The sequence below is a fragment of the Trifolium pratense genome, linkage group LG5, assembly GCF_020283565.1.
Source record: "Trifolium pratense cultivar HEN17-A07 linkage group LG5, ARS_RC_1.1, whole genome shotgun sequence".
In the NCBI taxonomy this organism is placed as follows: domain Eukaryota; kingdom Viridiplantae; phylum Streptophyta; class Magnoliopsida; order Fabales; family Fabaceae; genus Trifolium; species Trifolium pratense.
The window spans coordinates 55,948,074-56,020,162 of NC_060063.1; the positions used below are offsets into that span (position 1 = coordinate 55,948,074).

General features: G+C 32.6%; 4 protein-coding genes and 6 long non-coding RNA genes across 18 annotated transcripts; 4 read left to right on the forward strand and 6 right to left on the reverse strand.

Moving 5' to 3' along the window:
* Positions 1-7,049: 7,049 nt before the first annotated feature.
* LOC123886940 (ethylene-responsive transcription factor CRF6-like) lies at positions 7,050-8,015 on the forward strand. Its single transcript, XM_045936206.1, has one exon. The coding sequence runs from the start codon at positions 7,050-7,052 to the stop codon at positions 8,013-8,015; it is 966 nt and encodes a 321-aa protein (XP_045792162.1).
* Positions 8,016-13,880: 5,865 nt separating this feature from the next.
* On the reverse strand, positions 13,881-14,967 carry LOC123887223. The gene is made up of 2 exons (XR_006801410.1): positions 14,750-14,967; positions 13,881-14,209 (listed from the first exon to the last, which is right to left on the reverse strand). It is a non-coding gene; the product is annotated as an uncharacterized LOC123887223 (long non-coding RNA).
* Positions 14,968-18,710: 3,743 nt separating this feature from the next.
* On the reverse strand, positions 18,711-20,949 carry LOC123887224. The gene is made up of 3 exons (XR_006801411.1): positions 20,684-20,949; positions 20,236-20,281; positions 18,711-19,050 (listed from the first exon to the last, which is right to left on the reverse strand). It is a non-coding gene; the product is annotated as an uncharacterized LOC123887224 (long non-coding RNA).
* A 1,931-nt stretch (positions 20,950-22,880) lies between these two features.
* LOC123887225 lies at positions 22,881-23,794 on the forward strand. Its single transcript, XR_006801412.1, has 2 exons — positions 22,881-23,059; positions 23,649-23,794. It is a non-coding gene; the product is annotated as an uncharacterized LOC123887225 (long non-coding RNA).
* Positions 23,795-26,653: 2,859 nt separating this feature from the next.
* LOC123885310 lies at positions 26,654-27,624 on the reverse strand. Its single transcript, XR_006801124.1, has 2 exons — positions 27,479-27,624; positions 26,654-26,970 (listed from the first exon to the last, which is right to left on the reverse strand). It is a non-coding gene; the product is annotated as an uncharacterized LOC123885310 (long non-coding RNA).
* A 1,715-nt stretch (positions 27,625-29,339) lies between these two features.
* On the reverse strand, positions 29,340-32,209 carry LOC123885315. Of its 2 annotated transcripts, none has more exons than XR_006801126.1 (2): positions 32,097-32,209; positions 29,340-29,581 (listed from the first exon to the last, which is right to left on the reverse strand). It is a non-coding gene; the product is annotated as an uncharacterized LOC123885315 (long non-coding RNA). The 2 variants fall into 2 exon arrangements; XR_006801125.1 differs by lacking the exon at positions 32,097-32,209 and adding an exon at positions 29,980-30,714.
* Positions 32,210-50,964: 18,755 nt separating this feature from the next.
* Positions 50,965-65,681, reverse strand: LOC123887193 (nodulin-1-like). Of its 8 annotated transcripts, none has more exons than XM_045936476.1 (5): positions 65,194-65,425; positions 64,833-64,979; positions 63,717-63,782; positions 63,509-63,591; positions 50,996-51,515 (listed from the first exon to the last, which is right to left on the reverse strand). In XM_045936476.1, the coding sequence occupies exons 2-5, from the start codon at positions 64,841-64,843 to the stop codon at positions 51,334-51,336; spliced, it is 342 nt and encodes a 113-aa protein (XP_045792432.1). In that variant the 5' UTR covers positions 64,844-64,979; positions 65,194-65,425; the 3' UTR covers positions 50,996-51,333. The 8 variants fall into 8 exon arrangements, 3 of the variants coding, with proteins under 3 accessions (XP_045792432.1, XP_045792431.1, XP_045792429.1); XR_006801400.1 differs by lacking the exon at positions 50,996-51,515 and adding an exon at positions 62,903-63,032 and having other exon boundaries at positions 63,677-63,782; positions 65,194-65,422; XR_006801401.1 differs by lacking the exon at positions 50,996-51,515 and adding an exon at positions 62,903-63,032 and having other exon boundaries at positions 65,194-65,419.
* Positions 55,833-56,388, reverse strand: LOC123887194. Its single transcript, XR_006801402.1, has 2 exons — positions 56,276-56,388; positions 55,833-56,038 (listed from the first exon to the last, which is right to left on the reverse strand). It is a non-coding gene; the product is annotated as an uncharacterized LOC123887194 (long non-coding RNA).
* LOC123887192 (pescadillo homolog) lies at positions 58,103-61,652 on the forward strand. The gene is made up of 12 exons (XM_045936472.1): positions 58,103-58,191; positions 59,093-59,172; positions 59,266-59,391; positions 59,483-59,567; positions 59,660-59,761; positions 59,879-59,972; positions 60,073-60,266; positions 60,379-60,486; positions 60,695-60,816; positions 60,915-61,083; positions 61,167-61,328; positions 61,457-61,652. The coding sequence occupies exons 1-12, from the start codon at positions 58,189-58,191 to the stop codon at positions 61,541-61,543; spliced, it is 1,332 nt and encodes a 443-aa protein (XP_045792428.1). The 5' UTR covers positions 58,103-58,188; the 3' UTR covers positions 61,544-61,652.
* Positions 65,682-68,874: 3,193 nt separating the features above from the next.
* LOC123886941 (putative disease resistance protein RGA3) lies at positions 68,875-69,960 on the forward strand. The gene has a single exon (XM_045936207.1). The coding sequence runs from the start codon at positions 68,875-68,877 to the stop codon at positions 69,958-69,960; it is 1,086 nt and encodes a 361-aa protein (XP_045792163.1).
* The last annotated feature ends 2,129 nt before the right edge of the window (positions 69,961-72,089 follow it).

Consider the following 72,089-nt stretch of genomic DNA (forward strand, 5'->3'; position numbering starts at 1 on the left):
ACTATGTTATTATTTTTTCTTCTTTAAGCTATGTTTGGATTAATGGAATGAGATGAAAAAAATTGTAAAAGAATAACGTTCCATTGTTTAAATTTAAATAATAATAATAATGAAATAGAATGTGATGGAATAAATTCCATCCCACACAACCTTTTACACCTTTAATTTTGTTTTCCTCCAATTGTTAAAGTACAAAAGTAAGTATATTTTTATCGTCTTCACAGAGACTGATGCGATATTGATGTTGTTCAACAATTAATATAATTTTAAGTAAAAGGTTTGATGATGTTTGTTTATGAGAAAGTACGAAAATATAGTGATGTAAAGAAATGATTGAAATCACAGAGAGATAAGTTTGCTGGGATTTAGACATCGCTAACTCATTCCTATTCTCCTAATCAGTTATATAGATTTTAGACATCTATCAATATTATCACGTATCGCTCGCCGAACGTTTCCGTGTCCAAATAACGTCGAGATATCTATTGTACCTATTAACCTCCGATGTCTCGGATCATCAATCAATACAATAACATTAAGATCCAATACAAAAAGTGAATATTAAACCCAAATCTATGTCTAGGATTTAGGATTCAATAGATGTTATCCTAGTTCTTTGGGTTCAAAAAGCATATTTCTATAACAAGTTAAACCCAAGAATTAAAATATGAAAATCAAGGACAACACCAATATTAATGGATAATCTAAAATCATATATAAGATCATGATCATAAAGTATATATATTACTAGAGTTAGTTACATCTAATAATCCCAACAAAAGAGAGTTTAGCTACTCATTTTCATGATAGTTTTACAAAAGATAAAGAAGAAAATAAATGAATAAACATATCAATGGTGATGTCTCAACTATTGTTGTGCATCCACCTTCAAATCCCCTTGAATCTGCCTCCTTAGGCCTATCTCTGCTTTTGGTGATGTTTTGAGTGTTTGGAATGGAATGAATTATGTTTTTCTGCATATGGTGGCCTTTTATAGTCCAACAATCTATAGCTCGCCCAGTCAACTACCTTACTTCACAGTTGGGTTTGTTGACACGTCCCACTAGTTTTCTGAGTCACCTCTGAGCTCTGCTCGCTTTCTCTGGCTCCATGTTCTGCCAATTCAACAGGGTCTATAAGAAACTCTCTACCACTTCTCGCCTGTTTCTAGCTTTCTCTAGCTCAGCGAACATCTTCAAGTTCAAACATTAATTCTTCATAAAAACTTCAACTTTAATTACAAAAACTTGTTTAAATGATTGAGATTAAAGATAAACTAACCAAAATTAGATCAACACATATATGTATAAGTTCTTGGGGACTTATATACACAAATCTTGCAAAACAAGTCAATAAGTGCATAAAATATATACGTAAAATTACCACTTTTTGGCACTTATCACCAATTTGGAAGGTACATAAGTCATAGAATGCAAAATTTGTTTTTATCTTTTCTAAAAAATTCAAACAATGAAATGGAAGATTTATTCCACTCCACTCAATTGATTTATATTCCATCAATCCAGAGTCTTATAGATATATACTATATTATGTTATTGTTGGTCATATTTTCCCTTAAAACTAGAAGATAAGCCATAAAAAAGTTGGGTGAAATAATACCTTAGTATTTGACTTGAGTAATAGAAGTATAAGGGCCGTTTAGCTTATTGTTGAGCTTATGAAAAATAACTTATGCAAATAAATAAACTTTTATGTTAAGTTATCGATAGTAAAAATTGTATCTTCATATGCTCTTATTTCATAAAAATGCCTTAACAAACTTATACTACATTCGTCGTAAATATAAGACCATCTTTTTTATTTGTCCCTTTTTTTTTTTATACCGTCGTCAAAAAAAAAAAAAAAAAAAAAAAGCAACAATAATTGTCAACAAATTTAATACAACAATCCACTTTCTTAATCTCCGTAATTTTCTTAAGAGCATTGCTATATCTCACGACACACTTTGTCCAGAAAAATTCACGAACCGCACACTTAATGTATATTAGCCAATGAAATTGATTTATTAGCGGAAATCACGGCAGATGTGCATCAACGGTATAAAAAACATTGTTTTTATATTTTTATTCCTTGTTAAATTAAATAAAAATTTGGGGAATTACTAGTAAGTAAGTAAGTAACCGCTTCACTTTGCCGTCACACCGTATGACCCCAAAACCTCTATCTAAGTGCTCTGCTTTGCTCTTGCAAAAATTTCTTCTCATGTTGTACCAGTGAGTGAGCCACCAAGTCAAAATCCAAAATAGGAGCTATATCAAATTGGTAAATATTCAAGCAAAATTGTGACCCTATTGTGAGCTTCATAATTCAACGGAAGCTTCTGCAATCAAACACAATTCCATCACAGCGTGTACTGAGTCGGGCTACCTTACTGAGTCAAACTCGGCGGTGCTAACACAAATCATTAGAAAATATAAGCTAGCAAACCCTCTCACTGCTACTACCAAGTACCATCATGAACCAAAAGTGATTTCAAAGAATTCAAATGCTTCTAAGTTTTCACATAACAGAATTTCCAAACCCAATCAGTTATAAAAATCTTCATTTTCAAAACCCCACTTTAAATATATATTCACCTGTGAGAAAAATTATGGAGTAAAAAGGGACAGAATATGCCAATTATTTGAGAAAAATTAATTTTGGAAGGAGAACAAGGCAAAGTTGCAAAGAGAAGAAGATTGAGTCTTGTCACCGGAGCCGAAGATGAAAAGAGACTAGAAAGAGAGATCATTAAATTAATTAAATTAAATAAAAGATGCCACATCATTCGTGATTTGCTTCGTGAGATACTGTTCGCTATATTAATCATTTCCCTTTTCTTAATGGAGTCTTATATTTAGGGATAGAAGTAATAATTATACATAAAAACTTACTCTCTCCGGTCCTTTTTATAAGAAACACTTTAAAAAAGAAAATTGGTTAGAATCTCCGGGTTGAACTCGGTTGAGTCGTAAGTTAAATTTTTTTTTCCACCCCAACATTTAACCCTCTACCCCCACAAATAATTTGATATTCTAATTTTATTAATATTAAATATCTAAATGAAGAATCATCATATTTTTTCATAAAAATAACTCACCGGCTCATTGTATTTTTCTAATATTAAATATCTAAATAAAGAATCATCATATTTTTTCATAAAAATTACTCACCGGCCCATTGTATTTTCTTGATAATAGTGTAATTTTTTTCACTATAAAAATAATCACTAAATTTTTTTATAAACTCACTAATTTTCGGGTTGGATAGTGTGCTATCGAAATAATTTTTTTTTTATATCAAATGGCTAAACGAGGAATCATTATATTTGCTTATAAAAATTATTCAATCTTTTTATTTTTTTTAAAAGTAGTGCGATAAATTATTATATTTGTTCATAAAAATTATTCAATTTTTTTATTTTCTTAAAAAATATTTAAAAAACCATAACACTAGTGGGCCGGTCAATTTTTTTGGGTTGAGTCTGGTTTTACCCGGAACCCAATTTTTTTTATGGTCTTTTCATTTTTGTTGAAATCCATATCCACCAAGCTCAATGCAATTTTTTAGGTTGGATTGGATGAATTTGACTGGATCGACCGAATTTGCTCAATCCATGTACACTCTAGAAAGAAAGGAAAAAATATTCATTGCAAGTAATAAAAGATTATGGAAAAAATTGATACAGAACCATAAAAGGAAAAAATGATATAGAACCAATAAAGGAAAAATTGAAATAGTAACAGTAACAAAAAATGGTTCCTTGGTGCCCAAGCATGCGTGTCCAGAAAGTAAACGAGATTTTTTTTTTAAAGTTTACTTAGTACACATTTTAAAAGAAAATCATTTATTTATTTACTTATTTGAGGATTTTTAAATTCTGTCCACTATATATATATAGGGGTTTTCTAACTTAGACCCTAGTTAGGTCTAAGTTAGCAAGGTGCACCTTTTGAGTTGGACCAAAATACCCATTCTTTTAATTTTTGAAAGAATAGAGCAACAGGGGCATTTCTGTAATTTTACATAAAAAAAAAAATAATGACACGCGCCCCCACCTTCTTAAAAATTAATAGACGTGGATCCAGTGTCGCGCGCGTACGGAAGGACCATGGTTACAGACCGTTGATTTCCATCAGACAGCCAAGATGTGATCTCATTAAGGCTGTCTGATTGATCAGACAGCCCAGATCATCCTACCATCTTGTCTGCGCCACACTAGATTATAAGCTGGAGAGAGAAAATTTTACTTTTGAAAAAGGCAGCCACGTGTCAGCATATGAATGGGTCTGCGTGATTTTTTCCATTTTATGCTTTAAACTCGATTATTTCGTCGTAAATTAATTTTTTATTTTTTAATTTTTATACCAAAATTCATAATTTTTTTTTCTCTACAAATAGAGACTTGGTTTGTTTGATTTGGACACCGAAAAAAAAACGCAATTTTTCACTACTTTAAACTCGATTATTTCGTCGTAAATTAATTTTTTATTTTTTATTTTTTATACCAAAATTCATAATTTTTTTTTCTCTACAAATAGAGATTTGGTTCGTTCGATTTGGACACCGAAAAAAAAAAACGCAATTTTTCACTACCTTAAATGAGATAAAACGATAATTAAAAACTAATGTTTGCTTCTGAAACCATTTATCTGGTACAATGGTTTCAGAGAGTTGTAATCTGAAACCATTTTGCTGGTAGAATGGTTTCAGTAAGTTGATTATTAGTTATTTGCTTCTGAAACCATTTAGCTTGTAGAATGGTTGCACATAGTTGTATTCTGAAACCATTTTACTGGTAGAATGGTTTCAGTGAGTAATTTATTAATTGTGTTTGCTTCTGAAACCATTTATCTGGTACAATGGTTTCAGAGAGTTGTAATCTGAAACCATTTTGCTGGTAGAATGGTTTCAGTAAGTTGATTATTAGTTATTTGCTTCTGAAACCATTTAGCTTGTAGAATGGTTGCACATAGTTGTATTCTGAAACCATTTTACTGGTAGAATGGTTTCAGTGAGTAATTTATTAATTGTGTTTGCTTCTGAAACCATTTATCTGGTACAATGGTTTCAGAGAGTTGTAATCTGAAACCATTTTGCTGGTAGAATGGTTTCAGTAAGTTGATTATTAGTTATTTGCTTCTGAAACCATTTAGCTTGTAGAATGGTTGCACATAGTTGTACTCTGAAACCATTTTACTGGTAGAATGGTTTCAGTGAGTAATTTATTAATTGTGTTTGCTTCTGAAACCATTTATCTGGTACAATGGTTTCAGAGAGTTGTAATCTGAAACCATTTTCCTGGTAGGATGGTTTCAGTAAGTTGATTATTAGTTATTTGATGAGATTAAGGTAGTGAAAAATTGGGTTTTTTTTTTCTGTGTCCAAATCAAACGAACCAAGTCTCTATTTGTAGAGAAAAAAAAATTATGAATTTTGGTATAAAAAATAAAAAATAAAAAATTAATTTACGACGAAATAATCGAGTTTAAAGTAGTGAAAAATCGCGTTTTTTTTTTCGGTGTCCAAATCAAACGAACCAAGTCTCTATTTGTAGAGAAAAAAAAATTATGAATTTTGGTATAAAAATTAAAAAATAAAAAATTAATTTACGACGAAATAATGGAGTTTAAAGTATTAAATGAAAAAAAATTAACGCAGCCAATGAAAGAGTGACACGTGGCCTGCCTTTTTAAAAAGGCTTCTCTCTCCGCGATTGGGCTTCAGCCACTCGCGCCTGTCGTCGCGTGTGGTACACGCGCTTTGGTTTTGGCAAATAACAGCGTGACACGTGTCCTGGGGGGGGGGAAAAAGAAGTGGGGGCGCGCGTACTGTTGCATAAAATTACAGAAATGCCCCTGTTGCTCTATTCTTCCAAAAAATTAAAAAATGGGTATTTTTGTCCAACTCAAAAGGTGCACCTTGCTAATTTAGACCCAACTGGGTCTAAATTAGCAGCCCCCATATATATATATTTGAACTGTCACTATATTTTCAAAAAATATAATCTATCATTAAAAAACTATATAGTAAAAAAAAAAATTTTTTTGACGGAAGTAAAAAATTTTTATATAGTAAATGTAAATTTTTTTTATAATAGTGAATGCAAAATATTATATTTTGGTACGACAGCATAAAACATATTTTTTGATATATATGGGAAAAAAAGTTGGATTAAAAAAGAAAGTATAATATTAAATTTGGGGTGAGAGGAGATGTCCTAATTCAAGGCAAAAAATATTGTACGACTTAATTTTTTTTATAAAAAATCTACATTTACATTCCTCAAAATAATAAGACTGAAATTTGGAACTTCAAATTCTAAGACCTTTTTTTTTCTTTTTTTTTTTTGATAAAATACAATTTTTTTTACTATTACTATTAAACTAAACCTTTAAAGTTAAATTGAAAATTAAAATAAATAGGAAACAAGAACCCAATAATAATAATAATTAATATATAGAAAACAGGTACATTTTACTGTAAAAAAAGAAAATTGGTACATTTGCACATATTACATCAAAGATAAAATACATAAGCTATTAATAATCGTTAGTTAGTTCAGTGGTGATTGACTCTGAATTTGGTAGTAAGGACCACAGTTCGATCCCCGCAACTACGATCGAAAAGAGATTGAAATCACTTGATACCAGAACTGACTACCGAACCAAATTAATTCGACAGTGAAAGAAAAAAAAAACACCATTAAAAAAAATCAGCATAATAGATTCTTGTTGCAAATATAAGCAAAAACTATAATTATAAAAAAAATATAAGCAAAAATATCTGAAAAAAACTTTCCTTTACCGTAAATATAATTTTTTTTTGGTTACCTTACCGAAAATATAATTAAGGAAATATATATTTATAAACAGAATTTGTCAATTTGAATGAAACAAGAAAAAGATGTTGCTATAAAACAGTGATGAGCTGTTGCATATTGTGAAAGTCTAATAAAATTCCCTTAAAATTTGCGATTCTCTCTAATATCTCTCTCTTCTATATACCATACACACTCTTCATTTTCTCGCTTTAAAGTGTTACCAAAAATGGAGAAAAAATTCATAGAACACAAAACTGTTACCAAAAAGCTTGTGAAACCTGGTTTCATGTCTTCTTCTTTCATACCAAAAACAATAAGAGTCACAGTTACTGATAATGATGCCACAGATTCTTCAAGTGAAGATGAAGGTTTCAAGAATGGTTTTGTTCAAATAACAAGAAAATCAGTGAAAGAGATTAGGTTTCAAGAATGTTCTACTCTTTCTAACAAGAACAACAAAAAGAAACCGGCGGTGTGTACTTCTGGTACCTCTTTGTACTCTGAAGAGACAAAAAACAAGAATGGTGTTGTTGGTGAATGTTGTTTGAAACAAGACAATAATAATAAGGATAAAGATATAAAGAATGTTGTTCATCAGAAGTTTCGCGGGGTTAGACGTCGGCCGTGGGGGAGATGGGCGGCCGAGATTCGGGATCCTCGTCTTCGAAGGAGAAAATGGTTAGGTACTTTTGATACTGCTGAAGAAGCTGCTTTGGTTTATGATAGAGCTGCAATTGATTATAGAGGTGCTGATGCTGTTACAAATATTATCAAACCACCACAAAAACATCATCAACAACAACAACAACAACAACAAAAGAAAACATTATCAAAGAATGTTTGTGACAAAAATGTTAATGTTGTTGATGTTAATGATTGTGTTGAGTCTGATACTAACAAAGAAGAATGTAATGGTAGTTCATCTTGTTCATCTGGTATTGAAATTTGGAGTGAAAAGATGAATGATCAAGAATGGATTAAAGAAATAAGTGGTGAGAAATATTTGGATTTGGATGATGGTTTTATGTTTGATGATTCATTTGGTTCTTATAATGAACCTGTTATTACTACAATGGTTTCTAATGAGAGTGAATGCATTATTGATAATATTCCTTTTCATCTTGAAGAAGATTTTGAATCATGTAAATGGGAAGTTGATAATTACTTCAATGATACTTTGTCAATGCATTGAGACATGGAATAATTTGTCAAATGAAATTGTAAGTGAGTTTCTTTTGAGTCTACTTAGAAAGTGTGAATGTATGGTTTTTATTTTTTTGTTTCTTTGCCTTTAGTTTCTTCATAAAAGTTTTGTTTCTTTGTAGTTCTACTTTGAAGGATTTAGTGACTTTGTGTTAAATTATAGTATTGTTTTGTTTTATCTCTAAATTTTGGTTGAGTGGTAGGTGGCTATATTAGTCATTTCATTTTTTATTTAATTGTAAAATTGGTAGCATTTTGATTTTGGGATGCAATGTGTGTTGTCTAATGGAAATTGCAATTGGCTATTTTAGTGGCAATTGAATAGGCCAAACAGATTTCATCATACATGAAAATGTTTTGGTGTTACTATTCAGCTTAGCATTGTTAGTTTAATTGTTAACCGAAACAAATCACGTTGTAACTGTGGTTATAGTATCAACCGTTTGATTTCAAGTAATGGTCAAGATTATTTTAGTGTATATGTAATCTGAATCATCCGATATAAAATTAATGACCGAAATTGATGACAATGTATAACCGCGTTCTCTTATTACCGCACCAAATCTGGATCCTTGTTAGCAAGTCACTTTCTCAAGTACCTTGTTTGAAAGGTTGATCTGCTTAAGCAATTTTTGAGTTTCAGCCACTTTCAAGGTGCTTTTTCGCAAACAATTCCTTTCATTCCGAAGAAAAAATATGGAATGTATTCAAGGAACAACAAACATACAAAATGCGCGAATATTTAGCTTGGTCTAACTAGAGAAATTTGATTGATCGAATCGAGCTCTAACTTCGATCTAACACAATGAAGGTGCAGCCACATGTTATGTCCGTGCGTCCGTGTGTTACTTAAAATATCAATAATGAATGTTGAAAACATAGTGAGTACTCATGATTTTAATTAGAGAATCTAAACTAGTCTTACAAATTAATTATTAAATAGTAGTAATTAGATGTACTATCAATAAATAAATTGGATCCCTAAATCATCTGGAAAAGTTCTTAATTAGAAAAATTAAGGAAAAATAAGGTTGCTAGGACCACTTAAATTGTGACTTGATCTGCTTGGATTATCCAATTTGATCTGTCCTATAGACACTATTCACTAGAAACTTCTCACACACAAAAATACTACTAGACACCAGAAAGTAGAAACCATAAAATCTTTGTACAAAAGACAAATATTGGGAAGGGTGAACTATAAGGTTAGCATCCTAAAGGCTAAAAGTAGGATTGTCTTTTTTTTTGGTTTTTTAAAGTTTCAAAAAGAATGCATGCAGGTTGAACCTTATGTGGACACAGAGAAAGTGAGAGGCATTCCAAGGTTTGGTCAACATCCTATAAATTTTTTGGATTGGTGATAATTTTTTTACTACAAAATACCAAGATCAGAAAACATGCATGCATGTGTTTTAAAATTTAAAAAAATGTTTAAAAGTATGAAACCAAGTCCTAAATCAACTGACAAAAAATTATCGAAATTGTTTAGCCGAACGTTATGACAATTGACCGGGGTCGAATCCCGACTCTTTCACTTCCATGTGTGAGATTTTGATGATTTTGTCATTTCGTATATATGAAACCAAGTTGATAATTCAAGCATGTTTTTTTTTGACAGCATAATTCAAGCATGTTATTGGTTCTTTTTGTGAACACCTTTTTAATTTTTTATATAAAACAGTACATATAGGTTCAGAACTATTGCCAGAATCCTTAATTGGGTGAAATTTCTGATGCTTTTTGCTCAAGTGAGAAAAATCCAATACTAGTGAACAAAAAAGAGGAAATTGTTTTTGATTTTTGTAGGTAAGTCTTCAAAATTATGTGGTCCATGAAGCTATGACATCAGTATTTCAGAAATCTATCATAAAATTATATGTGTATATCAGGGGTTGCATAAAGTTTGGTTCATGATTTTTCCCAATACCAAAAGATAGCAACTATAGTCAACTACTACAACATAAGAGCATCATCTTCAATGGACAACTCTACACAAAAGTATTTGTCGATCCTATTAGAGACACATTATATTGAAGTAATTTACTCATTTTTTACTCTAATCGTGCAACTCTAAAAAATTTATATTAGGTTCCACAACTTTACCTCATATATTAATATTTTATTTATATTTAATTTTATCACAACTTAAAATATCAACGAGAGAAAATAATACTAGTATTTAAATGAAAGTATAAGAGATAGTTCAGAATAACAAGATGTACTAGAAATACACTATATCAGAATCCAAACGAGCTCTAAGAAATACAAGAAAAAACAAAATTTAAAATATTTCGCCATTGTTAAAATATTTTGCAGAATAGCCTGAACCAAATTCCAACTGAATTTTTCTCAACCATCCCTGTGTTTCTTTTCTACACTCCATTTTTGCCTTTGGATAAACATTTCGGAACACGTTTTACGGATTTTTTTTGCCTTGGAAAAAATTTTGTAATGTATTTTTCCGAATTTAAACTAGAAAAATTTTGAAAATGCATTCCGAAGTGTTTAACCAAGAGCAAAAATGGTGGATAGAAAAGAAACACGAGAGGTGGTATGAGAAAAATTCATTCCAACTAACACATGTTATGGCCCAACCCAATGTTAGCGATTCCTGGTATAAAGGTGTACCTGTTCTAGTAGGGTGAGGGGGTGCAACTAGTATATTTGAAGAGTGGACTTTGTTATTGAGACTACGAACTGGTGCAACACTAAATGAGGCATAAAATAATTTTTTTATCCTTACTTTTAATCAAAATCTTGTGCATTTTCATGTTTTTTAATAATTTTTTGTATTTATGTTTATAATATTATAAGAACATTTCCCACACAAATTTAATTTTTGTAACACATGATGAATTATTTATGCGTGAAAAACTAAAAAAAAAAATCATATTTTCATCAATTGTTAATTCATGGTTAAAAATTCATATTTAGAACATCTTCCATGTTTATAATATTAGATGTGCTATATAAGCACAAAAAGATCAAACAAAAATACAATATCGTACTTTCTCCACTCACAACATGGATATGGAGACGTGCAACAAATATAAAAAAAAAAAGTAAAAGTGCAGCTTTATTATATTTTTATTAAGAAATTATGTTTAAATGACATTTTCCTAATAATATACTCCCTCCATCCCATTTTATAAGACCTCATTTGACTAAATTCACTATTTATATGTGTTGTTTTGACCGTGTTTTTCTAAAAGTATATAAGTGTAAATATTATCATATAAGATATTGTTTGATTTGTTTCGATGAATACTTTTAAAATATCAAATTTTTATAATTTTTACAAATAGAAACAAGGATCAATATTATATTTTGGTACGGAAGGAGTACTCCTAGTATTTGGGCCAAACCCGATATACATGCGGCATGCCCAATCATCTCATTGCTATATATCTTGAACAACACTCTTCAATTACACAACACAATAGGATTTCTAACGCTGTACAAATTTTAGAGCATCCTATAACATAACACAACAACTTGGTAATAGTTCTCACATCACATCACTCACACACAGATCAATTCAATAATGAGCGTGTTCAGTAAATTAGATCCAGACATCATTACATTCCATATCCTTCCACACCTGGACGGCAAAACCCTAATAATCTTATCATCTGTTTCTTCTGAATTCCACAACTTGATTTGGAAAAACATCAACAACAACTCAGATTTATGGCTTAACATTTGTACCTCCATATGACCTTCCTTACTCACCAATTTTCCGAGGCTAGACTTCCTTTCAATCATCTCCCTCCTGCCCGGTGGTTACCGTTCATTTTTCTGCGATGCTTTCCCTTCCATTCACCCTCCTCTCAACAATCCTCTTCCTCCCAAAGCATTTTTCTTCTATGCCATTGATATATATTTACATGGAGAACCACACCCTTTGTACTCACTTTATACCCCTCAACTCATATACACATCTGAATATACATCTCATCCTTTGGCCGATCCTCCTATTTTTAGATTTGCGTTGGATCATGGAAAGGCTAAGGTGAATTTTATTAAGGTAAAGAAAGAAGGGTGTTTGGAATATTTGAAACAAAAATTGACGTTCAGTTGTGTGGCTATCGACCCGATTGGAATAAAGCTTCGTGGGAGCTTGTTTACTTCTGGCTGTACAGCTGTTTCGGCGACACATGTGATCTTAGGGCGGTGGGTTAAGGTGTTGTTCGAGACAGCGCTGCCTATGCCGGTGGGGCTGTCTAATATTTATACCAAGATGATGAAGTGTGGGATGGAGTTGACGTGCAGCTGGGAAGGTGATGGAGAAGATAAGTTGTTCGTGAATTTTATTTACATTACAATGAAGGACATGAATGAAAAACCTCTGTTTGGTGAGAGATGGTGCTGCCGTAATCCTCAATGCTATTCAAAACGGGGAGAGGAGAGGAAGAAGCGTATGAACTAAATTTCAAACTTGTTTCAATTCAACCAGTCATCATCATGGTAATTTGTACTAGTATTTTGTAGGTTAATATGAATTTACTTATTTTTTGAGTTTATAAAAAGTAATTTAGGCAAATATATAAGTTTTATGTTAATTTATATGTTGGCGAGGTAGTCTCGACAACCACATCCTACGTTATCAGGGTGTTATTTTAATTCAGGACTGAATATGGTTGTTGATTATTTCACCATTGTTTGGAACGGAGAAAAAACCACTGCCGTTGTCAAAATCGATAACCAGAGAATAAATATTATGTGAAAATTGTTACAACACATAGACTACCCTCAACCTTACCCCCAGTACACGCATACTCTCCAAAGCAAATACCTAACTACATCTCACAACACTCTAATAAAAGAGTATAAGAGAAAATCAAAAAAGTCAGATATAACTTATAAGCTTAAAGTGCTACTGACTGAGACATCTAAAAACAAAGAACTTAGGTCCAATATATAGCCTTGATTTTCCCCTTGCTTCACCACTCTAAGCGATGCGAGACTTCTCCAATAGCTATTTTTTTAACCTTTTTATTTTTTAAGAAATAGGCGATGTGAGACTTGACAATCAACCCCAACATATTGTACTTCATATAGTCAACGGCTAATAGTGTCGTTTTGCTTGTTTGTTTTTGCTGGTGTAGCTTTAATGTCGTGGTCTTCTCTACCATATTTTATTTTTGACTTAATTACACTTTCGGTCTCTTATCTTTATTTTAGGTTTTAAGTTGGTCTCTTGTCTTTTAAAACTTTCAAGTTGATACCTTATATTTTCTTTAAGTTTCAAGTTAACAGTTTCAAGTTGGTCCCTTAAGTTTGGTCCTAGTCATATTCCATGTCATTTTTTATTAATTAAAATAAAAAATAAAATATAAGGGATCAACTTGAAACCTAAAATTTGATGGGACGACTAACTAATGCAACGGAAGAAAAGATAATGACCAAAATAAAACTTTTAAAAGATAAGAGACCAACTTAAAATCTAAAATAAAGATAAGAGATAAAAAATATAATTAAACTTTTATTTTTCGTTTTGTTCCGATTGTGGGTATTTTTTTTTATAAGCAGATTGTGGGTATCTAGTTGTATATACTTTTGATATCTATGATTCTCTCTTATTTTTATTTTGTATATATAATATTATATTTTCCATTAAAAAAATACATCAAATATTTTATGAAATCAAAGAACTCGAACTCGACTTTTAAAGGGAATAATTCTTAATTAAACTTTATTTATCTTTGCTGCCGAACTCCAGATTACCGGTGTCTCACTCTTGAAAACTAGATGATTAAGACCAAAAAAATGGAGAAAATAATAGATAACTAGGTTAATTATTTTAAACTTATACAAAATATAACACTCAAAAGATAATTAACACATATGAATCTATATTAATTAATTCTCTTCTCACCAATGGGATAAATTGATTTCATGGACATTGAACCAGATACACACACATGAACAAAATTAAAGCTAGATTTATCTTTTTAAATCATATTACATGACTAAAATGGGATTAACACTATTCAATAAAAACTCATCAACCAACCTCACATATGCATTTATCATTTTCGCAGAAACCACCAGATATAATTTTATTCATCAAAAGGCACTTAAGGTGACAAACAACGCTGTCTCCTCCACTATTGTGTCTGCATGGACCTTTATAAGTAAAACATATTATCTCAGATGCCTCAATATGCATCACTGCTTCTTCTGCAATTTTCAAATCAAACAAAATAATTATTATTATTTTTTTTTATTTTGAAATTAAGTGGTATATTTACACTTCTTAATTATCTATATTTTATTGCTACACAAATTACTGAATAGGAAATTATTTTTAAAATATTTTAAAATTTATGATTCATTACGATATAAATTTTATATCTTTAAATTTACATTTTATAAAAATCAATCTCTAAATTTAAATTTTATTAAAAATAGTTTGAATTTTTATTTTCAAACAAACAAACTTATATTTTTATAATTATATTTGCTATTATTGTCGAAAAAAATTACGTCTACCATTAAAAATAAATAAACAAATAATAATTTAAAGATAGCTTCAATTTTTATTTTCGAACAAACAAACAAACTTATATTTTTATAATTATATTTTCCATTATTGTTCAATAAAAATTATATCTGCCATTGTAAAAATGATAAATAAAAAAGTAAATAAACTTATATTTTAAAATTACTTTAATTACGAGAAATATAAAAATAGAGATACTAATTAAAATATAAACTTACGAGCAGCAAAGACAACAATAAGAAAGAAGAATAAGCTGAAAACCATTTTTCTCTCCATCATTTCTGACTTTTATTTTGTCTCCTAATAAGCATGTATATAAGTGATTATGATACATCTCAATGCTATTGCTATTTAGTACTGGTATTTTATAGAGCCATTTAAGTTAAACTTGAACTAAATATTCCAACCATTAATCAATTTGAAAAGACACCATGAGTTGAATGTGACCCTTAAGGCCTTAACCAATGTTTGGTTATACCATTTCAGTACCACTGTACCAGTTTGCAATTTGAAAAGTCACCATAATTTATACACATAATATTATTGTAATTTTTTTTAATGAACAAATAATATTATATTATATATAAAATGCAAAAAGATAAAGAGAAAATTCAAAGTATAGAGGAGTACTAGAAATACACTCTGCCAATACCTAATAACAACCTCTAAAATATATACGCAGTCCTATAAGAAGACACACCAAAAGCTAAACACATATAACCCTCGGAGAAAGAGGCAAGGATCAACCACCAAGCAAGACAAACAGGAGAGACCTTTACCCAATCAGACCTCACAGAGACCAAAGCAGCCTAGGATACCACGGGAGACACCCACTCAACACTCAACCACCAGAGGATAACATACCACATAGGTGAAATTAGGTGAAATTTGGTTGCAACAACCGAACAATTGATCAGCTGACTCAGACCATAAAGCACATAAGACACGCATAGAAGCACCAACATCCGTAATGACACATTGTTTCCAGAGATTATGGAGATTAGTGAACCATTCAGAATTTCAAGAAGACTGCCGAAAAGATTAAGCTCCCAGACGAAGAGATATCTTCTCCACCTTAAATCTCAAACCCATTGATCATCAAGCCAACTACCCATCTCCCCCATCTTACTAGCACTCTGGGCTGACACTTGAAAAAATATTTGGAACTGACTCTTTAGAGGAGTTCCCCCCACCAAGAAACAAGAAGGAAGTCGTGAGCATATTACCAACTTTTTTAGTGACATCCTCTGAGAACTAATATATGAACTAGCATCCACGGTACCGCCTAGTAAGGTCACATTCCTCCACCAGCCTGAGGCCTTCCTAAGACTCTCAAGCCTCCTACAAAGATGAGGGGAAGAGCAGAAGGAAATAACGAGTCATATCTTGCAAAAGTTATGTCTCTCCGGTTATGTCTCTCCAAAATATTATTGTACTCTTACTTTCTTTTTGTATTTTATTTAAAAAAGTACCTTTCCATGTCATTTTCTATTAATTAAAATAAAAAATAAAATATAAAGGACCAACTTGAAACCTAAAATTTGACGGGACAACTAACTAATGGAACAAAAGAAAAGATAATGACCAAAATGAAAATTTTAAAAGATAAGAGACCAACTTAAAATTTAAAATAAAGATAAGAGACAAAAATGTAATTAAACTTTTATTTTTCTTTTTGTTCAGATTGTGGGTATTTTTTTTATAAGTAGATTGTGGGTATCTAGTTGTATATACTTTTGATATTTGTGATTCTCTCTTATTTTTATTTTGTATATATAATATTATATTTTCCATTAAAAAATACATCAAATATTTTATTTATTAAAATTAAATTTAAACAAAGACAACATAATAAACAGAAATTAGGGTGTGGTTATGGTGCATAAGCCAAAATTTATGCACCATACATAAACTTGCTTCCTACACCTAACATATTTGCTTCCTACACCAAAGGTCAGCTCAAGCCCAAAATTAGGCAATCCATTACTCGGGCGCCCCCCATATACTACCCCATTATTTGCGCGCCCCTTTTTGCTTAGCACGCCCCCCAGTTTTTTTTCCTTTTTCTCCTAGATTTCTTGTGAGCCCCCCAAATTTTTTTTTCCTCCCCTAGATTTCTAGCGCGCCCCCAATTTTTTTCCCTCCTCGAAACTTCTAGCTCACCCCCCCAAATTTCTAGCGCGCCCCCTGTTTCCAATTAAATAATAACTTTTGTTCCTTTGAAGTATATATTATAAAAATCTATTTTTAATTAATTTTCGTCATACACCCTCTCGAAGCCCAACATAATAACGAATAGTTCATGTATATATAAAGCATACTTGTCAAACATACAATTTAATTTTAAATTTTATCAATCATAATCACAATATAAATAAAATTTCATACATTAATTACATATATATATATATATATATATATATATATATATATATATATATATATATATATATATCGATTTTCTTTACAATAAAAAAATGATTGAATCCAATATCTCATGCATACTATCCAAATTTTTTTCAACTAAACTAACCCTAATTGCTTTATATGATTTTTTGCTTTATGTAGCATGGTTTTGTAAAATGGTTATGTGATGTTTTACTTAATAACAATGGTTTCAGTGTATAACATCTTGACACTAATGCCCATATGAAACCATTTAACTAAAATAATGGTTTCAGTGTATAACGCTATGAAACCATTTAACTAGACTAATGGTTTCAGTGTATAACATCTTGAAACCAAATAACAAGACTAATGGTTTCAGTGTATAACGCTATGAAACCATTTAACTAGAATAATGGTTTCAGTGTATAACAGTATGAAACCATTTAACTAGACAAATGGTTTCAGTGTATAACATCTTGAAACCAATTAAAAGGACTAATGCTCATATAAAACCATTTAACTATAATAATGGTTTCAGTGTATAACAGTATCAAACCATTTAACTAGACAAATGGTTTCAGTGTATAACATCTTGAAACCAATTATCAAGACTAATGGTTTCAGTGTATAACATCTTGACACTAATGTTCATATAAAACCATTTAACTATAATAATGGTTTCGGTGTATAACGCCATGAAACCATTTAACTAGACTAATGGTTTCAGTGTATAACGGTATGAAACCATTTTTGCTGTGGAATAGTTTCAAAGAGTTGTTCTCCAAAAACATATTTAACCCTTAATAAAAATTGAGAAATAAATTTAAATTTTTAAGACGATATAAAACCAGAGAGAGTGAGGTATCCTCAACCGTTCCAAATAATTCAAAATACCCTAAATAAAATTTTGGGAAAATTTTATTAATATCTGATATTTATAAAAACATATTTACCTCATTTAATTAACTAAAAATAGTTCTAGGTCTCCGAAAAATACCAAGCTGGTCCCAAAATTCTCAGAAAATTATTTACTATTTTTCTATAAAAACAATAAAAAAATTTGGAGATTCCTTGGCACCGGACGCGAGTCACTGTTCATCATCTTCCTCACCCATTTTCTGCAGAAACGGGTCGCTACGACCCGGTTCGTTCTCCCTCAATAATCAACGAAACTCGGCGTTCTTTATAACGTTTTGATCTTCGTTCGATTTTATAAATGTTTCCGGTATTAATTTTCGAAATCGGTGATCGTATCGCTTATAAAATGTGGCCGAAATTGAACAAGCAAAAATAGAAATTCTTCAGTTATGATTATTACACATGTAAAATCATCTGAGGGCTATGAATGACTTATGCACCATACATAAGAAAAGGCTTATGCATATTAACTATTGCCCATAAATTATATTTAAATTATTTGGGCAGGATAGCAAACTGCCTTCCTTTGTTAGCATATTAATCTATAATTCATATTAATTTATATACTTATTAATTCTTGAAAATTGAAATATTAATCTACCTTTGTACACATATATACTTATTAATTCTCAAAGGGAAGATAATTAAATAATGTTTCATTTTATCATAAAAATAAATCACTTATAAAAAAACTTAATGTATGATCTAGCTATGATCGAAACTATAGCTAGCTACTAGGACGAATTGTTTGGGAGAATCCGAACTCGACTTTTAATAGGAATAATTCTTAATTAAACTTTATTTACCTTACCGCCAAACTCTAAATTACCGGTGTCCCACTCTTAAAAACTGGATGATTAAGACAAAAAAAAGGAGAAAATAAACGATAACTAGGTTAATTATTTTAAACTTATACAAAATATAACACTCAAAAGATAATTAACACCCATGAACAAAATTATAGCTAGATTTATCTTTTTAAATCATATTACATGACTAAAATGGGATTAGACCTATTCAATAAAAACTCATCCACCGACCTCACACATGCATTTATCATTTACGCAGAAACCAGCAGACATAATTTTATGCATCAAAAGGCACGCAATGTGACAAACAACGGTGTCTTCTCCATTATTGTGTCTGCATGGACCTTCAAAACCAAAACATTTTACTAGTATCTCAGATGCGTCAATCTGCATCACTGCTTCTTCTGCAATTTTCAAATCAAACAAAATATTATTATTTTTTATTTATTTTGAAATTAAGTGGTGTATTTACACTTCTTAATAAAATTATTATCTATATTTTATCGCTACACAAATTATTGAATAGGAAATTATTTTTAAAATATGTTAATTTATGATTCATTACGATATAAATTTTAAATCTTTAAATTTACATTTTATAAAAATCAATCTCTAAGTTTAAATTTTATTAAAAATAGTTTGAATTTTTATTTTCAAACAAACAAACTTATATTTTTATAATTATATTTGCTATTATTGTCGAAAAAAATTACGTCTACCATTAAAAATAAATAAACAAATAATAATTTAAAGATAGCTTCAATTTTTATTTTCGAACAAACAAACAAACTTATATTTTTATAATTATATTTTCCATTATTGTTCAAAAAAAATTATATCTGCCATTATAAAAATGATAAATAAAAAAGTAAATAAACTTATATTTTAAAATTACTTTAATTACGAGAAATATAAAAATAGAGATACTAACTAAAATATAAACTTACGAGCAGCAAAGACAACAATAAGAAAGAAGAATAAGCTGAAAAGCATTTTTCTCTCCATCATTTCTGACTTTTATTTTGTCTCCTAATAAGCATGTATATAAGTGATTATGATACATCTCAATGCTATTGCTATTTAGTACTGGTATTTTATGTATAGAGCCATTTAAGTTAAACTTGAACTAAATATTCCAACCATTAATCAATTTGAAAAGACACCATGAGTTGAATGTAACAGCCCCCGGGCCCCATCATGGCGATCCCGGAGCTGCCACCTCACGATCTTCTCTACCCCCCTCACTAGTAGAGTTTTTGCCTTCCGTGGGAATCGAACCACGTACCCTGGGGTTCAAATACGTGTTCAATCCATTCCCACTACCAAAAATAATATATAGCAAACAAAAAAATGCACATAGACTAAAATATATCCAGAATGCCACAAGCTTGTTTTGTTTTAAACTTAATTCTCTTCTCACCAATGGAAAAATTAATAATCAAAATTAGAATTTGTTTTCATGGATACGTTAGGTACAACAAATGCATTTCCCATTTATGCAGGAACCACCGGATATAAGTTCATTCTTCTCAATGCACACAAGTTTACAAAAAAGGCTATCTATTATATTATTGCATGGTAATTTGTACCTAAGCAATCTTATCTCACATGCCTCAATCTGCATCACCGCTTCTTCTACAATTTTCAAAGGAAACAAAATATTTTTTTGTTAATTTAATTAAGCAATATATTTACACTTGTTAGTAAAATTCTTATATTTATTTTATTGCTACACAAATTATTATATAGGAAATTATTTATAAAATGTGTTAATTTATGATTCATAGGTGGTATAAATTATAAATCTTTAGATTGACATTTTATAAAAAATCAATCTCTCAATTTAAAGATAGCTTGAATATATTTTTATTTTCAAGCAAACAAACTTATATTTTTATAATTATATTTGCCACTATTGAAAAAAAATATTCGTCATTAAAAAATAATAAATTTAAAATGTAAACAAACTTTTATATTTAAATTATTTTGATTAAGATAAAAATGAAAATTGAAATACTAATTAAAATATAAACTTACGAGCTGTTAAGATAACAATGAGAAAAATGAGAAAAAAGTGCATGCCGAAAAGCATTTTTCTCTCCATTATTTCTGACTTTTATTTTATGATACATCTCAATGCAATAGGTCAAGCTATTTAAAGAACCATTGAAGTTAAACTTGAAAAATAATACTCCACCCATTAATCCATTTAAAAAGTCACCATGTCCATGAGTTGAATGGGACCCCGTAATTTAACTAATGTTTGTAACAAAAAAAATATAATTAACTAATGTTTGGATATACCCTTCAATACCACTTTGCAATTGAAGTTTTTTTTTTTTTAAAGGATATACCCCTTAGCACAAGGTATATATATATTTTTTGGCCAACAGGACAAGGTGGGTTTTTAAGTGTACTAAAAACCAAAATAATAAACAGAATATATATATATATATATATATATATATATATATATATATATATATATATATATATATATATATATATATATGTATATATATATGCGTCACTTAGGTGTGTTTGTTACTAAGTTTAGTTTAAACCAAGTTGTGTTACTCTTCAAAATGTTGAGACTCATCTTGCTTTAGGTTCTTCGAAAGGTTTTTATTGTTTTTATTTTTATTTTTATATACTTTAACTATTAATTCACGTACATTTCTTTTTTTGACTCTATTTAGAGACACATTACATTGAAGTAATTTACTCATTTTTTATTTCAATTATGCAACACTAAAGAGCTTAAATTAGATAAGAATCAACAACGAGATATGACAAAACAACAAAAGAACCTTCAATCCAATTAGATCCAAATCCACATCCCATATTAATTTTTTTTTTGACACAAATTCATTTCTATCAAAAGTTAATTGCAAACACTACAAGAAACTTGACATATAGCTACGGCGAAAGTCTGTTGATAAAAGTCCAAAATCCATGGGTATAAATATAACGCCCCGAAATTTAGAAATATTTATTTTGTCTCCTAAAAATGTATAAGTGATTATGATACATCTCAATGCAATAGGTCAAGCTATTTAAAGAACCATTGAAGTTAAACTTGAAATAATACTCCACCCATTAATCCATTTAAAAAGTCACCATATCCATGAGTTGAATGGGACCCCTTAATTAACTAATGTTTGTAACAAAAAAATAAAATTAACCAATGTTTGGATATACCCTTCATTTCAATACCACTTTGCAATTCAAGATTTTTTTTTTTTAAAGGATATACCCCTTAGCACAAGGTATATATATAATTTTTGGCCAACAGTACAAGGTGTAATTTTGGGTTTTTAAGTGTACTAAAAACCAAAATAATAAACAGAATATATATATTCATGCGTCATTTAGGTGTGTTTGTTACTAAGTTTAGTTTAAACCAAGTTGTGTTTTCATTGATAACTCTTCAAAATGTTGAGACTCATCTTGCTTTAGGTTGTTCGAAAGGTTTTTATTGTTTTTTTTTTTTTTAATATACTTTAACTATTAATTCACGTACATTTCTTATATATATTGACTCTATTTAGAGACACATTACATTGAAGTAATTTACTCATTTTTTATCTCAATTATGCAACACTTTAAAGAGCTTAAATTAGATTTCAGAATTTAATTTACCTCACATATTAATATTTTATCACAACTTAAAATATCAATTTATTAAAGAATAGTATTTAAATAAAACTCCTCAACGTCACTACCTCAAGAAGAAGACCTCTTAAAAGAGAGATGAGAATCAACAACAAGATATGACAAAACAACAAGAGAGCCTTCAATCCAATAGATCCAATTAGATCCAAATCCACACCCCATATATTATTATTTTTTTTGACACAAATTCATTTCTATCAGAAGTTAATTGCAAACACTACAAGAAACTTGACATATAGCTACGGCGAAAGTCTGTTGGTAAAAGTCCAAAATTTGTGGGTATAAGTGTAACGCCCCGAAATTTAGAAATATTTGTTTAGTTATTATTCAATAAAGTTCGGTAGAAAATATATGTCAAACCAATTAATTAATAGAAATTTAGAGGAGATGAGACGAAATAGCGAAAATAAATAATTTAATTATAATTAGACAACTCTTAATAAATTAAATAAGAGGAGGAAAATAAATAAAAATAAAAGGAATAAAGATTTTCACGACTTTAGGGATAATGAACAAATTAATAGATCTTTTAAGAATTTAAGATGAGATAAAAATTGTCACAAGCTTTTAGGAAAAGAAAACCTAGCTGACACATATTATAAATAGAAAAAAAAAAAAGAATTATGATTAGTCACTTCCATAAGAAGAGAGCGCGAGAACAAAGAAGGGCTAGTGTTTGAGAGAAGAGATCACGAGAAAAAAACAACTAGAGTTATTATTGTTTTCTACGTATTCGAGGTAAGGAGTTTAACATTCTCATTAAGATTCTGAGTTTTTATGTTATAGGTGCTTAAGCGAATTTAAATTAAGGTGTTGAGTATTATACCATTGAGTATAGCGTGATTCTTTCTGATCCCTTGCCTTTGTTAATCCTTCGTGTTTTTTTTTTTGACGAAAGTTAATCCTTCGTGTTGTTGTGGCATATATTTGGCTTTTTATGTGTAAGTTATAGAATATAATATATGATCCAAATGTGTGTGGACTTGGTTTAAACCTTAATCTTATTTAATATCTAAATTGATATAAGTATATGGAACTCAGAAAACAATTATATAATACAAATTGTATAGGGAAAACGTGTAGAACTATATATACTTTTAAGTATTTCAAGTTTTAGATGAGTATGACCGGTATGAATTAACTCTTTAAATCCAACATGAACCAACACATGGTATGTTTGACGTTGTTAGAAAGGCAGAGTCTACCACGCACAAGCTTTTTATATTGTGCATGGTAGAATATTTTAAGTTTAACATTCTTTGTGATTGTGTTGCTGACTCCTTGTTGTTTCTTTTTTTTGGCTTGGCCCTACGATGTGCGATCATAGATTTTCAGGTAGGCGAACAGTTCGAGTTGCTTGAGTGTCGGAGTCGGTTATAGGACTGTATTCACTTTTATTTTGGAGTCACTTTCATTAAGAATTTTCAGACTATGTTAATTTTACTCGAGACTGTTATTCAGGGAATTTGAATACTTGTTGTGTATTAATTTTTAAGTCCGCTGCAATTATTTTTAAAATAGTTAGTAACTAGTCGATTTATGCTGAGTAACACTCTTTTTAAAATAAAATAATTAACGATTTTATAAATAAAATCATTGGAAAATTCAGGGTGTTACAATAAGCCATAAAACCTATACCCACAGGCGTTTTGTTCGTCTACTTTACCTCACTGTACCAATTCCTGTATGTATTAGTCTTGGTGGCAGGAATTATTACTCCCTCCGGACACAAATATAAGAAAAAATTGATTTTTTAGATACATTCAATAATGGATGTATCTGAACCATAATATAGTTGTTTACTGTGGAAAATGGTAAACAACCGCTAGTTTCGATTAAAGAGCTTAAGAGATCAACTAGTAAATCTCAGGACAATTTTGTACTTGTTTTTTAATAAAGATTGGGATTTCCACAAAGTTTAAACAAGTTTTACTTTCAAACGAAAACTAAGCCTTTGATTCGAATCGCCTCAAACCAAAGGAAACTTAGCAAGTTTTCTAAAACAAACGATAAAACTTGACTGAAAAAGTAAATTGCATTAATGGTAAAATGAATACAAAAGAGATGGTTCACAAACATACATCTTTCTCCTTGCAATTCCTTTCGTTCGAACGCTTTGACTACTTAGAATTTTGAGAGAGAAGTTCTGTATAAAATTTGTGACCCCTAGTTCGAATACAAAAGCAACTACTTATACTAACATCGAGTCCTAACTGCTCCTTGATGATCTGAACGCTCCACACTTCGCCACACATGCCCCACGTTCTCCATCATTCGAACCTTTCTCTTCAACGCGCCCTTTCTCCATTGGGCCTTGACCTGCTCCTTTTTTGGGCTAAAACACGTCTGAACCCACTGGCCCAAAATGCTTTCGAACATCTTCGCACCATCGAAGCCTCCTTTCGAATACTTCTTAGCCATCGAAGCGCATCCATCTCCTTTGGGTATGCATCAATGCCAACTTTGGCTGCCACTTAGTATTTTCCTATGACTTGGTTCCACTTTTAAATCACGTAAATGAATCCCCAAATTCATGCCCAACAATAGTCCAGATACATTCATTATTCAATGAATCTAAAAAGTTCATTTTTTCTTATATTTGTTTTCGGAGGGAGTATTAATCTTAGCGGGTGTTTGTTTCATGGATTACAAATTGATTTTAAGGAATGTGATTTTGGGAATCTAAATAAAACTATTTCCTATACAAGACTATTGTGTTGGGAAAAACAGACATAGAGAAAATAAAAAACACAATCACAACACAAGAATATAACGTGGAAACTCTAAATCCGGAAACCACAGCCGTTGTAAAAACCAACAACCAGAGAATAAACACTATGTGAAAATTGTTATAACATATTGACTACCCTCAAACTTCCCATGGCCCCCATACACCCACACTCTCCAAAGCAAATTCCTAACTACATCTCACAACACTCTAATAAAAGAGTACAAGAGAAAAACAAAAAAGTGAGATATAAGCTTAAAGTGCTACTGATTGGTGCATCTAAAAATAAATAAGCTTAGATCCAATATATAGCATTGATTTCCCTCTTGCTTCACCACTCTAAGCGATGTGAGACTTCTCTAATAGCTATTTTTTAACCTCATTTTTTGTTTAAAAAAAATTAGGCGATTTAAAACTTGATAATCAACTCCAACATATTGTACTTCATATAGTCAACCGCCAATAGTGTCGTTTTGCTTGTTTTGTTTTTGCCGGTGCAGTTTTAGTGTTGTGGTCTTCTCTGCCATATTTTATTTTTGGCTTAATTATATTTTTGCCCCTTAACATTATTTTATATTTTTAGTTGGTCATTTATCTTTTAAAAGTTTCAAGTTTGTCTCTTATTTCTTTAAGTTTCAAGTTGGTCTTTTATTTCTTTAAGTTTCAAGTTTGCCTCTTAAGTTTGGTTTGAGTCATATTCCATGTCATTTTCTTTTAATTAAAAAACAACAAAATTAAAATATAAGGGACCAACTTAAAACCTAAAATAAATATAAGGGACCAACTTGAAACTTAAATTTGACGGGAGGACTAACTAATGCAACGGAAAAAACAAAAAACGACCAAAATAAAACTTTTAAAAAATAAAAACCAACTTAAAATCTAAAATAAATATAAGTGACAAAAATGTAATTAAACTTTTATTTTTCGTTACCTTTTGTTCATATTGTGGGTATCTTTTTTATCTTTTATATAAGCGGTATCCAGTTGTATATACTTTTGATTTTGATATCCATGATTCTCTAATTACTTTTATTTTGTACATATAAGTATTATATTTTCCATTAAAAAAAATACATGAAATATTTTATGAAATCAAAGAACAAATATTTTCTTACTAAAATAAAATTTAAACAAAGATAACATAATAGACACAAACTGCCTAACTTTGTTAACATATTAATCTATAATTTATATACTTATTAATTCTTGAAAATTGAAATATTAATCTACCTTTGTACACATATATACTTATTAATTCTCACCAAAGGGAAGATAATTAATTAACGTTTCATTTTATTATAAAAATAAATCACTTATAAAAAAAAAACTTAATGTATGATCTAGCTATATAATTGAAACTATAGCTAGCTAGCTACTAGGACGAATTTTTTAGGAGAACTCAAACTCGAATTTTAATGGAAATAATTCTTATTAAACTTTATTTACCGGAGTCCCACTCTTGAACACTAGATGATTAAGACAAAAAAAAAAAGTGAAAATAAACTATGACTAGGTTAATTATTTTAGACTTATACAAAATATAACACTCAAAACATAATTAACACATATGAATCTATATTAGTTAATTGTCTTCACACCAATTGGAAAATAATCAAATTAGAATTTATTTCTTGGACATTGAACCAGATACACATGAACCAAATTATAGCAGGAAGCAAAATAGGGATTAGCCCTATATATAAAATAGAAACGAAATAATATAGTATAACTATATCTTGGATATGTTAGATACTACAAATGCATTTATCATTTACGCAGGAACCACCAGATATAATTTTATTCATCATACGGCAGCGAATTTCACAAACAGCACGATCTGCTCCATTATCGTGTCTGCATGGACCTTCAAACGTAAAACATCTTACCTCAGATGCCTCAATCTGCATCACTGATTCTTCTGCAATTTTCAAAGCAAACAATTTTATTTATTTATTTTTTAAAATTAAGTGGTATATTTACACTTGTTAATAACATTATTATATATATATTTTATTGTTGCTACACAAATTATTGAATAGGAAATTATTTTTAAAATATTTTAATTTATGATTCATTACGATATAAATTTTAAATCTTTAAATTTAAATTTTATAATAAAAATCAATCTCTAAATCAAACAAACTTATATTTTTATAATTATATTTGCCATTATTGTCGAAAAAAATTACACTACCATTAAAAAGAAATAAATAAATAATAATTTAAAAATAGCTTGAATTTTTATTTTGGAACAAACAAACAAAAAAACTTATATTTTTATAATTATATTTTCCATTATTGTTGAAAAAGATTATATCTACCATTCAAAAAAATGATAAATAAAAAAGTAAATAAACTTTTATTTTAAAATTACTTTAATTAAGAGAAATATAAAAATAGAGATACTAATTAAAGTATAAACTTACGAGTAGCAAAGACAATAATAAGATAGAAGAATAAGCTGAAAAGCATTTTTCTCTCCATGATTTCTGACTTTTATTTTGTCTCCTAATTATAATGTATATATAAGTGATTATGATACATCTCAATGCTATTGCTCAAGGTTGTCAGAACCGGACCGGTCATCGAACCGGCAAGCTTACCGGTTCAAGGTTCAATTGGTCGGACCGGGTTCAACCGGGGTCGAACCGTTTTTAATTAAATATATATTTTAATTAATATATAAATAAAAAATATGAATAATTGTTCAATATTTCATAATTTCACACATTAAAAAGATAAAATATCAAATGTCAAAATAAAATAAAATTTATAATTCAAACCAAATTAGAAATTATATAATAAACTAAGTTCAATAACACAAAATAGCACCATAACATCAATTGACAACATACTGCTTTCAAAAAAAATCAATTGACAACATACTACCAAAACCAAGTGCCAAGTGAAAAAGCAAAAACTAAATGTTCATCAAGTTCATAAAGACTAGTGTCCAAATGCATAGCTAAATGCAACGTAATAATCATTATAATGTTCATCTAGACATAAAAAGTTAAAAACTAATAATCATTATAGTCTTCAAGGTAATAGTAGTACCGCCGGCGCCGGAGCAAGAGGAGGAAGGGGAAGGGTTTGTGGCAAGGTTGAAGAGGGTGGAGGAGAGAAGAGAAAAAAAATTAAGCGTTTTTACGTGATGACTAATGAGAGAAGAGAAAAAAGATGAAAAACAACTTTTCCTATTCCTACGTTGTTTCAGATTTTTTTTTTTAAAAAAAAAAAAAAAAGATTTTGCCTTGTTTTTAAAAAAAAAAAAAAAAAAAATTGCAAAACCGTTTGGACCGGCCGGCCGGTTCGCCGGTTCAACCCGGTTCAACCCGGTTCGCCACGGTTTTTTCCCGGTTGGTTTCCTGTCCGGTTTTCGATCATAACCGAGCCGGTTTCATGGCCGGTTCACGGTCCGACCGGTCCGACCGGCCGGTCCGGTCCGGTTCTGACAACCTTGCTATTGCTATTTAGTACCGGTATTTTATAGAGCCATTTAAGTTAAATTCGAACTAAATATTCCAACCATTAATCTATTTGAAAAGACACCATGAGTTGAATGTGACCCTTAAGGCCTTAACCAATGTTTGGCTATACCACATCAGTACCACTGTACCGGTTTGCAATTTGAAAAGTCACCATAATTTATATTCGGGGTCGTTTGTCCTAACTTTTTTAAAGATTATACAAATAGTTTATCTAATTTTTAAGTAGTTTTACATTATTAATGAAGTATGTAATATTATTTTTCGTATTATATTTATATCATTAATTATTTATTACTCTATTTTCTTTCAATTCTTAATATAATTTATTTTTTTCTTATCATAAATGAAAGTCAATTTTGTAAATCGACTCATATTTTCTTTTATGTATATTATTTACCATTCAAAGGAGGATCTTTACAATTTCAACAAATTTGTTTGTAAATCGCTATATCTTCTTTTATGTATATTTTTTTATTATTTTTTTTAAAACTTGGTATCCGGCTCTAAGACCGACTAATCTAAAGAGACCAATTCCACCGCTCACTTGCGGGGGCCCTATTTAAAGCCAGATTTTTTTTTTTGCTCTGTATGGACTTAGCCCACCGAAATTAGCACCAGAAGTAATCGAACCTGAGACCTTGAAAGAAGCATACTCAAAGGACTCAAGCCAACACCAGTAGACCAACCCAAGTGGATTTTTTTATGTATACTATTATTTACCATTCAAAACAAATTGTAAAATGCCAAGATGCAACCAAGCAGCCACTAGAACAACAACATAAAACCAAAAACAATATATAGCAAACAACAAAATTCATTCTCACCAATGGAAAAATTAATAATCAAATTAGAATTTGTTTTCATGGATACATTAGGCACAGCAAATGCATTTTCCATTTATGCAGGAACCACCGGATATAAGTTCATTCTCCTCAATGCACACAATCTTACAAAAAAGGCTATCTATTATATTATTGCATGCTAATTTGTACCTAAGCAATCTTATCTCACATGCCTCAATCTGCATCACCGCTTCTTCTGCAATTTTCAAAGGAAACAAAATACTTTTTTGTTAATTTAAGCAATATATTTACACTTGTTAGTAAAATTCTAATATTTATTTTATTGCTACATAAATTATTAAATAGGAAATTATTTATAAAATGTGTTAATTTATGATTCATTGGTGGTATAAATTATAAATCTTTAGATTGACATTTTATAAAAAATCAATCTCTCAATTTAAAAATAGCTTGAATATATTTTTATTTTCAAGCAAACAAACTTATATTTTTATAATTATATTTGCCACTATTGAAAAAAAATATTTGTCATTAAAAAATAATAAATTTAAAATGTAAACAAACTTTTATATTTAAATTATTTTGATTAAGATAAAAATGAAAATTGAAATACTAATTAAAATATAAACTTACGAGCTGTTAAGACAACAATGAGAAAAATGAGAAAAAAGTGCATGCCGAAAAGCATTTTTCTCTCCATTATTTCTGACTTTTATTTTGTCTCCTAAGAATGTATATGTGGTTATGATACATCTCAATGCAATAGGTCAAGCTATTTAAAGAACCATTGAAGTTAAACTTGAAAAATAATACTCCACCCATTAATCCATTTAAAAAGTCACCATGTCCATGAGTTGAATGGGACCCCGTAATTTAACTAATGTTTGTAACAAAAAAAATATAATTAACTAATGTTTGGATATACCCTAATTCAATCCCACTTTGCAATTGAAGTTTTTTTTTGAAAGGATATACCCCTTAGCACAAGGTATATACTCCCTCCGTCACGTAATATAAACAAAAAAAAATCTTTTTGATGTCCCAAAGTATAAGCAAAAGACAATTTTTTTAATCCTAAAGTTACAAAATTACAATTAGTCATAATTCACCATTGTTTAGTTTCCCAACAAACTTTTGGGTAGTTAGCTTATTTCAATATGACTTTTTAACTTTCATCATTTAAAAATTCAAAAAGCTTATTTTTTCCATTAACAAGAAGTAATTATAACAAGGGTAATATAGGAAACTCAATTGTTTGTTTTGGTAAAATTTAGAGTTTCTTAATAAGTGTGAAAACTTTTTTTTTTCTTATATTTCGAGACGGAGGGAGTATATATTTTTTGGCCAACAGGACAAGGTGGGTTTTTAAGTGTACTAAAAACCAAAATAATAAACAGAATATATATATATATATATATATATATATATATATATATATATATATATATATATATATATATATATATATATATATATATACACGTCACTTAGGTGTGTTTGTTACTAAGTTTAGTTTAAACCAAGTTGTGTTACTCTTCAAAATGTTGAGACTCATCTTGGTTTAGGTTGTTCGAAAGGTTTTTATTGTTTTTATTTTTATTTTTATATACTTTAACTATTAATTCACGTATATTTCTTTTTTTGACTCTATTTAGAGACACATTGCATTGAAGTAATTTACTCATTTTTTATTTCAATTATGCAACACTAAAGAGCTTAAATTAGATTTCAGGATTTTACCTCACATATTAATATTTTATATTTTATCACAACTTAAAATAACAATTTAGAAAACAATAGTATTTAAATAAAACACCTCAACGTCACCACCTCAAGAAAAAGACCTCTTAAATGAGAGAGATAAAAATCAACAACGAGATATGACAAATCAACAAAAGAACCTTCAATCCAATTAGATCCAAATCCACATCCCATATTATATTTTTTTTTTTGACACAAATTCATTTCTATCAGAAATTAATTGCAAACACTACAAGGAATTTGACATATAGCTACGGCGAAAATCTGTTGGTAAAAGTCCAAAATCCGTGGGTATAAATGTAACGCCCCGAAATTTTAAAATGTTTATTTAGTTATTATTTAATAAATTTCGGTAGAAAATATATGTCAAACCAATTAATTAATGGAAATTTAGAGTAGATGAGACGAAATAGTAAAAATAAATTATTTAATTATAATTAGACAACTCTTAATAAATTAAATAAGAGGAGGAAAATAAATAAAAATAAAAGGAATAAAGATTTTCATAACTTTAGGGATAATGAACAAATTAATAGATCTTTTAAGAATTTAAGATGAGATAAAAATTGTCACAAGCTTTTAGGAAAAGAAAACCTAGCTGACACATATTATAAATAGAAGGAAAAATAAGAGAATTATGATTAGTCACTTCCATAAGAAGAGAGCGCGAGAACAAAGGAGGGCTAGGGCTCGAGAGAAGAGATAACGAGGAAAGAACAACTAAAATTATCGCTGTTTTCTACGTATTCGAGGTAAGGGGTTTAACCTTCTCATTTAGATTCCGAGTTTTTATATTATAGGTGCTTAGCCGAATTTAAATTAAGGTGTTGAGTATGATACCATTGAGTATATCTACCATTATTGTTGAAAAAAATTATATCTACCATTCAAAAAAATGATAAATAAAAAAGTAAATAAACTTATATTTTAAAATTACTTTAATTAAGAGAAATATAAAAATGGAGATACTAATTAAAGTATAAACTTACGAGCAGCAAAGACAATAATAAGATAGAAGAATAAGCTGAAAAGCATTTTTCTCTCCATTATTTCTGACTTTTATTTTGTCTCCTAATAAGCATGTATATATAAGTGATTATGATACATCTCAATGCTATTGCTATTTAGTACTGGTATTTTATAGAGCCATTTAAGTTAAACGTGAACTAATATTCCAACCATTAATCAATTTGAAACGTCACCATGAGTTGAATGTGACCCTTAAGGCCTTAACCAATGTTTGGTTATACTACATTACCACTTCGGTACCAGTTTGCAATTTCAAAAGTCACCATAATTTATACTCAAATTGTATTTTTTTTTAATGACAAATAATATTATATTACATATAAAATGCAAAAAGAAAAAGAGAAAATTCAAAGCACATAGGAGTACTAGAAGCACACCAACATCTAACAATGCATACACAATCCTACAAGAAGACACATCAAAAGCTAAAAAAAGAGGCAAGTATCAACCACCAAGCAAGACATACAAAAAAGACCTTTACCCAACCAGACCTGACAAAGACCAAACTTAACACCCCGACAAACTCGGTTCCAGCAAAAAACAGGCGGATGCATACCCCGACTTTTGAGAAGCCACACTTATTGTTTTTTTATGACATTATAATTATAAACTGTTTTGAGAAAAAAAAAAATTTTAAATTATTAATGAAACATTTAATATTATTTTTTCTATTATACTCTTAACTATTTATTACTCTATTTTTTTTCAATTTTTCAATTTTTTTATCATAAATGAAGGACAATTTTGTAAAAATACTCATGTCTTCTTTTTTATGTATATTATTTACCATTCAAAGGAGGATCTTTACAATTTCAACAAATTTGTTTGTAACTAGCTATATCTTCTTTTATGTATATTATTTTCCATTCAAAAAAAAAAAAGTACAATGCCAAGATGCAACCAAGCAGCCACTGGAACAAACATAAAACCAAAAACATAGCAAACAACAAAACTAAGACCCAATAGTGCAAGTACATCAAAACTAAGCCAAAAGACCTTTTACACCAACATCATGGAGACAGAGCCAAAACAAAACAACACCTTACACCACAATATACTATCAAAAATGTGATTATTCCCAGAGTAAATTGACCGAATAGTCGAGTGCCACACCAATCTAAATTCATTCCTCACTTTTTAAATTTTTGCCGCTGCTATAGGTTATTTGTTTTGGCTTGGTTGGTTTGGTCTAAGGTCCATATCGTTGGTTTGGTTTGACATCTGTATTGCCAGACTCCGTCTCCTCCTTTCTAGAAAGCTAATTTGACTAGTTACCGGAAGAAGAAGATTGGCGTCGATGGTATTCTGTTGGTGTGGCATGCCGTGATTTGGGTACTTTGGCGGACTAGAAATGAAAAGATTTTTTTCGGAAAATCTGTAGAACTATCGAAAATCTTCAATAGAATACAATATATTTCTTGGAATTGGTAGTTAGCTAAAAAGATTAATTCACCATGTCTTTTTTATGAATGGTGTGTATGAGAATGGAATTACTGATGTTATAGGACTAGTGGAGGAAGTAAAAATTAGCTCTTGGAAATGGTGGATTGCAAGGTCTCAAACTCTCTCCTGTCTGTTTTATGAATGGCATCAAGCTCCAACTCTATGCTTGTTGAGATGAGGAAGAGTTGGTTTTTAGCAGGGAGCATGTAATTTTTGTATCTGTTTTTTCTTTTCTTGTTTCTAAGCGCAGCAGTTTATAACTGTGTTGGCCTATTTTTTCTCCTGCTTTTGTGTTCTCCCTCTGTACCTATTGGTGGTAAAGGATGGAATGGAATGAAATGGAGTGGTAACTAACTAAGTTCCATTGTTTGGATTTGCAAAAAATGAATGGAGTGAAATGGAACACAATGGAACCCATTCCATCCCATACCATCCAATCTTCTAATTAATTTTCTTTCCCCTCCAAATTGGGGTGTATGCAATGGAATGAATAATTATAAAATATATCCAAACAATGGAATGGTATCTATACTCCATTCCGCTCCGTTCCACTCCATTCCATTATGTTCCATTCCGCTCCATTCCATTTTGTACCACCAATCCAAACATAGCCAGAGATTTCTATTGTACTCCTTGTGCAAAGATTACACCTTAATAAAATTTCCACTTGATTGTTTCGCTAGGTAGTTTTGGGTGGTATAGTGCTAGAATGTCCAGCTGAGTCGACCATGATTTGGTTTAGTTCCATTTTTGGGTTAAGTATTACATGTACTTGTCTTACCGTGGTTGGTTGGTTGAGTACCTTTTGTACTTATTCATTTTATATATAATATATGTTTCCGTTAAAAAAAACTAGCTTATTTTTTTTTTTTTAAAAAAACTAGCTTATTTGTTTTAAACTTAATTCTCTGATCACCAATGGAAAAATTACTAATCAAAAATTAGAATTTCATGGATACATTAGGCACAACAAATGCATTTACCATTTATGCAGGAACCACCAGATATAAGTTCATTCTCCTCAAAGCACATAATGTTCATAAGTGGCTGTCTATTTTATTATTGCATGGAATTTGTACCTAAGCAATCTTATCTCACATGCCTCAATTTGCATCATCGCTTCTTCTGCAATTTTTAAAGGAAACAAAATATTTTTTTTTTAATTTAAGCTGTATTACCACGTATCAGAATTGACACCCAAACCAGATTAAATTGGTGATAAAAGCAAAAAAAGAAACTTTTAATTTAAACGGTATATTTACACTTGTTAATAAAACTCTTATTGCTACACAAATTATTGAATAGGAAATTATTTTTAAAATGTGTTAATTTATGATTCATTGGCGGTATAAATTATAAATCTTTAGATTCACATTTTATAAAAAATCAATCTCTAAATTTAAAGATAGCTTGATTTTTTATTTTCAAACAAACAAACTTATATATAAAAAATAATTATAATTATATTTGTCATTAAAAAATAATAAATTAATAATGTAAACAAACTTATATATTTGTTGGACATAAATTTGGTATTTATCAATTAAATATAATTGGTGGGTCCAATATTTATTTTGGAGGTTATATTATCAAAATAAAACTTTCAAAGTTGGTGTCGAGAACTCCCTATGTCGAAGCAGAAAAGCGTTTCGAGAGCTGTAGAGGATGCGTATAGTTTTGGTTTTACCAGGAGGCTATCGAAGGCGCAAAATCGAATCGAGAGATAGTTGGGCCAAGCCCAAAAAAGAAACAACGAACGGCCCAAAAAATCTTGGCGCGCGCTGAAGGAATGAAAGATGAAAGTGGAGAACGTGGTCGACGTGGCAAATGGAGGAGCGTCCAGATGATCGAAGAACAGTTACCACTTTGTAGTAGTATTTATAGTAGTTTTTCATTCAGAACAAGGGTCACAAAATTTATACAAACATTCTCTCTAAAAATTCTAAGTACTCAGCGATCGAACGAACGGAATTCGAAGGAGAAATGTATGTTTTGTGAACCATCTTTATTTGTAATTGTTTTTCATTCAATGCAATGCAATTTGTTTTCCAGTAATTTTTTCTAAGTCTGAATCCAGATACTTGCTTGAGAAACTGCTACTTCGAGGCGATTCGAATTAGTCTCTCTTGTGTGCTTTAAAATATTTTAATTCCTAAGTGTTTGTTTCCTTATTCAAACGAACATTCAAACAGTTTTCTTGAAGCGAATAAACACAAAATTGTCCTGAGATTTACTAGTTGGTCTCGCGAGTTTAAATACTTAAACTAGCGGTTGTTTACCAAATTCCAACGTAAACAAATTGGCACGCCCAGTGGGACTGGTTTTGTGTTTGTTAAAGTCGTGTTTATTTTTATATTGTGGAATAAAAAACTTGTTACTTGCATATAACTCATGATAAGTTAGGTTATGGTTAAAACTACTCAGAGATCTAATCCTAGTAAAACTCCAAGTTCTAGTGCGATGAGTAGCGAAGCAAGTTCGAGTGGTGGAGTCGATCCACCTCCACAAAGTGTGGTAACATCTGAGTTAGTGAATGTTCCAATATTCTCCAGTCCAACCATTTCGACTGTGCATGATGTTATTCCAACTTTGCCAATTCCAACTATGGCAATTCCGTCCGTAACTGCTGGTTTTGGACGTTCGAAACCACCGTCAGGTCAGGGTTTTATGTATGGGCCTCCCCCTACACTTGGTTTAGGGATGCCAAGTTTCGAATCTGATAGGTATACTTCGTCAAGGGTAACTCCTACACCCTTAACGACTGCATCTGTGTTGTCTTTGAGACAACAAATGGATGAGAGCAACCATGAAATGGTTAATCTCTTAACACAACAAATGGGTACTGTGTTTAATCCATTAATTCAGAATACCAACGAGAGTTATCAAATGTTGGCATTTCAAATGAGTCGAATTGCAGATTTTTTTGGGACACCCCCACCACCTCCTAGAGTAAATCCCATTACTCCACAAGTAATACTACCTGCAATGTCTTCGACTCCAGTGCAGCAAAGGCCAACCTATGTGGCTACTGAAACAGTTCCTAACCCAACACCTACACCAGTTGTACAAGAGGAAACCTATTATCCTCACGAGGTTAATCAAATGCCTCAATTAGTAAATCAAAACCCTCCTGTTATGAACCCAAATCCACAAGTGGTACATCATAACCCTCCAGTGGTAATGGTTAGGAGGAACCAGGATCCTGACGAGGTAGTGCGAGAGGTGCAAAACAATAATTTGCTTGGCCAACACAATTTGGCTAACATGGTCGAAACGATTTTGGCCCAAAACGGCCTAAACACGGGTTGTCGAAGGCCAAACTTTGTCTCTGCCTTCACTGAATATGTGCTGCAAACCGAGTTACCAAGAGGTTGGAAAGTCCCAAAATATACTAAGTTTGCCGGGGACACTAATGAGTCAACCGTAGAACATATTGCCAGGTATCTAGCTGAGTCTGGGAATTTGGCGAATAATGAAAATTTGCGAATGAAGTATTTTCCTAATTCGCTTACCAAGAATGCATTTACTTGGTTTACAACTTTGCCTCCCAATTCGATCAATAGTTGGGCCCAATTGGAAAGGATTTTCCACGAGCAATTTTATATGGGCCAAACCAAGATAAGTCTGAAAGAGTTAGCCAGTGTAAAAAGAAAAAACCAAGAGTCAATTGATGACTATTTAAATAGGTTTCGTTTGCTGAAATCCAGGTGCTTTACTCAAGTGCCTGAACACGAGCTAGTGGAAATGGCTGCTGGTGGGTTAGATTATTCAATTCGAAAGAAATTGGATACCCAATACCTTCGAGACATGTCACAGTTGGCTGACAGAGTGAGACAAATCGAAAGGTTAAAAGCTGAAAAAGTTAGAAATTCTAAGTTTCAGAAAAAGAAAGAAATAGGTTTTGTTGATTCCTATGATAATGAAATTGATTATGAAACGAGTGATGAATACTTAGATTTCGACGATAGTGATATTAATGTGGCTGAATTAAAGCCTGGGCCTCCTTACACTTGCAAATTGTTGAGGCCGTCGAATGGAAAAAATCCTATCGAACCAAAAAATGATAAGTTTGTTACAAAGACTTATACTTTCGACATTACTAAATGTGATGAGATTTTTGATTTATTGGTGACTGACGGCCAAATTATTGTGCCAAAAGATATGAAAATACCACCAATAGAACAAAGAAAGAAAAGAGGTTATTGTAAGTTTCATAATTATTTGGGACATAAAACTTATCAATGTGTTGTTTTCAGGGATTTGGTGCAAAAAGCGCTGAATGAAGGAAGGCTGAAGTATGCTGATAAGGCAAAGCCTCCAATGAAGGTAGATTCAGATCCCTTGCCACCTGCAGACGCTACCTATGTCGAAGTCTATGACTGCAACATGGTTGAAGTGATAGACGCTGCTGCTCCAATCAAGGCTGTGCCTGAAGAGGAGTATGAAAAGAGGGTACGTGAGGTGTACCCCAATGCTGAGGAAGAATTGGTGGACTTCCTAAATAGGTGCAAGCTGAAGAATGCTGAAGTGATGCTTTGCCCTAGATGCAGTGCTGTGTGCGACAAAGAGGCTGCTGCAGGCCTTCAAAGTGTTGTACCTTATGCTGAAAACAAGAGAAAATGGCCAAAATCTAGGCCAAATCAAAAAGCTTGGCCTTACAAAGGGGCCAACTGGGGAAAGCCTATTACCAAAGGCCTTTCGATCCAGCAAAGGCTAGGCCCCCAAAACACTTTCAAACCATCTGGGAGAGCACCTGTTAACCAATGGGTGAGTGGACAGTACGTCACTTTCAATCGAAGGATGATGGAAAATGGAAGCTCTAGCAATGTTAATGTGAACATTGTATCTGAACCCAAGGGTTCAAAAGTGGTAGCTGGGAAGGAAAAAGTGAATGCTGCCACTGAAGTCAACAAATACTCTTATAGGAATAACTATAAGGGAAAAAATCCTATGACCCGCACTCAGTGGCGAAGGTTCCAGAGGAAACAAAAGTTGACAACGAAAGAGGCTGAGGCTGGGGGCAAGGCTGTAGCAACCCAGAAGGCTGAAAAGGTTGAAATGGCCAAGAGGCCAGTAAAGGAGAGGCTTTCCATAGTATTGGAAGAGCCAATAGCTGAAAATGCCCAAGGAGGGGCAGAAGATGAGGATGACATGGAGGATGATGATCTCCTGGATGAGGGGTCTGATTTTGATGTCATGGTCAATGTGGTGTCGATTCTGCCACTGGAATATGATGTGCCTACTGAAGTCAATGAGCTGGAAGAGGACTTCGAAGCCCTCAATTTGGCTGATCATAAGCCAATGTGTTATTATGTTATGCAAAATGGTTGTGTCGAAGAGCAAAAAGCTGTCTTCGAAAAGCCAGATCTGGGAATGCAAAACCACTTGAAGGCTTTGTTCATCAGGGCAAAAGTGAATAACGTGGGAATCAATAAAGTCTTAGTGGATGGAGGAGCTGTGGTGAATATCATGCCTCACTTCATGTTGAAGAAATTAGGTCTTTATGACACAGACCTTCATTCCCACAATGTGGTGTTGGCCAACTATGAAGGAAAAACTGGTCATTCCCTGGGGGCAGTGCAGTTGGAAGTTTGTGTTGGTAGTACAGTTCGAAAGACCTTGTTTATGGTCATATCTGCCAAACCTAATTACAATTTGTTATTAGGTAGAGAATGGATACATGGTGTTGGAGCTGTTCCCTCAACCATGCACCAAAGATTAATCATCTGGAGAGAAGACGGTTTAGTCGAGAATGTAGAAGCAGATCAGAGTGCATATGTTTCAGAGACAGGCACTGTGACTTTACAGAATTTCGACAAAAACCTGGCTTCGATTGCTCCTTGTGGTGAGCAAGATGCTGCCTTCGATCCAAATGAAGTGGTATCAAAAAATGTATACCACTCAGTTAAGTTGCATCCAACCCATGGCTTTTGTTGGGAAAGGGAAGATATAGAGAAACCCTTATGTGAGGATGCATACCCACCAGTATCTGGATGGGTCAACCATGATGAGTTTGATGATTGAGTCCCCAGCATGGGATCGAATTACGGCTTACGCAGCCGAGAATAGAATCAAAATGGCTCTTGAGGCCATTAATGTTCAAGAAAATATGGCTGTCGAAGCCAACGATGACTTAAGGAACGAACTGGCCTTGGAGGCTAGTGAAGTAAATGATGGGAAAAAGCAAAGGTTAGATTGCATCTATGATGATGAGCCTTTGGGTTTTGAGAAAGATCCACATAGTTCGATTCAGAGAATGCAAGCCCAAGACCCTTTGCAGGAGGTTGATATTGGAGATGGCTCTGTTAAAAGGCCAACTTACATTAGTGCCAATATAGACCCAACCTTAAGAGAAAAAATGGTCGAGTTGCTTAAGAAATACAGAGATTGCTTTGCATGGGACTATAACGAAATGCCTGGGTTAAGCAGAAATCTTGTGGAGCATAGGCTACCCCTTCGACCAGATAAGAAACCTGTAAAGCAGCTTCCAAGGAGGTTCGCACCAGAAATCATGACAAAGATCAAAGCAGAAATTGAAAGGTTGCTCAAATGCAAATTCATTCGAACAACCAGGTATGTGGAATGGTTAGCTAACATTGTTCCTGTTATTAAGAAAAACGGATCACTTAGGGTTTGCATAGACTTTAGAGACTTGAATAATGCTACACCTAAGGATGAATATTCCATGCCTATAGCCGAAATGTTAGTTGATTCAGCAGCAGGGCATGAATATTTGAGTATGTTAGATGGCTATTCAGGTTATAATCAAATCTTTATTGATGAAGATGATGTGCCAAAAACCGCATTTCGTTGCCCTGGTGCTTTAGGCACCTATGAGTGGGTGGTGATGCCTTTTGGATTGAAAAATGCTGGAGCAACATACCAAAGAGCTATGAACTTAATTTTTCATGATTTTATCGAAATATTTATGCAGGTTTATATTGATGATATTGTTGTGAAATCCGCTTCCCAGGATGAACATATCGAACATCTTAAAAAATCGTTCGAAAGAATGAGAAAATGTGGATTAAAAATGAATCCACTGAAATGTGCTTTTTGTGTACATGCAGGAGATTTCCTTGGCTTTGTTGTGCATAAGAAGGGCATAGAAATTAACCAAAATAAGACAAAGGCTATCATGGAGACAGAACCTCCAGGAACGAAGAAACAGCTTCAATCTTTGCTAGGAAAGGTCAATTTCTTGAGAAGGTTTATATCGAACCTAAGTGGTAAAGCTCAACCTTTTTCTCCACTGCTGAGGCTCAAGAAAGGTGACGTATTTGAATGGGGAATGGAACAACAAAAGGCATTTGATGATATTAAGGCATACTTGTCGAAGCCTCCAACTTTAATGCCTCCTATTCGAAACAAAGCAATGAAGGTGTACATCGCAGCATCAGATTCGACTATTGGAAGCATGCTCGCACAAGAGGATGAAAATGGCGTAGAAAAGGCTATTTACTATCTAAGTAGAATCTTGAATGATGCTGAGACTAGATATAGTCCAATTGAAAAGCTTTGTCTATGTTTGTATTTCTCTTGTACCAAACTTAAGCAATATATCAAACCAGTTCATGTTTATGTTTATTCTCATTTTGACATCATTAAGCATATGTTGTTAAAACCAATTTTGCATAGTCGAATTGGGAAATGGGCTTTAGCTTTAACTGAATATTCATTGACTTACCAACCCCTGAGGGCTGTAAAGGGTCAAGTAGTGGCTGATTTTCTTGTTGACCACTCGGTGACTGAGACCTCAATAACATATGTAGAACATGAACCTTGGATGTTGTACTTCGATGGCTCGAAGCACAAACATGGTACAGGAGTTGGAATCTTAATCATTTCTCCTTTAAAGATTCCAACAAAATTTAAGTACAAGATTAATGGAACATGCTCCAATAATGAAGCCGAGTACGAGGCTTTAATTGTAGGTCTAAAAATTATTTTGGACTTGGGGGCAAAACATGTTAAAATCAGAGGAGATTCTGAGTTAGTAATAAAACAATTGACAAAGGAATACAAATGCATTCAAGAACATTTGATGAAATACTTTGTCATTGCCTTCTCGTTACTAAAACGGTTTGATTCGTGCGACATTCAACACGTGCCTCGGATCGAAAACCAAGAAGCAAATGACTTAGCCCAAATAGCTTCTGGTTATAAGGTAACGGGGAAAAAATTAGATGAGATAGTTGAAATTAAAGAAAAACTAATCTCATGTGAGGTAATACCCTATCAGCTGGGGGCAAATGAGCCAAATGGCGAAAGGGAGTCCGAAATGGCTGATGCACATTTTGATGAAGTAATGACTGAAGTCTTTGTGATTGACAATTTGGCTGACACGGATTGGAGACAACCCATTGTTAAATACATAGAAAATCCAACAGGTACAGCCGATAGGAAGGTTAAGTATAGAGCCTTGAATTACACAATCATGGGAAATGAACTATTTAAGAAGACTCCTGAAGGGGTTTTGTTGAAATGCCTAAATGAAAACGAAGCGTATGTAGCAGTTTCAAATGCCCATAGTGGAGCCTGTGGTGCCCATCAAGCAGGCCACAAGATGAAATGGCTTTTGTTTCGACAGGGTTTGTATTGGCCTTCCATGCTTAAGGACTGCATAGAATATGCGAAAGGTTGTCAAGAGTGTCAAAAACACGCGGGGATACAACACGTCCCTGCCAGTGAGTTGCATTCGATTATCAAACCTTGGCCTTTTAGAGGCTGGGCTTTAGATTTAATTGGTGAGATAAGGCCCGCGTCATCCAAGAACCAACGTTATATACTAGTTGGGATTGATTATTTTACCAAATGGATAGAGGCTGTTGCCCTGACAAATGTGGATCAGGAGACAGTGATCAATTTTATCCAAGATCATATTATTTATAGGTTTGGGCTTCCTGAGACGATCACTACAGACCAAGGAACGGTGTTCGTTGGTCGAAAGATGCAAGATTTTGCTGAACAATTGGGTTTTAAGCTAATGACTTCGACGCCTTACTATGCTCAAGCAAATGGCCAAGTTGAAGCAGCCAACAAGGTTATAATTAGTTTAATTAAGAAGCACGTTGCCCAAAAGCCAAAGAATTGGCATAAGACCCTGGACCAAGTCCTATGGGCATGTAGGAATTCTCCTAAAGAGTCAACAGGTTCGACACCTTTTCGACTAACATATGGTCACGATGCCGTGTTACCTGTTGAAATAATGATGCAGTCGATTCGAGTACAAAGGCAATGGGAACTACCTCCTGATCACTATGAGAACATAATGTTAGATGAATTAACAGACGTGGATGAGGAAAGGTTGCAGGCGTTAGATGCTTTGATTCGACAAAAAGAACGAATTGCTAGAGCATATAACAAAAGGGTTAAATCCAAACTCTTTGACGTAGGAGACTTAGTTTGGAAAGTCATCCTCCCCATGGACAGGCGAGATCGAGTCTTTGGAAAATGGTCACCCAATTGGGAAGGACCATTTAAGATTTCTCAAGTGTTGTCAAATGGAGCTTATGAGATTGAAGAGTTAACTCCTGAGAAACGTTCAGTCAACATGAATGGCAAATATTTAAAGAAATACAAGCCAATGTTGCAAGAAATAACCATAAAAAATGAATAACGTAAGAATAAAATTTGCGAAATGGTAAAAGAAAATGCCAAGAATCAATTTTTATTCATACAAAATCAACAATACAACCAATCATTCAAGAATGTTCAAGAAAATACAAGAAATGGTTGAACGTTGAAAGATAAACACTTAAGGTTTACCCTGAACCTGAGTCCCCTCATCCTTTGAATCAGAATTGGAAAGTTCTGAGATCTGAGAGTCTTCATCCTCAGAAGAAGGAGTTGGAGTTCCTGGGTATTCTTCATCAGGCTCTAGGGTACTGAGGAACTCAAGGTAATCCTCATCTTCATCATCTGAACTAGAGTTTGAAGAATCAGAAGAGAGAATGATGGTTTCTACTACCTTGGCTGGTGCCGGCCTAGGGCGAAGGATTCTAGTGCGTGGAGGTTTGGAAGCTGGAATCTTGATTCGTCCCCTTCCAAGAGGACGTGGTGTGCTTGAGCCCGGGGTAGAGGAAGGAAGATCTTTCTTGTTATCCATTCTTGGTGGGGAGGTGTTGATGCGTTAGTTTGTATGAAGTGACGAGCAAAAAGAGTTGCAAGGTGTGGGTATTTATAGAAGAATTAAGACGCGTTAATGACTGGGCAGTTACAACTAACCACGTTCAGTTTGCATAGGAAAGGCCATTGCATTAATGCTCAAAGCCATGTAGTTAATTATGTTGACTGCTTTGGAAACACGTTCGCTTCATTCCTTACAAAGTGTCATTAATAAGGCTTGGGAGAATAGCCCAAAAGAGGGAAAGCAAGCAATAAGAAAAATAAAATACTCAGCAAATATATGAACATGCAGCATAAAAGGCCAAAAAGGGCATACATCTAAAAAAGCATGTACGACATTGTTCGACGGTTGCTAGTGTTAAAAGATTTACAATTACGACATCCAAAAATAACAAAAACTTGAGACTAAAAGGAAAATTTATAAAGTCAAGGTTGTTGTTGGGATGTTGAAGGAGGCTTTCGATTGGCCGCTTGAAATTGGTAATACTGAGTTCGAATGGACGCCAGTTTACGTTGTAGCATTTCCTTATCACTAGCAAGGTGCTCAACTCGCTTCTGGACAGCCAGACCATCACTGTAGTGTTGGATACCTTCACGTGCTAGCTCATCAAGCTTAACCTTTTGTGCTTCAATGGCCACTGCAGCTAGCTTTTCCATCTTAGCCTCCTCTTGTCGAATCTTTGCCTTGAGCGCTTCGATTTCAGATTGCCATTGAGCAATATTGTTCTCACAAGTCACAAGTTGCTCAAGAGCTTCATCAGAGGCAGCCTTGATAGTTGTGACCTCTGCATTGCAACTATTAGCTTGCTCGAAATGGTGTTGCTGGGTGGCAAGCAGAGATGTCAAAAGGCTGCTAGTCCTGGTTAGGAGCTGAGATTGACTAACGAACTGTTCTAAAAAGGTTTCAGCCTGAGTCACTAGAAGGAACATGGCTTCGTCAGTCCTTGGGTTCTGCAGCTTGCGAAAAAGGGCTTTGATATTGTAGTATATAGAAGAATCATGTTCAAGCAGGCCCAGCATATCCCCATTAAGGATCTCTCGCCTAAATCTGATTTCGTGCTCAAACTGTTCTTGCGCAAGTGCATCTTCCTTATCTTCCGTGTTCCCAACAGCAGAGCTAGGGGCGCCATGACTTGATAAAAGCTTGTTGAGTGCATCTGCCGGGGTTAAATCTCTTAGCTCTTTGGCAAGTTCAGCTGGTAAGACAACAGTAGGAGGAGGTTTCGACACGGAAGTTCCCTCTTCACCAAGTGAATCACCAATATAGGAGTTCCCATCTTCAGAGTCAAAAGTGCCAGCACTGGGTGAACTGGACTCATGGTTTGACCCACTTGGTTGTGGTTGATTGGTAGTGGAATGTTCGCCATCAACGGTTGGCCTTTGTTCACTGGAAAGGTTGGCAGCAGGGTCAACTTGAAAATTGGTTGGAGGATCATTTTCAGCTAATACTTGGGCAGGGTTCGTCAAAGGATTTTGTTGCGGTAGGCCTTGATCAAGTTGGTCCTCTTCATTGCTAGGCTTAAGGGTGTCATCTTCGAAAGCGTGGTGAGGCGAGCCAGGAGCTTTGGTTGGTGATGAGGTTTCAGTAAGGACGGCCGTTTCGACAGGCTGAGGAGATGAAGGTTTTTCTGCCACACTTGCAGGATGCGTACCACTTGGTCCTTCGACCATCCCTTCAGCCGCTTTGCTAGGAGTAGGCTCATCCTGAGAAATAACTTGAACAGAGTTTTGTGGCTGAAACAAATAAAACCATGAAAGAATGAGTAACATAGCCAAAAGCTGGAGAAGTAACAAGAAATAAGAATGGCTTACTTGGGTGTGAGGGGTAGCAGAAGCTTCAGGTTGCGAAGTTGTTTCTTTTGCAGTAGCAGAAGCCTCGACAACAGTAGTTGCAGCAGGAGATTTTTTCTGCTTCTTTTTCTTCTTTTTCTTCCTCTCCGATTGTTCCAAAGGAGGATCTTCAGGTGATGCCAGAGTATCAGTTTGTGCCTCAATCTCAGAGGACTTGCGCTCAGGATTACTTTCTTGGTTGGTTTGGCGCTCTTTCTTCTTCTTCTTCTTTTTCTTTTTCTCATCAGTAACGGGTTCAGCACTGGGAAAAAGATCTTGAGTAGTAGCAGCGGTAGTATGCTCAGGGATGGTCGAGAGAACAGGAATATCCTGCAAGCCACAACTCCGTAAGTTCGCAGGTAAGGAAAAGAAGAGAAAAGTCTTTTGCTAGATAAGTACCTTATCTGGAGCACTCGAACAAGTGGCTGGAACAGGCTTTTGTTTTTTCGAGACAGAAGGAGTTTCAGTTGAATGAGGCCTCTTGCGTGAAGCAATCTAGGAAGGGCATATCAAAGTTAACATAGAAATCTTACAGAAGTGTGAGAAGCTACAAGAAGATAAAAGCCTACCTGTAGTTCAACCTTAGATGGTGGAGGAAGAGGCTTACTAGAGTCGCTGGAACCTGCCTTCGACTTACTCCCTGCATCGAAGAGGTGCGCATAAGAGAAAAGCACGCAAGGTAAAAATGATGCAAGTAAAAGTAAAACTAAAAGAATACCTCTGGCGTTCAATTTTGACTTAATCTTGTTCAAAATAGATGAGTCGAACCCATTAGAGATAGCAGTGAGTAAGGCAGTCTTGTCAACCAGGCGTCCTTCATAGTGTCGAGACCACCAGGTAAAAAATTCCCTAGTGCAGGCATGTGAGGGAGCGAAGTCGAATGGGGTAAGCTCATAAGAAGGCTGATTGAAGTGGTTCAAGAATGAATGGAACTGTGGTTCTGTCATGCCATGCTTGCCTAAACAAACCTCCCTTTCTTCTAAGTATATGCTCTTAGGGAGTATTTGAGTTAAGCCAAATTGGCGAGACACCAAGTTTGGGAAGTAGCCAACTAACCCAAAATCTCCAGAGGTCAAGCCAATTCGACAAGACAAGACTGTAGGCATCAAGTAAGCATTCCAAATGGTGTTGGTTACCATCTCAAATTCTGGTGGAGAAGGAAATCTGTGAGTAAACCAAGGAGGACCAAGTGGCCTATCTACAAAAGGAGCAAAGCTAGGCTTGAACTTCTTCAGGCTGAGAAAAGCATTAAAATACTGTTGGAAGGCTACATCATAACCAAGGCCTCTTTCCCTAGGCACCATCCTCGCCAGCCTTGTGCCTTCGACTCGACGTGTTCTTGATTCCTCATAGTATGGCTCAGGCAAGAAAAGGTCAAGTTCAGCGTGAAAAGTGGCAGTTAGCCATAATTGCAGCAACCAAAAGGGGCCAGCACCTAAAAAGGTAGATCCATCGCCTGTTCTCTTAAGGTGTTCACAAGCATCCCTCATGGATTCATAAAGACATCCAAGAATAAGTCGAGCGAAGTTAAATTGCTGACATTCATGTAGTTGAATAGCCATAGGGATGAATTTCTTGGCTACTTGGAGAGATTGAGTGCAGAAGACATACTGCGATAGCCATAAGGTTAAGAAAGCGATGTGTTCTTCGTCACTTACTTCATCGCTAGTCTTTCGATTTTCCACGATGTATTTGGAGTAAGACTTGTTTCGAAAATCAAATTTGATGGTGTCGGAAGCTTTGCAAGGATCGTAAGTGTCGCCAAGAGGCGATAAGCCAGTAATGGCAGCAACATCCAGCAGTGTAGGAGTCATCATGCCACATTCGAAGTGGAAAGTGTTGGTGGAAGACTCAAAGAAGTGTAAAGCAGCAATAATCATCTCTTGCTGATATTTAAGGCCTGTCCGAGAAAGCTGAATAAGGTCATAAATACCACAGGCTTGCCAAATGTCAGCCTTATCACGTTGTACCCTGTCTAACCAGCCAAGGTATTGATCATTCAAAGAAGGAGCTGATCGAAACACTCTGTTAGGCGCCTTGATATAGCTAAAATTATAGGGTTCACTAATGAAAACCCTAGGAACACAAGGTTTATAAACAGGAAAGATAGACAGAACCTTGGAATTACGGCTTTTATCACTTGGTTTGGGTCCCCCAAACGCATGCACAAGGTTATCAACAGAATAAGGAAAGATTAATTGACTTTCCCAAAACTTTTGCAAGTCCAGACGCAACGATGGTTCTGGAACCACATCCTCATCGTAAGAGGAAAGAGTGGCGGCGGTCCACTTACCGGCGTAAGGAAGGAATTTTCTGACACCTGAATCTGACGCCATTGATGAAGGTATAAAGATGGCGTGAAAGAATGGTGATTAGGGTTAAATTTGGGAATCGCAGGTTGTTTGCAACGGTTGAGGAAAATCCGAGTGAAAAGAAAGTTGATGACTAGGTGATAAACAGAAGGGTGAGAACAAGAAGTCTTTTGAAAGCAAGAATTCAAGAAAGAATCGCGGAAGATGAAGAAGAAGATGAACAGTTGACAGAGCGAAAATTAGAGAAAAACGCAATAAAGGAAGAATCTGGCTATTTATAGAGGCACACAGATTGAGGAAAATAACAAAGTTTTTCAACTTCTTATGGTGACAAGTGTCCAAACCCCTTGACAGGTGAAAAGAAAAAAAAAAAAGTTTTGGAGCCAATCCAAAGTTTTGAATGGCAGCCTAAACGATAGGAGAGATAAATGGAAAAGAAAGTTATCCATTAATACTTTCAAAAATGCCACTTCCTCTTTCGATAGACACCGTCGAAAATGGCATTTTTGGGGGGCAATTTGTTGGACATAAATTTGGTATTTATCAATTAAATATAATTGGTGGGTCCAATATTTATTTTGGAGGTTATATTATCAAAATAAAACTTTCAAAGTTGGTGTCGAGAACTCCCTATGTCGAAGCAGAAAAGCGTTTCGAGAGCTGTAGAGGATGCGTATAGTTTTGGTTTTACCAGGAGGCTATCGAAGGCGCAAAATCGAATCGAGAGATAGTTGGGCCAAGCCCAAAAAAGAAACAACGAACGGCCCAAAAAATCTTGGCGCGCGCTGAAGGAATGAAAGATGAAAGTGGAGAACGTGGTCGACGTGGCAAATGGAGGAGCGTCCAGATGATCGAAGAACAGTTACCACTTTGTAGTAGTATTTATAGTAGTTTTTCATTCAGAACAAGGGTCACAAAATTTATACAAACATTCTCTCTAAAAATTCTAAGTACTCAGCGATCGAACGAACGGAATTCGAAGGAGAAATGTATGTTTTGTGAACCATCTTTATTTGTAATTGTTTTTCATTCAATGCAATGCAATTTGTTTTCCAGTAATTTTTTCTAAGTCTGAATCCAGATACTTGCTTGAGAAACTGCTACTTCGAGGCGATTCGAATTAGTCTCTCTTGTGTGCTTTAAAATATTTTAATTCCTAAGTGTTTGTTTCCTTATTCAAACGAACATTCAAACAGTTTTCTTGAAGCGAATAAACACAAAATTGTCCTGAGATTTACTAGTTGGTCTCGCGAGTTTAAATACTTAAACTAGCGGTTGTTTACCAAATTCCAACGTAAACAATATTAAAATTACTTTTATTATTAGAAAAATGAAAATAGATAAACTAATTAAAATACTATAAAGTTACGAGCAGTTAAGACAACAATGAGAAAAATGTGCATGCTGAAATTTTTTCTCTCTATGATGACAACCAATTATATGATGTTTTTAGTAGTAAATTAGAGTAGTTTTAATAGTAATTGAAGCCCAAAAGCAAGCAAATACCGGAAAAAGTGAAGTTACAAGACCCAGAAGCAAGAAAAGTGAAAAAAAACAGCAAAAAAGGGCAAAAATGTAATAAGACAAAGCAACCATCGTACCCACGATGAGTCTCGGAGTGGTGCGATGAGAAGACGGTTTAATTGAATAAAATCTGCAGAAAATCTTTTCCATCGTGGCACGATGACTTGTCATCGTGGCACGATGATGACTTGAAAAATACGCAGAAAATACTGAGAAGATCTTCCATCGCATCATGATAGGATCCATCGTGGCCACGATGAAGCGAAAATACACGCCATCATGGCCACGATGGGTGCGATGGATGCGCAAAAAAAGCCCAAATCCAGCTGAAAAACTATAAATAGAGCCTCCTTCTTCCACTATTATTCATTCCAAAATATTCAGAAATATTGAGACCTGTTCAATATTCACTCTAGAGTAGGAGAACTCTAAGGACAAGGCAAGGAGGCCAAGGAACTCCAAGACCAATAAGGTTCTTTTCCTTCTGCTTTTGTAATTTATTTTTCCTAGGTTAGGTGGAGTCGAGGAACTCCCTTACGAATGCTTGGTTTGTAATTTTACAATTTGGGTATAATTCAATTGCTTTCTTATTGCTAACTCTTTATCGTCTGGTTTTATATTTAATTTAATACTGATCACATTAGAATAAAATCTAAGGACCTAGTGGATATCACATAGGAAACGAAGCTATTAATCCCGAACGAAGGACGGTATGCTAGGGCCAACATGAGACCATTAAATTCAGTATCTGAGGTCTTAGTATATGATTAGAACGCACGATAATTTCTAGCTTACAGAGTTGCTTCTGGGTAAGTGACTAATTTTACGTGACAGCTTATTACACACGGAGTCACCGAGGTAATGATACCTACCTTATATACAAAAAGTGGAACTTTGGGGCGATGATGCTCAAATAGAGTAAGGGTAACCTTTAACTAGGCTCTGTACAGCTTGTAATAGAAATAAGAACAGATATTGCTTCAAACCTATTTTCAACAGTCTAAATCCTAATAGAGGGAAAGAATTGAACAACCAAGCAGGAGTAAGGGAGAGATCCGACCACACTTAACCACCATGTGTGGTCACACACACACATTTTACTTTTCAATCATTTAAATTCAGTAATTTATTTCCTGCATTTTACTAAATTATCCGCAAAGATACATTTCGAAATAGACAAAACGAAGGCAACTACGATATTCCTAAGCGAAACTAATAACCTTGGCATAATCCCCGTAGAGAACGATACACTTATCACTTTATTACTTGGTAGCGATTCTATACACTTGCAGAACCACCGTCACTCTCCATTATTTTTGACTTTTTATTTTGTCTCCTAAGGATGCATAAGTGGTTATCATACATCTCAATGCAATAGGTAAAGCTATTTAAAGAACCATGGAAGTTAAACTTGAAATAATAAGACTCCACCCATTATTAATCCATATAAAAAGTCACCATGAGTTGAATGTGACCCCTTAATTATTATTATTATTATTATTATTATTATTATTATTATTATTATTATTATTATTATTATTATTATTATTATTATTATTATTATTATTATCCAATGTGACCCCTTAATTAACCAATGTTTGTAACAAAAAATATATAAATTAACCAATGTAATTCAAGTTTTTTTTTTAAGGCTAAATTATATTCAAGAAAAGGGACTTAGTACAAAGTGTACCAGAAACTCAAAATTACAAAGAGAAACAAACAGGATAGCTTTTCTTCACACCCCGTGATTATTTTTCACCCCGAAAATTTCAATTTTATCCTTACAAAAAATTTGGTACGCAAAAATTGATTTTTTTCTAATGCATATTCAAGAAAAATTCGATACACAGAATCTAAATTTTATTTTCAAGACAAAAAAATTCGGTAAACATAATCCGAATTTTTTATAAATAGCTTAATTTTGTTTACTTATTGGATACAAAATCAAGCCATTTAGTCACGTGCATTTACCATAACACGTGCATTTACCATTTATGCAGCAACCATCCTTTAAAAGTCTATTCGCCCTAAAACATTCAAGACGACAAAAAAGGCCGTCAATTAAATCAATGCATGGTGCATATTTGTATCTAAGCAATATTATGTCACATGCTGCCTCAATCTGCACCCTTGCTTCTTCTGCAATTTATAATTATATTTGCCCATTATTGTTGAAAAAAATTATATTTGCCATTACAAAAATAAATAAATTAAAATTAAAATTACTTTAATTAAGAGAAAAATGAAAATAGAGATACTAATTAAAATATAAACTTACGAGCAACTAAGAAAACAATAAGAAAGTAGTACAAGCTGAAAAGCATTTTATTCTCCATTATTTCTGACTTTTATTTTGTCTCCTAAGGATGTATATAAGTGGTTATGATACATTGATACATCTCAATGCTATATGTATTGCTATTTAATATTTATAGAGCCATTGAAATTAAACTTTTGAAATAATATTCCAACCATTAATCAATTTGAAAAGTCACCATGAGTTGAATGTACCCCTTCAATACCACTTTGCAATTTGAAATGTCACCATGATTTATACTCGGAATTGTATTGTACTCTGACTTTCTCTCTTTCACACACACACACACATATATATAGGAGGGATCAAATTAAACCGGTGTAACATTTGAGTAATGTTGCACTGCTCAATAACTATTCAACGAATACAAATTTTACAAAATTCACCGTTTGATTGAAAGTTTATATCATATAGATCATTCATGTTCAATTTTACAAAAATCTAAAATCGTTTGATATGTTATTGGGACTGATCAAGATTAACAATTTATGTGTTTTTATTGAATACCGTTAAGCTTGATCAATCTCAATAACATATCAAACGATTTTAGATTTTTATAAAATTTAAGATGAATGATCTATATGATATAAACTTTCAATCCAACGATGAATTTTGTAAAAATTGTATTCGTTGAAGCGTTATTGAACGGTGTAACATTACTCAAATGTTACACCAGTGTAATTTGATCCCTCTCATATATATATATATATATATATATATTACCATTATAAAAAATAGTTTCACTTTGCAAATCAAGTTGTTTGTTGTGACTTTTGATAAGCCACAACTTGTATAGCTTTGAAATGGAAGCAAGTTTGCAATCATCCTAACCCAAGTTTAATTTTAACATTACACACTTGTTGTTTTTCTATGACATTGTAGGGCTATTAAATTTCTCATACTCATACTATAAATTATTGATGATTTTAGCTCAAATGTTACATGATAAATGTAATATGGACTTAAAAAAATTTGTTCAAAGGAGGATCTTTATATTTTTATAAAATAATGAATCTTCATGATAAAAAAATAGAGAAGAGATGTGATACCTAATTAAAATTTACTAAAACTGGTAAGCGTCAATTTTTTAAACCTTGTTTTTTACACAATGTTACATTTTGTTTTTGAAAAGCAATGTTACATTTTGTTAATGAATATTTTAAATTAATCTCTTAAATTAAACTTTTAATATCAAATTATTGTTAAATCATCAAATTAAAAAAGTTCAGTGACTCTACATACAATAATTCAATTATAATAAAATAGTGTTCATAATTCAGGTTGGGCTATAATTACAAACTGTGAGACTAACACACGACCTTGACGCCCTTGCAAGGGGTGTGAGCAACAAAATTTGGCTGTCTCTTAATAAAACTTTTTTTCATAGCAAAATTTATATATTAAATTTAAAAAAACAAAAACGGGTATACAATTCAAAATAGGGGGACTACAAGAGATACTAATTTGAACGAGCCTTACTAATGCAATTTGCATACAATTTGAAAGAGCCTTACATATTTTAATAATTTTCAATGATGGATACAACTTTTTTTTTCTATGGCAACACCTAAAAACCTTAGCAGATTGTGAAAAAACAGTTGCCATAGACTACAAGAACGATTTTCCAGCCATGGGGATGAATACTATACCCTACTCATTGTCATCCCTAGTTATGAGTAACCGAGACACATCCGCTCCGAGTTATTTTTACCCCAAGGGAGAGGTAAAGGTTGATGGCGGATTCATCTACGCCAAATTTAATTTGCTAAGGGGGATTTATTGAATGTCTCCAAAAAGTGGCGGTCTGACCTCCACCATCATGAACTTCTAGAAGGAGATATAGATGGTGGATTTGAAATTTAAGTTTTTCTTCTTCTTTTTTTTATTAATTTTGATGTACTTTTTTTGTCTAATGTAATTTGTTAGTTTTTTTTTATATTTTTTTTTTGTAATTAATAATCATTGTTCAACGTAATAAAATTATTCCTATTGAATACAACGTTGCAATGTAATTCATAGTTTTTATGTCTGTAACGAATAGCAAAAAGTTTTAAAGTTTCTTTGGGGGCGTGAAAAATAGGAAAGGTTAAGGATGCCAACATCATTAATTGGAATCTCTATTCCTACCTTGATTTCTAAATGCTCTTAATTTATAAAAAAATATATAATTGTTTTAACTTAATTTATTCACTACTAGAAATTTGTTGTTTTTCTGCAGATTTTCCTATGGATTTGGACAAAAAATCTTTACGTTTTTGCATAAAATCAGTTATACATTAAAAACATTTCTTGCGGATTTTCTTAAGTATTTTGATTCCCAGCCAATACTTTTGTGAGTAATTGTTTCCTGCAGAATTTTTTGCTGTATATGAGATCAAATGCACAACACGTTATAAAAAGCATTGCTGAAATGCATCAATAGGCTACTGTTTTGGTGGTGCTTTTAGGCTACGGTTCCATACAAACAACGCATAAATAAGCGTTGGCTGTATATTTAGGCCACAGTTTACACTTTAGATCAAATTTGCAGAACTGTTGCCTGTTGTCTAACCAACCCATAGAAAAGCGTTGCCACACACTATAGTAAGAAAATGTTCCCATTTATATATATCAATTCACTATCTTGTGCTGCATTGTACCACCCATAAGGCAGAAGGAACTATGATGCGAGAAAATTATACCTTGGTTTGATTGTGTAGTTTCCATCTTCTGTGATAGAGCATATCCAAATATCCTTCCACCATAGGGACGAAGATTTTGAGTCCCCCCCCTCCCCCCACCTAAATAACAAATTCAGCGAAGTCACTATTTCCTCCCCATATTTTGCTTTTAGAACCTTGACCCAAAGCAATTCATTAGTTGAAATCAATCGCCACCGCAGAGGACTCAGTTTCAAAGGCTCTATCATGTTTTAGATTAGATTGCTAATACGGTGGGGGAGATGGATAGTTGGGTCGACGGTCAATGGGTTTGGGACTTGAGGTGGAGAAGAGACCTCTTTATATGGGAACGGGAGCTGAATCTCTTGGAAAATCTCCATGAAATTCTTAATTGCTCAACAATCTTCGCTGCATATGATTCTTGGTTTTGGAAGCACGACCCAACTGGTTTTGACACTTAGTCGTTCCACAACTAATGAGGTGATCTTATCTGTGGAGGAAGAAAGACTACTTTCAAAAGTGTGGAAAACTTGAGCCCCTTCAAAAGTAGCTGTCTTTTCTTGGCAACTTATGCAAGATAGGTTGTCGACTCGTCAGAATCTCTGGTAGCAGGGCGTCATTGAGGATGCTAGCGCTTCTATGTGTGTGTTATGAGGTTTAAGGCTTGAATAAACTGATCACTTTATTAATTTCTTGTAACCAAATCTTACCAGTTTGGTATGGTGTTCTTTGAAGGCTGAGTGTAGAGCCAGTGCCTCCTCGTGGTGTTTTAGGATTTTTTGAGGCTTTCTTGGGCATAGACATAGGTAGAAAAGATAGATTAGGGTGATTGTTAATTTGACATACTATTCTGTGGACTATTTTAAAATCTCGAAATGACGTTATTTTTTCGGAAGAGATTTTTTATGTAGAGTGTCTGATCGATAAGATGAAACTTTTATCTTGGAAGTGACTTCTAGGTAAAAATCCTGGCTCCCTCTGTTCCTCTTACGAGTGGGTATCCATCATTCTTTATGCTGGAACCAGTAGAGTTTGTTTGGGTGTCTTGTTGGGTCTTGATTTGGCAAGGGGGATTGGAGATCGTCTTGTTGCTTTGTCCTAAATGTGATTTCCTTGCCTCTCTCTTTCCAAGGAGTATTCTTCTCATGGTGGTGCCTTTTAGGGTTTCTAGTTTGTTGGTTGTGTGTCTCCTTGTAAATTTTTTTCCCATTTGTTTTCTTGTCTTATCTTTAAGATTGTTGGATAGTAAAATGTACTTCTGGTACCTTCTTGTTGGATAGTAAAAACTTGGAATTGAGGCGAGCACCGAATTGATAAGAATCACCCTCCCACCAAAGGTTACGTATCTATTTTACAATTCAAAGATACACATGATTACGTGAACAAAATTCTAGCTTTATTTTTTTGTGACTAAAAGCTTGGTTTATTAGGTACCAAAGAAAAAAATGGCTTGGTTTGTTTACTTATCTCTATAATATATATATAGTATAATAATATAATTATATATTGGATACGTTAGGTATAACAAATGCATTTATCATTTATGCAGGAACCACTAGATATAAGTTTATTCATCAAAAGGCACATAATGTTACAAACATGGCCGTCTAGTTCATCATTGCATGCACCTTTAAACCTAATACATCTTATCTCACATGACTGATCAATTTGCATCACTGCTTCTTCTGCAATTTTCAAATGAAACAATTTTTATTTTATTTTATTTTTTAAATTTAAGCGGTATATTTACGCTTGTTAATAAAATTATTATCTATATTTTATTGCTACACAAATTATTGAATAGGAAATTATTTTTAAAATGTGTTAATTAATTTATCATTCATATAATGTAGAAAAAAATTATATTTGCCATTAAAAAAAATAATAAATAGAAAAAGTAACAAATTTATATATAAACTTACGAGCAATTAAGACAATAATGAGAAAGAAGTGCATGCTGAAAAGGATTTTTCTCTCCATTATTTCTGATTTTTATTTTGTCTCCTAAGAATGTATAAGTGGTTATGTATGCGCTGCATCTAAAATGCTATATGTATTGCTATTTATAGAGCCATTGAAGTTAAACTTGAAATAATAATCTAACCATTAATCAATTTGAAAAGTCATCATGCCATGACTTTTGAGAAGCCACAACCTGTAGCTTTTATTTATATATTCTAATTCTAATATATGGTGGTGGGTGAATTTAAAGTCTAATTATTCCAAGAATTTTATTCTTCAAATATACATAAAATTATTCTATCCACTTTTCTTAGGTCATATATATAGACATACTAGTAAAAGACTGTTTTCACAACCAACATATATAGTGTAACACAAATGGTAAATACTTGAGTCAATTAATTATTTGATCTTGGATTCGATCACCGGCTAATGTGTAAGGAAAAATATTTAAGGTTAACCCCTTAACCATTCACTCATGAACCAGTTGATTTGTAACATTTTATATATTAAGAAAGAATACATGCAGGTTGAACCTTTTGTGAACACAGGGAGGCATATATAAGGTTTGGTCAACATCCTATTAAAAATTGGACGGTGATCAAAATAATTACGATGTATACAAATTATTGATGTTTAATTAAGAGTATGAAACCAAGTTGATAATGTAAGCATTTTATTGGTTCTTTTGGTCAACACCTTTTTATTTTTCTATAGTTTCAGAACTATTGCCAAAATCTTCCATTGGGTAAAAACTTGCGATGCTTTTTGCGCTTATGTGAGAAAAATGTTGGTGGCTGATCATCTATGCCAGATTTTTTAGGGGGATTTATTAAGAGTCTTCCAAAAGTGGCGGTACGACCTCCATCATCTTGAACTCCAAGGAGATGTGGTAGATTCAAAATTTAAGTTTTTGTCATATTAATTTTGATTGATGTACTTTTCCTGTCTAATGCAATTTGTTAGTTTGTTTTATATTGTAATAAACGTTGTTCAATGTAATGAAATCAATAAATTTATTCCTATTAAAATATAACGTTGCAATGTATTTCCTAATTTTTATTTCTGTAGCAGAGTCGTCCGCTACTTAAGTAATGAATAGCAAAAAGTTTCTCTGGGGGCTTGAAATCTCCTCCCCGCTTCATCTCCTCATCCTCCATCTCATGCACAATATCATCACCATCATGTCCCTCCTCATGCGCATCATCAGCCCGATAATTCGCTGTTTAGAAAGCGAGATTTTTTTATTTTTTTTTAAAATTTTTTCTTGTGGGGGGTCTGTACTTTGAAGGTGGATAAACAATCACATTTTTTACACGCTCGCATTCTAGAATGCCAACGATGCTCGCATTATAAAAGGCGAAAGGGTTTGTTTGATCATTACTGAGGATGTTTGAGAAATTTTAGGAGGAGCCAAAAGTAGCTTTTTTTTTTTGGTACATCCAATCTTAGACTCGTTATTTATAACTAGCAGCTAGAAAGGGTGCGTTCCGCGCCTGTCTATGTCTATTATGCAAAAAAAAAAATACATGCTTTATGTTATAATGAATTTGTTAATAAAAATTTTTGTTGCTAAAAAAAAAAGACATGCCTTATGTTATTGTGAGTTTGTTAATAAAAGATTTTTATTGCTAAAGAAAAATCAATTTTGTAAGATTTTTTTTGCTAAAAAAAAAATCAAGTGTATTGTTAGTAGTATGAAAACCACACAAATTTTTTTTTTGTATCTCTTTATATATCGGTAAAGATAAAATTATTTGGAAAAAATTATATCCTAATCTGTAAAGCGACAAAAACCTTAAACAAGGTTTCGTAAAAAAAAACAAAACCTAAACCCTGTCTGTCGTAGGCGGTGTTTTCACTTTGAGCAACAATGGTTAGTATATATTGCAAACCCTTTTCAATCTCTCTTTCAAAGTTCTCCTTCTTTTCTTTCTCTTTTGGTATTTTATTTGATGGTTAGTGTTTTTTATTTTTTCCTGCTTTTCTTTTTGGTACAATATTTTTTCCTGCTTTATTGGTTCATATTGTGATTTTTTGTGTTGGGTATGAGTTGTTATTTTTGGAATTTAAATGTAACTAGTTAGAAAAGAAGAAAGGAAGTTTTCTAGCTGAAAGTTCATTCTTTTCATACAGTTGTGGTATGGTATGTTAGGATTTAAGTTTGCAAAATTAGTATGATCAAACCTAATTTTGCAAAATCAGGTTTTATTGAAATGAGTCCACTCCTATTGAGCACGACACAAACACCGGACATGACACAAGTCACTGACACATCGATACTGATAGTAATTTTGAGAGAAAGACATAATTAATTATAATCATATATGTGTTGGTGTCGGACCCTTGTCTAACGCAGGATACACCTAATCTGATGAGTGTCTGCCCTCAGCGCTGCCTTTCATAGATCTGCTCTAGCGTGATTTATGGTTGGGTAACTTGTCTCAAAAAGTATGTATGATAAAATGTAATTCCTTTTCATTATGCTTATCAAATGTACTTTTGAACATGTAATTACTGAAAATTGTATAAATTTTGTAATGTAGTATAAGATGTATAGGTTAAAATGTTAAACGAAACATCTCAAATGGAAAAAGGAGAATGAAAAAGTATCAGGGATCTTGCGTCCATATAAACGTGTATGTTTGAAGCCAAAATTTGTTTAGCTAAAGGACTTATGTTGTGCATCAAACATAAAGTCAAAGTCAATTTTGTTTGTTGATTTCGAATTCGAACTAAACATATCCTTAATTGTTGTCGTTACTTTTGTATGGCAGGGGAAGAAAAACCGCGAACGTGCAAACAATCTGCAAGAGAAAACACCGAAACCAGACATAGATAAGTTTATTCGCGAAAGGTTTGCTTGCTTTTTGTGTATCTCAATTCTCAATGTATGTCTTGTAGCTGGTGATAAATTTCCACTTCATTTGATTTTTTTTCTGTATTATAGGTACCCAAGATTCGTGGATGCGCTTGGAGAATTGAATAACTGTCTTACAATGGTGCATCTTTTTGCAGCATTACCTGCGTTAAAGAGCAAGAAAATCGATGTAAAGCTTGTCCAAAAATGCCGAAGGTATATACTTCGAAATCAAGTTTGTATAAATTTTGATCAGCATTACCTGCGTTAATGACTTGAGTTATATATTTCCTTACCTGTATGCTAGATTGGCACATGAATGGCAAGCATTCGTATCTCGTACGCACAAGTTGAGGAAAACATTTGTATCTGTAAAAGGCGTATACTACCAGGTATCAATTGTGACATTTGTGATGTTTATAATCAATAAGTTGTGCATGTTATATGGATATGGATGGATTGAATTTTTATTTTTTTTGCGCAGGCTGAGGTTGAGGGCCAGAAAATTACATGGTTAGCTCCTCATTTGTTACAATCCGATGATGTTGACATACCTACCGTGCTAAATTTTCTGCAATTATATGTGGTCGGTTTTTCTATTCATGTTCATATTTAGTGTCTTCATTCTGTTAAATCATCAACATTCATGTGGTTGTTGACATTTTACTATAATTTTCTTAACTTTTATAATGAATTGCTACAGTCTCTTCTTGGTTTTGTGAATTTCAACCTCTATCGTTCTATAAATTTGGATTATCCTCCCATACTCAATCCTCGGTTGGAAGCTTTGGCAGCAGGTACAATTTTCGCAGCTTAAATGGAAAATAGAACTTCATGAACTTAAATTTCTGCAGATACTTAATTAATCTACTCATTGATTCTCTTTTCAAACTACAGACATATATGCACTACATGCCGATGAGTTTAGACCCTCTGGACCGATATCTGAAGCTTCTAAGTTAGCAGAATCTGAACAAGTCGAGTCCAAGAAAAAGGGGGCCGATGCTGAAAGTGAAAAATCTGAAGAGGATCAAGATACAAGAGAATGTAAAAACCTCTTCAAAAATCTGAAATTCTTCTTGAGCAGCGTGGTAACACCTTTTGGACAGTCTTAACAAAATCCACTATTTGAACTTACTCTTGGAATCATTTTCATGATTGTATGCTTGACATTACTTGCACTGCTTTCGTCTAACTATTCAGATACAAAGGGAATCATTGCTTTTTGTTATTCCGGCTTTCGGTGGTACAGTTTCATGGGAGGGAAAAGGGGCACCTTTTAATGAATCTGATCAGAGCATTACTCATCAGGTTTGTGATTTAGCTTATCATCTTCTAGGTGAAGTAGCTTTTCAGGCCTATTTCTTTTGTATTCTCGTAACTAAGATCATCTACATCATATACACAATAACAATCATACAACTGCATACAAGAGGGATCACTAGTGACTTGTTGAGCAAGTTACTTGTGAAGCAAGCTAAAGGTTTAACACTCTTCGCAATTTATTTTTTATGTTTAGATCGTAGATACGGATGCAGAAGGACATACGTTTCACACTAGAGAATATGTTCAACCACAGTGGATATTCGACAGTGTGAATGCTCGCATAGTTTTGCCAATGGAAAATTATATAGTAGGAAGGTAATTTGCTTGTATTAAAGAAAATTGTTTTAATCTTATATAGTAGAAAATTGTTTTCATTGCAAACTTTTTTGGTTAAATTTTTATTTTGTTTACAGGATTCCTCCACCACATTTGTCACCTTTTGTTAACAACGATGAAGAAGGATCGATTCCTGATTATTCAAAGATTATCAAAAACTTACAGGAGGCTGCCCGAAAGGAAATCGTTCCGCTTCCTGGTGTTGGAAAACAAAAGGGCAATGAAGCAGCAAAGGGAAAACAAAAGGTATACATATTGTGAGAAAAACATTGCATCATAATTGTTGAATATATTGAGGGATCTCTAAATTTTAAATGTTTGCATTGCAGATGATGATTTCGAAGCAACAATCTAATGTCGGAAAAGAAACACCTGCTGGTGTGGTAAAGACCGGAGAATCAACAAGGAATGCTCAAGAAAACGTCGATACTGATACGAGTGCACTTATTATGATGTCACAGAAAAAAAGGAAACTATATGAAGCCATGAAGGTAAACTCTTTTTAGCTTCGTTGTGCATAATTGGTTGCAAAGTGATTTATCGGTTAAGTCTTTGCAATTGGTTCTGAATTTCTTCAAGTTTGTTTACTTAGTTATTTTTGGTAAATTTTTTTGATCAGATATCTAATAAACGCAAGCAAGATCAGTATGATCTTATCAGACAACGGAAAAAGAAACTAGATGAAGCTAAGGGTCAAAGGAGTTGAAGCGATCCTGCACCGTATATTTTTTAGTTAGGAATTCCACGAGGTAACATTCTATGCAAATGCAACAAAACTGGTGATTTAAAAGGCTAGTAGAATTTTTAATTTTATAAGTTTAGACACTTATACTTATTTTATAATTCACATTCCGTGAATTTTGTACCTAATCTGTTTTTAATTATAGATCAAATACATTAATTATCACACTCCCTGACACACCTTTTAACCTGTTTGCAAGAATTTTCGCCAACAACTTATTCAAACTACCTACCAAACAAATAGGTTTGTATGCTGAGAGATTTTGTGGGTGATCGACTTTTGGTATATGTGTCAAAAAATAAGTGATGGCCCCTTAGGAAACACGTTATTTTTGTGAAATTCTTTTAAATCGCCTACAAAATCTTCTTTTATTGAGCTCTAACATTCCTTCATAAATGTGAAATTGAAACCATCCAACCCTGTGCTCGTTGCCTCCTTGAAAGCTCAATACTGCCTCCTTGGTTTCGCCCTCGCTAAATGGCACGAAACCAATGACACTGTCTTCATGGTAAATGCTTGAAGCTAAGCCTACTCAAGCTCAACCTACATGAACCTTCTCTTAAAAGTTTGAGGAATAAAATCCCCATACCTCTCTCTTTACATGCATCATGGATTCATTGTAGGGGTGGACTACTTACCATTTGTAAATTGTATTGTGTAACATTGTATTGGTTCAGAAATTTTTAAACTTAGAAAATATAACACTCAAAACAACATAATTAACAGATATTAATCTATACTGGTTAAGTCTCCTCTCACCAATGGGAAAACAATCAATTCAAAAAATTTCTGTTTGGCCTTTCTTGTTTTTTTGTTGGTTGGGTGTGTATTTGAGGTATCAAAATATGTTTTTTTTATGGTTTTTTTTTTTTTTTTCTTCTGTGTTTAGGCGAAAAACATCTGTTTGTGTGTACTACTGATCCCGTTATTGCGTTTGTATTATAGACATTTTCCAGTCTTTTTTATTTATAATTTAATATATTATTATATTTGTCATTCTAAAAACAAAAATCAATTAATATTTTATTTTAAGGACACTTATCAAAAGATATACATGAACAAAATTATAGCTAGGTTTTTTTTTTCTTTCTTTTTTTCACTAAATAGCTAGATTTATTTATCTCTAATTATATAGAATATAACTAAACAAGTTGCTTTCGCCGAGTGGTTAAGGCATGTGCCTGCTAAGTACATGAGGTTTTCTCGCGAGATTTTGAATCTCTGATGCGACGAAATATTTTTATCTTAAAAAAAAAAAAATCATAGTGAAGACGTTACGTTCAATATACTTTGGCATAACATATGCATTTTCCACTTATGCAGTAACCACCAAATAAAAATTTATTTATCTTGCAAACATTGTTACATATTTCATTGTCACCAAAACCTTTGCATTCACCAGGGAACATAAGACAGATGATGTCACATGCCTCAATCTGCACGATTACTTCTTCTGCAATTTTCAAATGAAACATTAATTTTTTGTCGTGATGTTTTGGATCACTAGTTAAGAAAACAAAAAAAGTAAATTTCTTATTGAAAAAATTACTTTTTATATTTTAAAAAGTAGAGTACCCAAATTTCAAATTTTTTTATCATATTTAGTTCCTTAATAATATTTTTTAATAAAATTCTTATATTTTCAAAAAAAATTCTTATATTAATGATTGAATAGGAAATAATTTTTAAGATGTGTTAATTTTTAATTCATTGGCAGTATAAATTATAAATATTTAAATTTACATTTTATAAAAATCAAACTATAACTTTAAAGGTAAACAAATTGTCAATACTTAAAAATTGAATTGGCAAGACTCCATAAGATAGCCTACATTTTTTATTTTCAAATAAACAAAGTTATATATTAAAATTACTTTAATTTAGAGAAAAATGAAAATAGAGTTAGTAATTAAAATATAATTAACTTACGAGCAACTAAGAGAATAATGAGAAAAAAGTGCCTGCCAAAAAGTATTTTCCTCTTCATTGTTACCAACTTTTTATTTTGTATCCTATGAATGATTAAGTGGTTATTATGAGACATCAGCATTGCTATTTATATAGCCATTGAAATTAAACTTGAAATAATATTCCAACCATCAATCAACTTGAAAAGTCATCATGAGTTGGATGTTACCCCTTAATCAATGTTTTGAGAAGCCACAACTTGTAGCTTTGAAATGGAAGCAAGTTTACAATGATCCTACACAAGTTTTAACATTAATTGCACTTGTCACACTATATAAAATTAATTGTAATTTCATTTTTTTTTTGTCTCTTATAATTTATTATGTGATTGCATATATGAAGAAATTTTTTGTGATATTTTCTTTCCCTTTTGTTATTATAAAAATTGCAATTATAATTATATATAAAAGTTAAACTCTTTCAAAATATTCTAAAATGTAGAATATTTATGGTGGATGTTTTCAAGACTAATTATTCGGAAAGTTTCTATTTTTGAAAAATATAAAATTATTTTATCCACTTTTATATTCGGCGACTTTTTTTTTTTTTTTTTTATATAATGGAGGGCCTAGGCCCGAAAAGAAATTTCAACGAGACTAGTATGTGAATACTAATCCTAGCTTTATCATCAAGGAAAACATGCGTAATTTGAGTCGGACATGACTCATAAAAAAATCATATAAGAGCCTAAATCACACCCGATACTCGCAAGAGCATCAACACATCGATTCGCTCCGCCAGTGAGAGTGGGCGTGGAGGCGCGTCACTGTTCATCATCTTCCTCACTCATTTTCTGCAGAAACGGGTCGCGACGACCCGGTTCGTTCTCCCTCAATAATTAACGAAACTCGACGTTCTTTATACCGTTTTGATCGTCGTTCAATTTTATGAATGTTTCCGGTATTAGTTTTCGAAATCGGTGATCGAATCGCATATAAAATGTGACCGAAATTGAGCAAGCAAAAATAGAAAGTTCTTATTATTACACGTGTAAAATCATCTGATGGCTGTGAATGACTTATGCACCACACATAAGAAGAGGCTTATGCATATTAACTCTTGCCCGATTTGGATTAGCTTATTTTTGAGCTTATGCAATATAAATTAGGTTTTATGCTATTTTATAAGTTCACACTAGTGAAAATTGTATTTTTATAAGCTATTTTATCATAAACTGACAAACTTATAAAAATTGCATAAACTATTTGTATAAGCTCAAAAATAAGCTAATTCAAATAGGTCCTCTCACCCTATTAATAGCATTTATTGTAACAAGTGCATTTACCTTTTTTGCATGTACCACCTAATAAATATTTATTTATTTTGCACGTATGGTAACAAGAAATACTGTCATATTCACTAATGCATGGATCTGTAAACATAGTCGTTCTTATCACACATGGCGCCGCCTCAATCTGCACCACTGCTTCTTCTGCAATTTTCAAATGAAACAAAAATATTTTTTAATTTAAGCGGTATATTTACACTTGTTAATAAAATTCTTATCTATATTTTATTACTACACAAATTATTGAAGAGGAAATTATTTTTAGAATGTGTTGATTTAGCATCTTCGATGGTGATATCACGTTGGGTATCATCCTTATTATATTTATTTTTTCAACTTAAATATTGATGATATTAACCTGATGATACGACACCTTAAATAAAACACTGTATCATCAATTTTGATATCCTCTGTGCCGCGTCATGGAACTCCAATGATAAAAGAAAATTAAGGTACGAATCATTAGTCTATGAAACTCTCGATGATACTCTTATTAAAGATGCTCTAAGTTATAAATCTTTATATTCACATTCTATAAAAACTAAACTCTAAATTTAAAGATAGCTTGAATTTTTATTTTCAAACCCATAAACTTATATTTATATAATTACATTTTCCTTTAAAAAATAATAAATAAATAAAGTAATCAGACTTATGTATTAAAATTACTTTAATTAATAGATAAATGAAAATAGACATATAAATTAAAATATTAAAATATAAACTTACGAGCAGCTAAGACAACAATGAGAAAAAAGTACATACTAAAAAGCATTTTTCTCTCCATTATTTGTTACCTTTATTTTGTCTCCTAAGCATGATAGTGGTTATATATATATATATATATATATATATATATATATATATATATATATATATATATATATATATATATATATATATATATATATATATACATCTCAGTGCTATAGGTATTGCTATTTATAGAGCCATTGAAGTTAAACTTGAAATAATAACCATTAATCAATTTGAAAAGTCACCACATGAGTTGAAAATAAAATATAAGTTTAACGTCAACCATTATGTGACCCCTTAACCAATGTTTTGGATATATACTTCAATACCACTCTGCAATTCAAGTTGGTTGTGACTTTTGAGAAGCCATAACTTGTAGCTTTGAAATGGAAGCAAGTTTGCAATCATACTAAGACAATTTGAAAATGACACTTGTTTTTCTATGAAATTGTAGCGCTATTAAATTTCTCCATACGAATGTACTATAAATTATTGATGATTTAAGCTCATATGTTACATGGTACTCCCTCCGTCCCAAAATATAAAAGAAATTTGGTCAAAGAAAATTAATGTATTCGGTTAAAAATTTGGACTAAATACATCAATTTGATTTGAACAATTTTCGCTTACATTTTTCCAGCGGAGGGAGTACATCTAATATATATGAACTTAAAAAAAATTGTTGGTGTATCTTTACAAATTCTAGTAAAATAGTGAAAACTAACTCATAGTACTATTTCTTACAAATTTTAGTATTAATTAATCTAACAAAGAAAGATGTTGAGTAAAACCCTTGTTTGCCCCTTTACCATTTTTTTGGTTTTTTTTTTTTAACTGCACAAAAGGCAAGACATTATTGTCATGTTTGGGTGAAAAGTCTCTCATTCATCCTCACAAAAACTTCCAACACATCGATTATATCTTGTCCTTGTTTAATTCAATTTTATTTTGTAATCCACAAAAGTAAAGCTGGGGTACTCATTTTGGTCATGACACTTTTTTTTTTTTTATTTTTTTTTTTTATATATCGTCTAATGAAGCAAAATCAAATTTCAAATATCACATTTTACCTCTTTTTCTTCTTATATATTCAATTTTTGTTCTCTCTAGCTATTCATATTCTTTCTCTCCTCTTAGTTTCGCTCTTTTTGAATTTTTTTTTTCTTCTTCTTCTTCTGCATATTTCTCTTTTACTACTAGTGCTAATTTCATTTTATTTAAATTATTCTCTATTGTTTGTTTCTTGAGTTCAATATGGTTTCCTTCTAGGATGCAACTACCACTACAAAAACACATCCCTTTTAGCCATGGTCAAAACCATAGCTAAAGGTGGTATTGACCGTGGCTAATAACTTTACCACGTTAATTTTAAGGGTGGTTATTCCCGGAGTTTTCAAAATTTAGCCACGATAATATCAAGCGTGGTAACAATTTTATAACTACGGTTATTTGTCAATTAGTCACGGTTAAACTGTGACAAAATAGTTGTTAGGAGGAGAATTAAGAAAATATAGCCACGGCTGAAACCGTAGCTAAATTACTTTTTTAATTGTCCCACTATTTTGCTACGGTTAAACTGTGGCTAATTGATAAATAACCGTAGTTACAAAATTGTTGCTACACTTTATATTGGTCATGGCAAAAATCAAAATTACCATGGTAAACTTTATTAGTCACGGTTGATCATACTTTTAGTTAGGTTTTGACTATATGGCTAATTAAATAGCACTTTTTTTTGAATAACTACTATAAGTTTCAGCCTAATTTCTTAAACAATGAATTATTTTCTCAAACAGTTTACAATTAGATGAGCATATAATGAAGTTCTGCTTCAGAATTCATCACAGTTTGAATAAATAGAGTTAAATAAAAGGCTCATATGAAAATTTTATAACTATCATCATATATTATTTTTGAATTTTTTATCTCTAATTATATAGTATATAACCATCATATATTTTTTTTAACAGCGCTGTATATTATATAACCATAATATATAGTGGAGACTCTCAATAGGCATAACAAATGCATTTCTCATTTATGCAGGAACCACCGATTAAAACATTATTTGTCTGGCAAAGATGGTTACATACTTCATTGTCATAAAAAGTTTTGCATTCACCAGGGAACAAAAGACAGCTTATCTCACATGCCTCAATCTGCACCCTTGCTTCTTCTGCAATTTAATTTTGAAATGAAACATTTTTTTTTTTTAATGATAACTAGTATTCCTAAAGCACTAATTAAGGAAATAAAAAAGTAAATTTGACATTAAAACAAGTACTTTTTATAGTTTAAAATGTAGAGTACACAAATTCAGTGGCGGAGCTAGCCCAAAAACATGGGGTGGGCCGCTATAAATATGTTTTTATCATATTTAGTTCCTTAATAACATTTGTTAATAAAATTCTAATATAAATGATTGAGTAGGAATTTATTTTTAAAATGTGTTAATTTCTGATTCATTGACAATATAAATTATAAATATTTAAATTTACATTTTATAAAAATCAAACTATAACTTTAAAGGTAGCTTACATTTTTTATTTTCAAATAAACAAAGTTATATATTAAAATTACTTTAATTTAGAGAAAAATGAAAATAGAGTGTTAGTAATTAAAACATAATTAACTTACGAGCAACTAAGAGAATAATGATAAAAAAGTGCATGCCAAAATGTATTTTCCTCTTCATTGTTACCAACTTTTTATTTTGTATCCTACGAATGTTTAAGTGGTTATTATGAGACATCAGAATTGCTATTTATATAGCCATTGAAATTAAACTTGAAATAATATTCCATCCATCAATCAACTTGTAAAGTCATCATGAGTTGGATGTTACCCCTTAATCAATGTTTTGAGAAGCCACAACTTGTAGCTTTAAAATGGAAGCAAGTTTACAATTATCCTAACACAAGTTTTAACATTGCACTTGTCACACTCTATAAAATTAATTGTAATTTCATTATTTTTTTGCCTCTTATAATTTATTATTAATTTTTTTTGATAAATTAAGAGCATCTAGATATCAAAGTAAAGATAGACAGACATCCCAAGATTGTTGGTACCCCTATCCTTCCTCGTCCTCCACCTATAGCTCATATTATTATTAAAAAAGAAAACAAAGAAATATATACAAGTTTGTATTTATCATTTAGCTGTGGTGCTTGATGCTGACAACAAACAAGACCAAAGTCATGCCCTACAAAACTGGGTAAGAAGGCTCAAAGATGTACTTATTCCTACAGATGACTTGCTAGATGAATTTGCTATTCAGGATATGATAAAATCAGATATCATTGGAAGAGAAGATGATAAAAGGAAGATTATAAGCTTGTTGCGACAACCACATGAAATTCAAAATGTCTCTTTGGTTGCTATTGTTGGGATTGGTGGTTTGGGAATGACAACTCTTGCTCAATTGGTATACAATGATGGTGAAATAAAAAAGTCTTTTGAAAAGAGTATGTGGGTATGTGTCTCTGATAACTTTGATGTCAAAACTATTGTGAAGAACATGTTGGAGTCACTAACCAAGAAAAAAATTGATGATACATTATCATTGGACACCTTGCAAAATATGCTTGGTGGAAATTTATCCAGTAAGAGATACTTGTTAGTCCTAGATGACATTTGGAACGATAGTTTTGAAAAGTGGGATAAATTGTGGACTTGCTTGATGTGTGGTGCTCAAGGAAGTAAGGTTATAGTGACTACTCGTAGTAGAACTGTGGCTCAAACCACGGGTGTATGTGTCCCCTATGCTTTGAATGGTTTGATTCTAGAAGACTCTTGGAGTTTATCAAAGAATATTGCATTTAGGGATGATACCACTGGAGTGAATCGAACTCTCGAATCAACCGGCAAGAAGATAGCAGAAAAGTGCAGAGGCGTTCCATTAGCAATTAGATCATTGGGAGGCATATTAAAGAATAAAAGAGAAGAAAATGAATGGGGTCATGTCTTGCGAGGTGACTTTTGGAAATTGTGCGAGGAAAAAGATAGCATCATGCCGGTCCTAAAATTGAGTTACCGAAACTTGTCACCTCAACAAAAACAGTGTTTTTCTTATTGCTCTTTATATCCTAATGATTGGGAATTTAAGAAGGGTGAGTTGATTCAAATGTGGATGACACATGGTTATCTTGAATGTTCAGTCGAAGGGCAATGCATGGAAGATGTTGGTAACCAATTTGTTAATATTTTCTTGATGAAATCATTCTTCCAAGATGCAAAATTGAATGAAGATGGTGATATAAACTGTTTTAAAATGCACGATTTAATGCACGATCTTGCAACACAAATAGCTGGAAATGATTGTTGTTACTCTAATTTATACTTGCAATTTTTTTATTCACTTATTTAGGCTTTCTCATTTGTAGTTTCAAGTTTAAGATAAATGTTGCAATTGTTATTTTAGCATGAAAACACTGATTAATCTAACAAATAGTGAAACTAACTCATAAATCTACTATTAATCTAACGATAAATAAGCCACAGGGATACTTTTCTTTTAGATCATCAACATAATCCTTTTTCAACATAATCTTTATTCTTTAGATCTAAATTATCATTTCATAGCTAACAACTGATTATTTTCTCTTAAAAATAAGCCCCAGGTCTACTTTTCTTTTAGAATGCTCGAAGGGTGTTTTGAATAAGCTACAACTTTGACAAACTATTGCGTGGACTATCCGGAACTCGCGAAATAATTGCTTTTTGGAAGGAACATTATTTTCTACTGAGTGTCTCATCGATAAGGTGAAATTTTATCTTGAAAATTGTTTCTAGATAAAAAACTTGGTACCTGATGTTCTTATACGAGTGGGTATGTGATGACGAATCGTCACACTCTCTAATCCATGCCTATTTTAGCAACATTAGATGCATTTTAATAGGTTTTTAGCAATAAATATAAGAGAAATCTAAACATAAGCTTGATTACTTGTTTTGCAAGAAAACAGGAAAAATTGCAGGAAATGGAGGATTTTCACTACGCTGGGGGCGTAGCCCATCACGCGCCGCGTGATGGAGCTCACAGGGAGCCAAGATTTTCACTCTGATCACGCGCGGCGTGATGCCTTACCACGCGCGGCGTGAAGCCTTGTTGAAGAAGAAGATTGCTCTCTGACTTGATCACGCGCCGCGTGATTCTGTTATCACGCGCGGCGTAGTTGATGGATCTGCAACCACGCGCGGCGTGATAGATCTGGCGCGCGGCGTGGTTGCCCTCTGTATATATAGTTTCTGCATAATTCTGTTTTCGGGTTGGAAAATTCTGCAAATTTGATCTACATTCTGGGTTTGGAACTTGAAGATTGGGATTCAAGACTCCAGAGGGTAGCTCCAAGCACATCGAGAGCATGGATTCACAAGCCATGACATTGAAGCTAGGACGCGAACCAAGGGCGATGAGGAGCTAAGCTTCCTTGGAGGTAGGATCTAGGATAGTCTAGAATGTAGATAGATCAGTTGTAATCTGCTATATGTGTAAGAATCTACTCTTTTCATAGTGTTGATTTAATGCAATTCGATGTTTAATGCTTTATAATCCTTCATTAGTGTTGTAATGATTTCGAGTTAAGTCACGTGCGAGAGTATTGATTTAATTTCTGAACTGAATTGCATTGAGCGCTCGAGTGTCTCCGGTCGAGAGATTGAGGCATAGAGTGTAGCGAACGATTGACGCGCGTTAATATCATTCGTTGTAGGTAGCTTCCGCCCGAGAGATCGGGGGAGTATCGACAACGAATAGAGTGGATTTTGACAAGAGATTGCGATTCACTAATTTGTCGATCTAGTTGTTAACACTTGAGTAGATTCCTATGATATAGTAGATTGTATGTGGTTTAGCTATAGACTAGGCGATTCCGATGATTCTACCTCGCTTTTCCATTATATCAAAGCACGTTTTCTAACAATTCATCACTCAACATACCCCCAATTTATGTGTATTTCTTGCATAATGTCTATGAGCACTATTCGACTAGTTTAATCACACAATCCCTGTGGATCGATATTTTTATTACTACGTGGTAATTCGTTCACTTGCGAAAATTATCCATCAAGTTTTTGGCGCCGTTGCCGGGGATTGTGATTGATTCAACAAGGCAATGGTGTTCATATTTTATGTGTTTTCCTTATTTTTCTGTTTTATATTTTTCTGTCGAGAACGTTCTACTTGTGTGTTTCCTTGTGCATGCGGAGAACAGGTCCAATTGAGCTGGATTTCGATCCTGAAATTGAGAAAGCAGCACGAGCAAATCGTGAAGTGGAAGGAAGACATGTTCGAATCATACAATCAAGAGGCACTTTTAACTAGTTGCAAGTTCAATAATGTGTTTCTACAAATCATTACCAAACAACTAGAAGCTCAATGTATGGTGCAAGCAACCTTTCAAAATAATCCTCATTTTAACACCTATAATCTTGGAGTGAAGAATCACATGAATTGTTCTTATGGAGCTAATCCAAATCAAGCATTTCCTCAAGATC

What these genes read in the sequence shown, in the direction of transcription:
- LOC123886940 (XM_045936206.1), top strand. Translation starts at nt 7,050, where the DNA reads ATGGAGAAAAAATTCATAGAACACAAAACTGTTACCAAAAAGCTTGTG.
- LOC123887192 (XM_045936472.1), top strand. An exon ending in ATTTTCTGCAATTATATGTG is followed by an intron (nt 59,762 to 59,878) that starts GTCGGTTTTTCT and finishes GAATTGCTACAG; the next exon opens with TCTCTTCTTGGTTTTGTGAA. An exon ending in ATCAGAGCATTACTCATCAG is followed by an intron (nt 60,487 to 60,694) that starts GTTTGTGATTTA and finishes TTTTATGTTTAG; the next exon opens with ATCGTAGATACGGATGCAGA.
- LOC123887193 (XM_045936473.1), bottom strand. Translation starts at nt 65,622, where the DNA reads ATGGAGAGAAAAATGCTTTTTAGTATGTACTTTTTTCTCATTGTTGTC. An exon ending in CATTGTTGTCTTAGCTGCTC is followed by an intron (nt 64,980 to 65,564) that starts GTAAGTTTATAT and finishes TGAAAATTGCAG; the next exon opens with AAGAAGCAGTGGTGCAGATT. An exon ending in AGGTGGTACATGCAAAAAAG is followed by an intron (nt 63,033 to 64,832) that starts GTAAATGCACTT and finishes TGAAAATTGCAG; the next exon opens with AAGAAGTAATCGTGCAGATT.
- LOC123886941 (XM_045936207.1), top strand. Translation starts at nt 68,875, where the DNA reads ATGATAAAATCAGATATCATTGGAAGAGAAGATGATAAAAGGAAGATT.